Raw genomic sequence first — 72,089 nt, 5'->3', positions numbered from 1 at the left:
AACATTCATTATTCAATAGAGCCCAATAGCAAAAACCAGCGTTTTGAATGAAGAATCACATTTCTTGGTAGAATCATGCAGGATTGAAATTTTTGATGTTTTTTTACTCCTCTCAACAGCCCAAACAAGTTTCTAAAAGGATGAGTTTGCAACTACTTTACTTTTGGAGAAAATTCAAAACATTCATTATTCAATAGGGCCCAAACTATCAAAAACCAGCGGTTTGAATGAACACACATTTCTTGGTAGAATCATGCAGGACTGAAATTTTTGATGGTTTTTTACTCCTCTCAACAGCCCAAACAAGTTTCTAAAAGGATGAGTTTGCAACTACTTTACTTTTGGAGAAAATTCAAAACATTCATTATTCAATAGAGCCCAATAGCAAAAATCAGGTTTTGAATGAAGAATCACATTTCTTGGTAGAATCATGCAGGACTGACATTTTTGATGTTTTTCTACTCCTCTCATGAGCCCAAACAACTCTCTAAAAGCATGAGTTTGCAACTACTTTACTTTTGGAGAAAATTCAAAACATTCATTATTCAATAGAGCCCAATAGCAAAAACCAGCGTTTTGAATGAAGAATCACATTTCTTGGTAGAATCATGCAGGATTGAAATTTTTGATGGTTTTTTACTCCTCTCAACAGCCCAAACAAGTTTCTAAAAGGATGAGTTTGCAACTACTTTACTTTTGGAGAAAATTCAAAACATTCATTATTCAATAGGGCCCAAACTATCAAAAACCAGCGGTTTCAATGAACACACATTTCTTGGCAGAATCATGCAGGACTGAAATTTTTGATGTTTTTCTACTCCTCTCATGAGCCCAAACAAGTCTCTAAAAGCATGAGTTTGCAACTACTTTACTTTTGGAGAAAATTCAAAACATTCATTATTCAATAGAGCCCAATAGCAAAAACCAGCGTTTTGAATGAAGAATCACATTTCTTGGTAGAATCATGCAGGATTGAAATTTTTGATGGTTTTTTACTCCTCTCAACAGCCCAAACAAGTTTCTAAAAGGATGAGTTTGCAACTACTTTACTTTTGGAGAAAATTCAAAACATTCATTATTCAATAGAGCCCAATAGCGAAAATCAGGTTTTGAATGAAGAATCACATTTCTTGGTAGAATCATGCAGGACTGAAATTTTTGATGTTTTTCTACTCCTCTCATGAGCCCAAACAAGTCTCTAAAATCATGAGTTTGCAACTACTTTACTTTTGGAGAAAATTCAAAACATTCACTATTCAATAGAGCCCAATAGCAAAAATCAGGTGTTGAATGAAGAATCACATTTCTTGGTAAAATCTTGCAGGATTGAAATTTTTGATGGTTTTTTACTCCTCTCAACAGCCCAAACAAGTTTCTAAAAGGATGAGTTTGCAACTACTTTACTTTTGGAGAAAATTCAAAACATTCATTATTCAATAGGGCCAAAACTATCAAAAACCAGCGGTTTCAATGAACACACATTTCTTGGTAGAATCATGCAGGACTGAAATTTTTGACGTTTTTCTACTCCTCTCATGAGCCCAAACAAGTCTCTAAAAGCATGAGTTTGCAACTACTTTACTTTTGGAGAAAATTCAAAACATTCATTATTCAATAGAGCCCAATAGCAAAAACCAGCGTTTTGAATGAAGAATCACATTTCTTGGTAGAATCATGCAGGATTGAAATTTTTGATGGTTTTTTACTCCTCTCAACAGCCCAAACAAGTTTCTAAAAGGATGAGTTTGCAGCTACTTTACTTTTGGAGAAAATTCAAAACATTCATTATTCAATAGGGCCCAAACTATCAAAAACCAGCGGTTTCAATGAACACACATTTCTTGGTAGAATCATGCAGGACTGAAATTTTTGATGTTTTTCTACTCCTCTCATGAGCCCAAACAAGTCTCTAAAAGCAAGAGTTTGCAACTACTTTACTTTTGGAGAAAATTCAAAACATTCATTATTCAATAGAGCCCAATAACAAAAACCAGCGTTTTGAATGAAGAATCACATTTCTTGGTAGAATCATGCAGGATTGAAATTTTTGATGGTTTTTTACTCCTCTCAACAGCCCAAACAAGTTTCTAAAAGGATGAGTTTGCAACTACTTTACTTTTGGAGAAAATTCAAAACATTCATTATTCAATAGAGCCCAATAGCAAAAATCAGGTTTTGAATGAAGAATCACATTTCTTGGTAGAATCATGCAGGACTGAAATTTTTGATGTTTTTCTACTCCTCTCATGAGCCCAAACAAGTCTCTAAAATCATGAGTTTGCAACTACTTTACTTTTGGAGAAAATTCAAAACATTCACTATTCAATAGAGCCCAATAGCAAAAATCAGGTTTTGAATGAAGAATCACATTTCTTGGTAAAATCATGCAGGATTGAAATTTTTGATGGTTTTTTACTCCTCTCAACAGCCCAAGCAAGTTTCTAAAAGGATGTTTGCAACTACTTTACTTTTGGAGAAAATTCAAAACATTCATTATTCAATAGGGCCCAAACTATCAAAAACCAGCGGTTTGAATGAACACACATTTCTTGGTAGAATCATGCAGGACTGAAATTTTTGATGTTTTTCTACTCTCATGAGCCCAAACAAGTCTCTAAAAGCATGAGTTTGCAACTACTTTACTTTTGGAGAAAATTCAAAACATTCACTATTCAATAGAGCCCAATAGCAAAAATCAGGTTTTGAATGAAGAATCACATTTCTTGGTAAAATCATGCAGGATTGAAATTTTTGATGGTTTTTTACTCCTCTCAACAGCCCAAACAAGTTTCTAAAAGGATGAGTTTGCAACTACTTTACTTTTGGAGAAAATTCAAAACATTCATTATTCAATAGGGCCCAAACTATCAAAAACCAGCGGTTTCAATGAACACACATTTCTTGGTAGAATCATGCAGGACTGAAATTTTTGATGTTTTTCTACTCCTCTCATGAGCCCAAACAAGTCTCTAAAAGCATGAGTTTGCAACTACTTTACTTTTGGAGAAAATTCAAAACATTCATTATTCAATAGAGCCCAATAGCAAAAACCAGCGTTTTGAATGAAGAATCACATTTCTTGGTAGAATCATGCAGGATTGAAATTTTTGATGGTTTTTTACTCCTCTCAACAGCCCAAACAAGTTTCTAAAAGGATGAGTTTGCAACTACTTTACTTTTGGAGAAAATTCAAAACATTCATTATTCAATAGGGCCCAAACTATCAAAAACCAGCGGTTTGAATGAACACACATTTCTTGGTAGAATCATGCAGGACTGAAATTTTTGATGTTTTTCTACTCCTCTCATGAGCCCAAACAAGTCTCTAAAAGCATGAGTTTGCAACTACTTTACTTTTGCAGAAAATTCAAAACATTCATTATTCAATAGAGCCCAATAGCAAAAATCAGGTTTTGAATGAAGAATCACATTTCTTGGTAGAATCATGCAGGATTGAAATTTTTGATGGTTTTTTACTCCTCTCAACAGCCCAAACAAGTTTCTAAAAGGATGAGTTTGCAACTACTTTACTTTTGGAGAAAATTCAAAACATTCATTATTCAATAGGGCCCAAACTATCAAACACCAGCGGTTTCAATGAACACACATTTCTTGGTAGAATCATGCAGGACTGAAATTTTTGATGTTTTTCTACTCCTCTCATGAGCCCAAACAAGTTTCTAAAAGCATGAGTTTGCAACTACTTTACTTTTGGAGAAAATTCAAAACATTCATTATTCAATAGAGCCCAATAGCAAAAACCAGCGTTTTGAATGAAGAAACACATTTCTTGGTAGAATCATGCAGGATTGAAATTTTTGATGGTTTTTTACTCCTCTCAACAGCCCAAACAAGTTTCTAAAAGGATGAGTTTGCAACTACTTTACTTTTGGAGAAAATTCAAAACATTCATTATTCAATAGGGCCCAAACTATCAAAAACCAGCGGTTTCAATGAACACACATTTCTTGGTAGAATCATGCAGGACTGAAATTTTTGATATTTTTCTACTACTCTCATGAGCCCAAACAAGTCTCTAAAAGCATGAGTTTGCAACTACTTTACTTTTGGAGAAAATTCAAAACATTCATTATTCAATAGAGCCCAATAGCAAAAACCAGCGTTTTGAATGAAGAATCACATTTCTTGGTAGAATCATGCAGGACTGAAATTTTTGATGTTTTTCTACTCCTCTCATGAGCCCAAACAAGTCTCTAAAAGCATGAGTTTGCAACTACTTTACTTTTGGAGAAAATTCAAAACATTCACTATTCAATAGAGCCCAATAGCAAAAATCAGGTTTTGAATGAAGAATCACATTTCTTGGTAAAATCATGCAGGATTGAAATTTTTGATGGTTTTTTACTCCTCTCAACAGCCCAAACAAGTTTCTAAAAGGATGAGTTTGCAACTACTTTACTTTTGGAGAAAATTCAAAACATTCATTATTCAATAGGGCCCAAACTATCTAAAACCAGCGGTTTCAATGAACACACATTTCTTGGTAGAATCATGCAGAACTGAAATTTTTGATGTTTTTCTACTCCTCTCATGAGCCCAAACAAGTCTCTAAAAGCATGAGTTTGCAACTACTTTACTTTTGGAGAAAATTCAAAACATTCATTATTCAATAGAGCCCAATAGCAAAAACCAGCGTTTTGAATGAAGAATCACATTTCTTGGTAGAATCATGCAGGATTGAAATTTTTGATGGTTTTTTACTCCTCTCAACAGCCCAAACAAGTTTCTAAAAGGATGAGTTTGCAACTACTTTACTTTTGGAGAAAATTCAAAACATTCATTATTCAATAGAGCCCAATAGCAAAAATCAGGTTTTGAATGAAGAATCACATTTCTTGGTAGAATCATGCAGGACTGAAATTTTTGATGTTTTTCTACTCCTCTCATGAGCCCAAACAACTCTCTAAAAGCATGAGTTTGCAACTACTTTACTTTTGGAGAAAATTCAAAACATTCATTATTCAATAGAGCCCAATAGCAAAAACCAGCGTTTTGAATGAAGAATCACATTTCTTGGTAGAATCATGCAGGATTGAAATTTTTGATGGTTTTTTACTCCTCTCAACAGCCCAAACAAGTTTCTAAAAGGATGAGTTTGCAACTACTTTACTTTTGGAGAAAATTCAAAACATTCATTATTCAATAGGGCCCAAACTATCAAAAACCAGCGGTTTCAATGAACACACATTTCTTGGTAGAATCATGCAGGACTGAAATTTTTGATGTTTTTCTACTCCTCTCATGAGCCCAAACAAGTCTCTAAAAGCATGAGTTTGCAACTACTTTACTTTTGCAGAAAATTCAAAACATTCATTATTCAATAGAGCCGAATAGCAAAAATCAGGTTTTGAATGAAGAATCACATTTCTTGGTAGAATCATGCAGGATTGAAATTTTTGATGGTTTTTTACTCCTCTCAACAGCCCAAACAAGTTTCTAAAAGGATGAGTTTGCAACTACTTTACTTTTGGAGAAAATTCAAAACATTCATTATTCAATAGGGCCCAAAATATCAAAAGCCAGCGGTTTGAATGAACACACATTTCTTGGTAGAATCGTGCAGGACTGAAATTTTTGATGTTTTTCTACTCCTCTCATGAGCCCAAACAAGTCTCTAAAAGGATGAGTTTGCAACTACTTTACTTTTGGAGAAAATTCAAAACATTCATTATTCAATAGAGCCCAATAGCAAAAACCAGCGTTTTGAATGAAGAATCACATTTCTTGGTAGAATCATGCAGGATTGAAATTTTTGATGGTTTTTTACTCCTCTCAAAAGCCCAAACAAGTTTCTAAAAGGATGAGTTTGCAACTACTTTACTTTTGGAGAAAATTCAAAACATTCATTATTCCATAGGGCCCAAACTATCAAAAACCAGCGGTTTGAATGAACACACATTTCTTGGTAGAATCATGCAGGACTGAAATTTTTGATGTTTTTACACTCCTCTCATGAGCCCAAACAAGTCTCTAAAAGCATGAGTTTGCAACTAGTTTACTTTTGGAGAAAATTCAAAACATTCACTATTCAATAGAGCCCAATAGCAAAAATCAGGTTTTGAATGAAGAATCACATTTCTTGGTAAAATCATGCAGGATTGAAATTTTTGATGGTTTTTTACTCCTCTCAACAGCCCAAACAAGTTTCTAAAAGGATGAGTTTGCAACTACTTTACTTTTGGAGAAAATTCAAAACATTCATTATTCAATAGGGCCCAAACTATCAAAAACCAGCGGTTTCAATGAACACACATTTCTTGGTAGAATCATGCAGGACTGAAATTTTTGATGTTTTTCTACTCCTCTCATGAGCCCAAACAAGTCTCTAAAAGCATGAGTTTGCAACTACTTTACTTTTGGAGAAAATTCAAAACATTCATTATTCAATAGAGCCCAATAGCAAAAACCAGCGTTTTGAATGAAGAATCACATTTCTTGGTAGAATCATGCAGGATTGAAATTTTTGATGGTTTTTTACTCCTCTCAACAGCCCAAACAAGTTTCTAAAAGGATGAGTTTGCAACTACTTTACTTTTGGAGAAAATTCAAAACATTCATTATTCAATAGGGCCCAAACTATCAAAAACCAGCGGTTTCAATGAACACACATTTCTTGGTAGAATCATGCAGGACTGAAATTTTTGATGTTTTTCTACTCCTCTCATGAGCCCAAACAAGTCTCTAAAAGCATGAGTTTGCAACTACTTTACTTTTGCAGAAAATTCAAAACATTCATTATTCAATAGAGCCCAATAGCAAAAATCAGGTTTTGAATGAAGAATCACATTTCTTGGTAGAATCATGCAGGACTGAAATTTTTGATGGTTTTTTACTCCTCTCAACAGCCCAAACAAGTTTCTAAAAGGATGAGTTTGCAACTACTTTACTTTTGGAGAAAATTCAAAACATTCATTATTCAATAGGGCCCAAAATATGAAAAGCCAGCGGTTTGAATGAACACACATTTCTTGGTAGAATCGTGCAGGACTGAAATTTTTGATGTTTTTCTACTCCTCTCATGAGCCCAAACAAGTCTCTAAAAGGATGAGTTTGCAACTACTTTACTTTTGGAGAAAATTCAAAACATTCATTATTCAATAGAGCCCAATAGCAAAAACCAGCGTTTTGAATGAAGAATCACATTTCTTGGTAGAATCATGCAGGATTGAAATTTTTGATGGTTTTTTACTCCTCTCAAAAGCCCAAACAAGTTTCTAAAAGGATGAGTTTGCAACTACTTTACTTTTGGAGAAAATTCAAAACATTCATTATTCCATAGGGCCCAAACTATCAAAAACCAGCGGTTTGAATGAACACACATTTCTTGGTAGAATCATGCAGGACTGAAATTTTTGATGTTTTTACACTCCTCTCATGAGCCCAAACAAGTCTCTAAAAGCATGAGTTTGCAACTACTTTACTTTTGGAGAAAATTCAAAACATTCACTATTCAATAGAGCCCAATAGCAAAAATCAGGTTTTGAATGAAGAATCACATTTCTTGGTAAAATCATGCAGGATTGAAATTTTTGATGGTTTTTTACTCCTCTCAACAGCCCAAACAAGTTTCTAAAAGGATGAGTTTGCAACTACTTTACTTTTGGAGAAAATTCAAAACATTCATTATTCAATAGGGCCCAAACTATCAAACACCAGCGGTTTCAATGAACACACATTTCTTGGTAGAATCATGCAGGACTGAAATTTTTGATGTTTTTCTACTCCTCTCATGAGCCCAAACAAGTTTCTAAAAGCATGAGTTTGCAACTACTTTACTTTTGGAGAAAATTCAAAACATTCATTATTCAATAGAGCCCAATAGCAAAAACCAGCGTTTTGAATGAAGAAACACATTTCTTGGTAGAATCATGCAGGATTGAAATTTTTGATGGTTTTTTACTCCTCTCAACAGCCCAAACAAGTTTCTAAAAGGATGAGTTTGCAACTACTTTACTTTTGGAGAAAATTCAAAACATTCATTATTCAATAGGGCCCAAACTATCAAAAACCAGCGGTTTCAATGAACACACATTTCTTGGTAGAATCATGCAGGACTGAAATTTTTGATATTTTTCTACTCCTCTCATGAGCCCAAACAAGTCTCTAAAAGCATGAGTTTGCAACTACTTTACTTTTGGAGAAAATTCAAAACATTCATTATTCAATAGAGCCCAATAGCAAAAACCAGCGTTTTGAATGAAGAATCACATTTCTTGGTAGAATCATGCAGGACTGAAATTTTTGATGTTTTTCTACTCCTCTCATGAGCCCAAACAAGTCTCTAAAAGCATGAGTTTGCAACTACTTTACTTTTGGAGAAAATTCAAAACATTCACTATTCAATAGAGCCCAATAGCAAAAATCAGGTTTTGAATGAAGAATCACATTTCTTGGTAAAATCATGCAGGATTGAAATTTTTGATGGTTTTTTACTCCTCTCAACAGCCCAAACAAGTTTCTAAAAGGATGAGTTTGCAACTACTTTACTTTTGGAGAAAATTCAAAACATTCATTATTCAATAGGGCCCAAACTATCTAAAACCAGCGGTTTCAATGAACACACATTTCTTGGTAGAATCATGCAGAACTGAAATTTTTGATGTTTTTCTACTCCTCTCATGAGCCCAAACAAGTCTCTAAAAGCATGAGTTTGCAACTACTTTACTTTTGGAGAAAATTCAAAACATTCATTATTCAATAGAGCCCAATAGCAAAAACCAGCGTTTTGAATGAAGAATCACATTTCTTGGTAGAATCATGCAGGATTGAAATTTTTGATGGTTTTTTACTCCTCTCAACAGCCCAAACAAGTTTCTAAAAGGATGAGTTTGCAACTACTTTACGTTTGGAGAAAATTCAAAACATTCATTATTCAATAGAGCCCAATAGCAAAAATCAGGTTTTGAATGAAGAATCACATTTCTTGGTAGAATCATGCAGGACTGAAATTTTTGATGTTTTTCTACTCCTCTCATGAGCCCAAACAACTCTCTAAAAGCATGAGTTTGCAACTACTTTACTTTTGGAGAAAATTCAAAACATTCATTATTCAATAGAGCCCAATAGCAAAAACCAGCGTTTTGAATGAAGAATCACATTTCTTGGTAGAATCATGCAGGATTGAAATTTTTGATGGTTTTTTACTCCTCTCAACAGCCCAAACAAGTTTCTAAAAGGATGAGTTTGCAACTACTTTACTTTTGGAGAAAATTCAAAACATTCATTATTCAATAGGGCCCAAACTATCAAAAACCAGCGGTTTCAATGAACACACATTTCTTGGTAGAATCATGCAGGACTGAAATTTTTGATGTTTTTCTACTCCTCTCATGAGCCCAAACAAGTCTCTAAAAGCATGAGTTTGCAACTACTTTACTTTTGCAGAAAATTCAAAACATTCATTATTCAATAGAGCCCAATAGCAAAAATCAGGTTTTGAATGAAGAATCACATTTCTTGGTAGAATCATGCAGGATTGAAATTTTTGATGGTTTTTTACTCCTCTCAACAGCCCAAACAAGTTTCTAAAAGGATGAGTTTGCAACTACTTTACTTTTGGAGAAAATTCAAAACATTCATTATTCAATAGGGCCCAAAATATCAAAAGCCAGCGGTTTGAATGAACACACATTTCTTGGTAGAATCGTGCAGGACTGAAATTTTTGATGTTTTTCTACTCCTCTCATGAGCCCAAACAAGTCTCTAAAAGCATGAGTTTGCAACTACTTTACTTTTGCAGAAAATTCAAAACATTCATTATTCAATAGAGCCCAATAGCAAAAATCAGGTTTTGAATGAAGAATCACATTTCTTGGTAGAATCATGCAGGATTGAAATTTTTGATGGTTTTTTACTCCTCTCAACAGCCCAAACAAGTTTCTAAAAGGATGAGTTTGCAACTACTTTACTTTTGGAGAAAATTCAAAACATTCATTATTCAATAGGGCCCAAAATATCAAAAGCCAGCGGTTTGAATGAACACACATTTCTTGGTAGAATCGTGCAGGACTGAAATTTTTGATGTTTTTCTACTCCTCTCATGAGCCCAAACAAGTCTCTAAAAGGATGAGTTTGCAACTACTTTACTTTTGGAGAAAATTCAAAACATTCATTATTCAATAGAGCCCAATAGCAAAAACCAGCGTTTTGAATGAAGAATCACATTTCTTGGTAGAATCATGCAGGATTGAAATTTTTGATGGTTTTTTACTCCTCTCAAAAGCCCAAACAAGTTTCTAAAAGGATGAGTTTGCAACTACTTTACTTTTGGAGAAAATTCAAAACATTCATTATTCCATAGGGCCCAAACTATCAAAAACCAGCGGTTTGAATGAACACACATTTCTTGGTAGAATCATGCAGGACTGAAATTTTTGATGTTTTTACACTCCTCTCATGAGCCCAAACAAGTCTCTAAAAGCATGAGTTTGCAACTACTTTACTTTTGGAGAAAATTCAAAACATTCATTATTCAATAGAGCCCAATAGCAAAAACCAGCGTTTTGAATGAAGAAACACATTTCTTGGTAGAATCATGCAGGATTGAAATTTTTGATGGTTTTTTACTCCTCTCAACAGCCCAAACAAGTTTCTAAAAGGATGAGTTTGCAACTACTTTACTTTTGGAGAAAATTCAAAACATTCATTATTCAATTGGGCCCAAACTATCAAAAACCAGCGGTTTCAATGAACACACATTTCTTGGTAGAATCATGCAGGACTGAAATTTTTGATATTTTTCTACTCCTCTCATGAGCCCAAACAAGTCTCTAAAAGCATGAGTTTGCAACTACTTTACTTTTGGAGAAAATTCAAAACATTCATTATTCAATAGAGCCCAATAGCAAAAACCAGCGTTTTGAATGAAGAATCACATTTCTTGGTAGAATCATGCAGGACTGAAATTTTTGATGTTTTTCTACTCCTCTCATGAGCCCAAACAAGTCTCTAAAAGCATGAGTTTGCAACTACTTTACTTTTGGAGAAAATTCAAAACATTCACTATTCAATAGAGCCCAATAGCAAAAATCAGGTTTTGAATGAAGAATCACATTTCTTGGTAAAATCATGCAGGATTGAAATTTTTGATGGTTTTTTACTCCTCTCAACAGCCCAAACAAGTTTCTAAAAGGATGAGTTTGCAACTACTTTACTTTTGGAGAAAATTCAAAACATTCATTATTCAATAGGGCCCAAACTATCTAAAACCAGCGGTTTCAATGAACACACATTTCTTGGTAGAATCATGCAGAACTGAAATTTTTGATGTTTTTCTACTCCTCTCATGAGCCCAAACAAGTCTCTAAAAGCATGAGTTTGCAACTACTTTACTTTTGGAGAAAATTCAAAATATTCATTATTCAATAGAGCCCAATAGCAAAAACCAGCGTTTTGAATGAAGAATCACATTTCTTGGTAGAATCATGCAGGATTGAAATTTTTGATGGTTTTTTACTCCTCTCAACAGCCCAAACAAGTTTCTAAAAGGATGAGTTTGCAACTACTTTACTTTTGGAGAAAATTCAAAACATTCATTATTCAATAGAGCCCAATAGCAAAAATCAGGTTTTGAATGAAGAATCACATTTCTTGGTAGAATCATGCAGGACTGAAATTTTTGATGTTTTTCTACTCCTCTCATGAGCCCAAACAACTCTCTAAAAACATGAGTTTGCAACTACTTTACTTTTGGAGAAAATTCAAAACATTCATTATTCAATAGAGCCCAATAGCAAAAACCAGCGTTTTGAATGAAGAATCACATTTCTTGGTAGAATCATGCAGGATTGAAATTTTTGATGGTTTTTTACTCCTCTCAACAGCCCAAACAAGTTTCTAAAAGGATGAGTTTGCAACTACTTTACTTTTGGAGAAAATTCAAAACATTCATTATTCAATAGGGCCCAAACTATCAAAAACCAGCGGTTTCAATGAACACACATTTCTTGGTAGAATCATGCAGGACTGAAATTTTTGATGTTTTTCTACTCCTCTCATGAGCCCAAACAAGTCTCTAAAAGCATGAGTTTGCAACTACTTTACTTTTGCAGAAAATTCAAAACATTCATTATTCAATAGAGCCGAATAGCAAAAATCAGGTTTTGAATGAAGAATCACATTTCTTGGTAGAATCATGCAGGATTGAAATTTTTGATGGTTTTTTACTCCTCTCAACAGCCCAAACAAGTTTCTAAAAGGATGAGTTTGCAACTACTTTACTTTTGGAGAAAATTCAAAACATTCATTATTCAATAGGGCCCAAAATATCAAAAGCCAGCGGTTTGAATGAACACACATTTCTTGGTAGAATCGTGCAGGACTGAAATTTTTGATGTTTTTCTACTCCTCTCATGAGCCCAAACAAGTCTCTAAAAGGATGAGTTTGCAACTACTTTACTTTTGGAGAAAATTCAAAACATTCATTATTCAATAGAGCCCAATAGCAAAAACCAGCGTTTTGAATGAAGAATCACATTTCTTGGTAGAATCATGCAGGATTGAAATTTTTGATGGTTTTTTACTCCTCTCAAAAGCCCAAACAAGTTTCTAAAAGGATGAGTTTGCAACTACTTTACTTTTGGAGAAAATTCAAAACATTCATTATTCCATAGGGCCCAAACTATCAAAAACCAGCGGTTTGAATGAACACACATTTCTTGGTAGAATCATGCAGGACTGAAATTTTTGATGTTTTTCTACTCCTCTCATGAGCCCAAACAAGTTTCTAAAAGCATGAGTTTGCAACTACTTTACTTTTGGAGAAAATTCAAAACATTCATTATTCAATAGAGCCCAATAGCAAAAACCAGCGTTTTGAATGAAGAAACACATTTCTTGGTAGAATCATGCAGGATTGAAATTTTTGATGGTTTTTTACTCCTCTCAAAAGCCCAAACAAGTTTCTAAAAGGATGAGTTTGCAACTACTTTACTTTTGGAGAAAATTCAAAACATTCATTATTCAATAGGGCACAAACTATCAAAAACCAGCGGTTTGAATGAACACACGTTTCTTGGTAGAATCATGCAGGACTGAAATTTTTGATGTTTTTCTACTCCTCTCATGAGCCCAAACAAGTCTCTAAAAGCATGAGTTTGCAACTACTTTACTTTTGGAGAAAATTCAAAACATTCACTATTCAATAGAGCCCAATAGCAAAAATCAGGTTTTGAATGAAGAATCACATTTCTTGGTAAAATCATGCAGGATTGAAATTGTTGATGGTTTTTTACTCCTCTCAACAGCCCAAACAAGTTTCTAAAAGGATGAGTTTGCAACTACTTTACTTTTGAAGAAAATTCAAAACATTCATTATTCAATAGGGCCCAAACTATCAAAAACCAGCGGTTTCAATGAACACACATTTCTTGGTAGAATCATGCAGGACTGAAATTTTTGATGTTTTTCTACTCCTCTCATGAGCCCAAACAAGTCTCTAAAAGCATGAGTTTGCAACTACTTTACTTTTGCAGAAAATTCAAAACATTCATTATTCAATAGAGCCCAATAGCAAAAATCAGGTTTTGAATGAAGAATCACATTTCTTGGTAGAATCATGCAGGATTGAAATTTTTGATGGTTTTTTACTCCTCTCAACAGCCCAAACAAGTTTCTAAAAGGATGAGTTTGCAACTACTTTACTTTTGGAGAAAATTCAAAACATTCATTATTCAATAGGGCCCAAAATATCAAAAGCCAGCGGTTTGAATGAACACACATTTCTTGGTAGAATCGTGCAGGACTGAAATTTTTGATGTTTTTCTACTCCTCTCATGAGCCCAAACAAGTCTCTAAAAGGGTGAGTTTGCAACTACTTTACTTTTGGAGAAAATTCAAAACATTCATTATTCAATAGAGCCCAATAGCAAAAACCAGCGTTTTGAATGAAGAATCACATTTCTTGGTAGAATCATGCAGGATTGAAATTTTTGATGGTTTTTTACTCCTCTCAAAAGCCCAAACAAGTTTCTAAAAGGATGAGTTTGCAACTACTTTACTTTTGGAGAAAATTCAAAACATTCATTATTCCATAGGGCCCAAACTATAAAAACCAGCGGTTTGAATGAACACACATTTCTTGGTAGAATCATGCAGGACTGAAATTTTTGATGTTTTTACACTCCTCTCATGAGCCCAAACAAGTCTCTAAAAGCATGAGTTTGCAACTACTTTACTTTTGGAGAAAATTCAAAACATTCATTATTCAATAGGGCCCAAACTATCACAAACCAGCGGTTTCAATGAACACACATTTCTTGGTAGAATCATGCAGGACTGAAATTTTTTATGTTTTTCTACTCCTCTCATGAGCCCAAACAAGTCTCTAAAAGCATGAGTTTGCAACTACTTTACTTTTGGAGAAAATTCAAAACATTCACTATTCAATAGAGCCCAATAGCAAAAATCAGGTTTTGAATGAAGAATCACATTTCTTGGTAAAATCATGCAGGATTGAAATTGTTGATGGTTTTTTACTCCTCTCAACAGCCCAAACAAGTTTCTAAAAGGATGAGTTTGCAACTACTTTACTTTTGGAGAAAATTCAAAACATTCATTATTCAATAGGGCCCAAAATATCAAAAGCCAGCGGTTTGAATGAACACACATTTCTTGGTAGAATCGTGCAGGACTGAAATTTTTGATGTTTTTCTACTCTCATGAGCCCAAAAAAGTCTCTAAAAGGATGAGTTTGCAACTACTTTACTTTTGGAGAAAATTCAAAACATTCATTATTCAATAGAGCCCAATAGCAAAAACCAGCGTTTTGAATGAAGAATCACATTTCTTGGTAGAATCATGCAGGATTGAAATTTTTGATGGTTTTTTACTCCTCTCAAAAGCCCAAACAAGTTTCTAAAAGGATGAGTTTGCAACTACTTTACTTTTGGAGAAAATTCAAAACATTCATTATTCAATAGGGCCCAAACTATCAAAAACCAGCGGTTTGAATGAACACACGTTTCTTGGTAGAATCATGCAGGACTGAAATTTTTGATGTTTTTCTACTCCTCTCATGAGCCCAAACAAGTCTCTAAAAGCATGAGTTTGCAACTACTTTACTTTTGGAGAAAATTCAAAACATTCACTATTCAATAGAGCCCAATAGCAAAAATCAGGTTTTGAATGAAGAATCACATTTCTTGGTAAAATCATGCAGGATTGAAATTGTTGATGGTTTTTTCTCCTCTCAACAGCCCAAACAAGTTTCTAAAAGGATGAGTTTGCAACTACTTTACTTTTGGAGAAAATTCAAAACATTCATTATTCAATAGGGCCCAAACTATCAAAAACCAGCGGTTTCAATGAACACACATTTCTTGGTAGAATCATGCAGGACTGAAATTTTTGATGTTTTTCTACTCCTCTCATGAGCCCAAACAAGTCTCTAAAAGCATGAGTTTGCAACTACTTTACTTTTGCAGAAAATTCAAAACATTCATTATTCAATAGAGCCCAATAGCAAAAATCAGGTTTTGAATGAAGAATCACATTTCTTGGTAGAATCATGCAGGATTGAAATTTTTGATGGTTTTTTACTCCTCTCAACAGCCCAAACAAGTTTCTAAAAGGATGAGTTTGCAACTACTTTACTTTTGGAGAAAATTCAAAACATTCATTATTCAATAGGGCCCAAAATATCAAAAGCCAGCGGTTTGAATGAACACACATTTCTTGGTAGAATCGTGCAGGACTGAAATTTTTGATGTTTTTCTACTCCTCTCATGAGCCCAAACAAGTCTCTAAAAGGATGAGTTTGCAACTACTTTACTTTTGGAGAAAATTCAAAACATTCATTATTCAATAGAGCCCAATAGCAAAAACCAGCGTTTTGAATGAAGAATCACATTTCTTGGTAGAATCATGCAGGATTGAAATTTTTGATGGTTTTTTACTCCTCTCAAAAGCCCAAACAAGTTTCTAAAAGGATGAGTTTGCAACTACTTTACTTTTGGAGAAAATTCAAAACATTCATTATTCCATAGGGCCCAAACTATCAAAAACCAGCGGTTTGAATGAACACACATTTCTTGGTAGAATCATGCAGGACTGAAATTTTTGATGTTTTTACACTCCTCTCATGAGCCCAAACAAGTCTCTAAAAGCATGAGTTTGCAACTACTTTACTTTTGGAGAAAATTCAAAACATTCACTATTCAATAGAGCCCAATAGCAAAAATCAGGTTTTGAATGAAGAATCACATTTCTTGGTAAAATCATGCAGGATTGAAATTTTTGATGGTTTTTTACTCCTCTCAACAGCCCAAACAAGTTTCTAAAAGGATGAGTTTGCAACTACTTTACTTTTGGAGAAAATTCAAAACATTCATTATTCAATAGGGCCCAAACTATCTAAAACCAGCGGTTTCAATGAACACACATTTCTTGGTAGAATCATGCAGAACTGAAATTTTTGATGTTTTTCTACTCCTCTCATGAGCCCAAACAAGTCTCTAAAAGCATGAGTTTGCAACTACTTTACTTTTGGAGAAAATTCAAAACATTCATTATTCAATAGAGCCCAATAGCAAAAACCAGCGTTTTGAATGAAGAATCACATTTCTTGGTAGAATCATGCAGGATTGAAATTTTTGATGGTTTTTTACTCCTCTCAACAGCCCAAACAAGTTTCTAAAAGGATGAGTTTGCAACTACTTTACTTTTGGAGAAAATTCAAAACATTCATTATTCAATAGAGCCCAATAGCAAAAATCAGGTTTTGAATGAAGAATCACATTTCTTGGTAGAATCATGCAGGACTGAAATTTTTGATGTTTTTCTACTCCTCTCATGAGCCCAAACAACTCTCTAAAAACATGAGTTTGCAACTACTTTACTTTTGGAGAAAATTCAAAACATTCATTATTCAATAGAGCCCAATAGCAAAAACCAGCGTTTTGAATGAAGAATCACATTTCTTGGTAGAATCATGCAGGATTGAAATTTTTGATGGTTTTTTACTCCTCTCAACAGCCCAAACAAGTTTCTAAAAGGATGAGTTTGCAACTACTTTACTTTTGGAGAAAATTCAAAACATTCATTATTCAATAGGGCCCAAACTATCAAAAACCAGTGGTTTCAATGAACACACATTTCTTGGCAGAATCATGCAGGACTGAAATTTTTGATGTTTTTCTACTCCTCTCATGAGCCCAAACAAGTCTCTAAAAGCATGAGTTTGCAACTACTTTACTTTTGGAGAAAATTCAAAACATTCATTATTCAATAGAGCCCAATAGCAAAAACCAGCGTTTTGAATGAAGAATCACATTTCTTGGTAGAATCATGCAGGATTGAAATTTTTGATGGTTTTTTACTCCTCTCAAAAGCCCAAACAAGTTTCTAAAAGGATGAGTTTGCAACTACTTTACTTTTGGAGAAAATTCAAAACATTCATTATTCCATAGGGCCCAAACTATCAAAAACCAGCGGTTTGAATGAACACACATTTCTTGGTAGAATCATGCAGGACTGAAATTTTTGATGTTTTTACACTCCTCTCATGAGCCCAAACAAGTCTCTAAAAGCATGAGTTTGCAACTACTTTTCTTTTGGAGAAAATTCAAAACATTCACTATTCAATAGAGCCCAATAGCAAAAATCAGGTTTTGAATGAAGAATCACATTTCTTGGTAAAATCATGCAGGATTGAAATTTTTGATGGTTTTTTACTCCTCTCAACAGCCCAAACAAGTTTCTAAAAGGATGAGTTTGCAACTACTTTACTTTTGGAGAAAATTCAAAACATTCATTATTCAGTAGGGCCCAAACTATCAAACACCAGCGGTTTCAATGAACACACATTTCTTGGTAGAATCATGCAGGACTGAAATTTTTGATGTTTTTCTACTCCTCTCATGAGCCCAAACAAGTTTCTAAAAGCATGAGTTTGCAACTACTTTACTTTTGGAGAAAATTCAAAACATTCATTATTCAATAGAGCCCAATAGCAAAAACCAGCGTTTTGAATGAAGAAACACATTTCTTGGTAGAATCATGCAGGATTGAAATTTTTGATGGTTTTTTACTCCTCTCAACAGCCCAAACAAGTTTCTAAAAGGATGAGTTTGCAACTACTTTACTTTTGGAGAAAATTCAAAACATTCATTATTCAATAGGGCCCAAACTATCAAAAACCAGCGGTTTCAATGAACACACATTTCTTGGTAGAATCATGCAGGACTGAAATTTTTGATATTTTTCTACTCCTCTCATGAGCCCAAACAAGTCTCTAAAAGCATGAGTTTGCAACTACTTTACTTTTGGAGAAAATTCAAAACATTCATTATTCAATAGAGCCCAATAGCAAAAACCAGCGTTTTGAATGAAGAATCACATTTCTTGGTAGAATCATGCAGGACTGAAATTTTTGATGTTTTTCTACTCCTCTCATGAGCCCAAACAAGTCTCTAAAAGCATGAGTTTGCAACTACTTTACTTTTGGAGAAAATTCAAAACATTCACTATTCAATAGAGCCCAATAGCAAAAATCAGGTTTTGAATGAAGAATCACATTTCTTGGTAAAATCATGCAGGATTGAAATTTTTGATGGTTTTTTACTCCTCTCAACAGCCCAAACAAGTTTCTAAAAGGATGAGTTTGCAACTACTTTACTTTTGGAGAAAATTCAAAACATTCATTATTCAATAGGGCCCAAACTATCTAAAACCAGCGGTTTCAATGAACACACATTTCTTGGTAGAATCATGCAGAACTGAAATTTTTGATGTTTTTCTACTCCTCTCATGAGCCCAAACAAGTCTCTAAAAGCATGAGTTTGCAACTACTTTACTTTTGGAGAAAATTCAAAACATTCATTATTCAATAGAGCCCAATAGCAAAAACCAGCGTTTTGAATGAAGAATCACATTTCTTGGTAGAATCATGCAGGATTGAAATTTTTGATGGTTTTTTACTCCTCTCAACAGCCCAAACAAGTTTCTAAAAGGATGAGTTTGCAACTACTTTACTTTTGGAGAAAATTCAAAACATTCATTATTCAATAGAGCCCAATAGCAAAAATCAGGTTTTGAATGAAGAATCACATTTCTTGGTAGAATCATGCAGGACTGAAATTTTTGATGTTTTTCTACTCCTCTCATGAGCCCAAACAACTCTCTAAAAGCATGAGTTTGCAACTACTTTACTTTTGGAGAAAATTCAAAACATTCATTATTCAATAGAGCCCAATAGCAAAAACCAGCGTTTTGAATGAAGAATCACATTTCTTGGTAGAATCATGCAGGATTGAAATTTTTGATGGTTTTTTACTCCTCTCAACAGCCCAAACAAGTTTCTAAAAGGATGAGTTTGCAACTACTTTACTTTTGGAGAAAATTCAAAACATTCATTATTCAATAGGGCCCAAACTATCAAAAACCAGCGGTTTCAATGAACACACATTTCTTGGTAGAATCATGCAGGACTGAAATTTTTGATGTTTTTCTACTCCTCTCATGAGCCCAAACAAGTCTCTAAAAGCATGAGTTTGCAACTACTTTACTTTTGCAGAAAATTCAAAACATTCATTATTCAATAGAGCCGAATAGCAAAAATCAGGTTTAGAATGAAGAATCACATTTCTTGGTAGAATCATGCAGGATTGAAATTTTTGATGGTTTTTTACTCCTCTCAACAGCCCAAACAAGTTTCTAAAAGGATGAGTTTGCAACTACTTTACTTTTGGAGAAAATTCAAAACATTCATTATTCAATAGGGCCCAAAATATCAAAAGCCAGCGGTTTGAATGAACACACATTTCTTGGTAGAATCGTGCAGGACTGAAATTTTTGATGTTTTTCTACTCCTCTCATGAGCCCAAACAAGTCTCTAAAAGGATGAGTTTGCAACTACTTTACTTTTGGAGAAAATTCAAAACATTCATTATTCAATAGAGCCCAATAGCAAAAACCAGCGTTTTGAATGAAGAATCACATTTCTTGGTAGAATCATGCAGGATTGAAATTTTTGATGGTTTTTTACTCCTCTCAAAAGCCCAAACAAGTTTCTAAAAGGATGAGTTTGCAACTACTTTACTTTTGGAGAAAATTCAAAACATTCATTATTCCATAGGGCCCAAACTATCAAAAACCAGCGGTTTGAATGAACACACATTTCTTGGTAGAATCATGCAGGACTGAAATTTTTGATGTTTTTACACTCCTCTCATGAGCCCAAACAAGTCTCTAAAAGCATGAGTTTGCAACTACTTTACTTTTGGAGAAAATTCAAAACATTCATTATTCAATAGAGCCCAATAGCAAAAACCAGCGTTTTGAATGAAGAAACACATTTCTTGGTAGAATCATGCAGGATTGAAATTTTTGATGGTTTTTTACTCCTCTCAACAGCCCAAACAAGTTTCTAAAAGGATGAGTTTGCAACTACTTTACTTTTGGAGAAAATTCAAAACATTCATTATTCAATAGGGCCCAAACTATCAAAAACCAGCGGTTTCAATGAACACACATTTCTTGGTAGAATCATGCAGGACTGAAATTTTTGATATTTTTCTACTCCTCTCATGAGCCCAAACAAGTCTCTAAAAGCATGAGTTTGCAACTACTTTACTTTTGGAGAAAATTCAAAACATTCATTATTCAATAGAGCCCAATAGCAAAAACCAGCGTTTTGAATGAAGAATCACATTTCTTGGTAGAATCATGCAGGACTGAAATTTTTGATGTTTTTCTACTCCTCTCATGAGCCCAAACAAGTCTCTAAAAGCATGAGTTTGCAACTACTTTACTTTTGGAGAAAATTCAAAACATTCACTATTCAATAGAGCCCAATAGCAAAAATCAGGTTTTGAATGAAGAATCACATTTCTTGGTAAAATCATGCAGGATTGAAATTTTTGATGGTTTTTTACTCCTCTCAACAGCCCAAACAAGTTTCTAAAAGGATGAGTTTGCAACTACTTTACTTTTGGAGAAAATTCAAAACATTCATTATTCAATAGGGCCCAAACTATCTAAAACCAGCGGTTTCAATGAACACACATTTCTTGGTAGAATCATGCAGAACTGAAATTTTTGATGTTTTTCTACTCCTCTCATGAGCCCAAACAAGTCTCTAAAAGCATGAGTTTGCAACTACTTTACTTTTGGAGAAAATTCAAAACATTCATTATTCAATAGAGCCCAATAGCAAAAACCAGCGTTTTGAATGAAGAATCACATTTCTTGGTAGAATCATGCAGGATTGAAATTTTTGATGGTTTTTTACTCCTCTCAACAGCCCAAACAAGTTTCTAAAAGGATGAGTTTGCAACTACTTTACTTTTGGAGAAAATTCAAAACATTCATTATTCAATAGAGCCCAATAGCAAAAATCAGGTTTTGAATGAAGAATCACATTTCTTGGTAGAATCATGCAGGACTGAAATTTTTGATGTTTTTCTACTCCTCTCATGAGCCCAAACAACTCTCTAAAAACATGAGTTTGCAACTACTTTACTTTTGGAGAAAATTCAAAACATTCATTATTCAATAGAGCCCAATAGCAAAAACCAGCGTTTTGAATGAAGAATCACATTTCTTGGTAGAATCATGCAGGATTGAAATTTTTGATGGTTTTTTACTCCTCTCAACAGCCCAAACAAGTTTCTAAAAGGATGAGTTTGCAACTACTTTACTTTTGGAGAAAATTCAAAACATTCATTATTCAATAGGGCCCAAACTATCAAAAACCAGCGGTTTCAATGAACACACATTTCTTGGTAGAATCATGCAGGACTGAAATTTTTGATGTTTTTCTACTCCTCTCATGAGCCCAAACAAGTCTCTAAAAGCATGAGTTTGCAACTACTTTACTTTTGCAGAAAATTCAAAACATTCATTATTCAATAGAGCCGAATAGCAAAAATCAGGTTTTGAATGAAGAATCACATTTCTTGGTAGAATCATGCAGGATTGAAATTTTTGATGGTTTTTTACTCCTCTCAACAGCCCAAACAAGTTTCTAAAAGGATGAGTTTGCAACTACTTTACTTTTGGAGAAAATTCAAAACATTCATTATTCAATAGGGCCCAAAATATCAAAAGCCAGCGGTTTGAATGAACACACATTTCTTGGTAGAATCGTGCAGGACTGAAATTTTTGATGTTTTTCTACTCCTCTCATGAGCCCAAACAAGTCTCTAAAAGGATGAGTTTGCAACTACTTTACTTTTGGAGAAAATTCAAAACATTCATTATTCAATAGAGCCCAATAGCAAAAACCAGCGTTTTGAATGAAGAATCACATTTCTTGGTAGAATCATGCAGGATTGAAATTTTTGATGGTTTTTTACTCCTCTCAAAAGCCCAAACAAGTTTCTAAAAGGATGAGTTTGCAACTACTTTACTTTTGGAGAAAATTCAAAACATTCATTATTCCATAGGGCCCAAACTATCAAAAACCAGCGGTTTGAATGAACACACATTTCTTGGTAGAATCATGCAGGACTGAAATTTTTGATGTTTTTCTACTCCTCTCATGAGCCCAAACAAGTTTCTAAAAGCATGAGTTTGCAACTACTTTACTTTTGGAGAAAATTCAAAACATTCATTATTCAATAGAGCCCAATAGCAAAAACCAGCGTTTTGAATGAAGAAACACATTTCTTGGTAGAATCATGCAGGATTGAAATTTTTGATGGTTTTTTACTCCTCTCAAAAGCCCAAACAAGTTTCTAAAAGGATGAGTTTGCAACTACTTTACTTTTGGAGAAAATTCAAAACATTCATTATTCAATAGGGCACAAACTATCAAAAACCAGCGGTTTGAATGAACACACGTTTCTTGGTAGAATCATGCAGGACTGAAATTTTTGATGTTTTTCTACTCCTCTCATGAGCCCAAACAAGTCTCTAAAAGCATGAGTTTGCAACTACTTTACTTTTGGAGAAAATTCAAAACATTCACTATTCAATAGAGCCCAATAGCAAAAATCAGGTTTTGAATGAAGAATCACATTTCTTGGTAAAATCATGCAGGATTGAAATTGTTGATGGTTTTTTACTCCTCTCAACAGCCCAAACAAGTTTCTAAAAGGATGAGTTTGCAACTACTTTACTTTTGGAGAAAATTCAAAACATTCATTATTCAATAGGGCCCAAACTATCAAAAACCAGCGGTTTCAATGAACACACATTTCTTGGTAGAATCATGCAGGACTGAAATTTTTGATGTTTTTCTACTCCTCTCATGAGCCCAAACAAGTCTCTAAAAGCATGAGTTTGCAACTACTTTACTTTTGCAGAAAATTCAAAACATTCATTATTCAATAGAGCCCAAAAGCAAAAATCAGGTTTTGAATGAAGAATCACATTTCTTGGTAGAATCATGCAGGATTGAAATTTTTGATGGTTTTTTACTCCTCTCAACAGCCCAAACAAGTTTCTAAAAGGATGAGTTTGCAACTACTTTACTTTTGGAGAAAATTCAAAACATTCATTATTCAATAGGGCCCAAAATATCAAAAGCCAGCGGTTTGAATGAACACACATTTCTTGGTAGAATCGTGCAGGACTGAAATTTTTGATGTTTTTCTACTCCTCTCATGAGCCCAAACAAGTCTCTAAAAGGGTGAGTTTGCAACTACTTTACTTTTGGAGAAAATTCAAAACATTCATTATTCAATAGAGCCCAATAGCAAAAACCAGCGTTTTGAATGAAGAATCACATTTCTTGGTAGAATCATGCAGGATTGAAATTTTTGATGGTTTTTTACTCCTCTCAAAAGCCCAAACAAGTTTCTAAAAGGATGAGTTTGCAACTACTTTACTTTTGGAGAAAATTCAAAACATTCATTATTCCATAGGGCCCAAACTATCAAAAACCAGCGGTTTGAATGAACACACATTTCTTGGTAGAATCATGCAGGACTGAAATTTTTGATGTTTTTACACTCCTCTCATGAGCCCAAACAAGTCTCTAAAAGCATGAGTTTGCAACTACTTTACTTTTGGAGAAAATTCAAAACATTCATTATTCAATAGGGCCCAAACTATCACAAACCAGCGGTTTCAATGAACACACATTTCTTGGTAGAATCATGCAGGACTGAAATTTTTTATGTTTTTCTACTCCTCTCATGAGCCCAAACAAGTCTCTAAAAGCATGAGTTTGCAACTACTTTACTTTTGGAGAAAATTCAAAACATTCACTATTCAATAGAGCCCAATAGCAAAAATCAGGTTTTGAATGAAGAATCACATTTCTTGGTAAAATCATGCAGGATTGAAATTGTTGATGGTTTTTTACTCCTCTCAACAGCCCAAACAAGTTTCTAAAAGGATGAGTTTGCAACTACTTTACTTTTGGAGAAAATTCAAAACATTCATTATTCAATAGGGCCCAAAATATCAAAAGCCAGCGGTTTGAATGAACACACATTTCTTGGTAGAATCGTGCAGGACTGAAATTTTTGATGTTTTTCTACTCTCATGAGCCCAAAAAAGTCTCTAAAAGGATGAGTTTGCAACTACTTTACTTTTGGAGAAAATTCAAAACATTCATTATTCAATAGGGCCCAAACTATCTAAAACCAGCGGTTTCAATGAACACACATTTCTTGGTAGAATCATGCAGAACTGAAATTTTTGATGTTTTACTACTCCTCTCATGAGCCCAAACAAGTCTCTAAAAGCATGAGTTTGCAACTACTTTACTTTTGGAGAAAATTCAAAACATTCATTATTCAATAGAGCCCAATAGCAAAAACCAGCGTTTTGAATGAAGAATCACATTTCTTGGTAGAATCATGCAGGATTGAAATTTTTGATGGTTTTTTACTCCTCTCAACAGCCCAAACAAGTTTCTAAAAGGATGAGTTTGCAACTACTTTACTTTTGGAGAAAATTCAAAACATTCATTATTCAATAGAGCCCAATAGCAAAAATCAGGTTTTGAATGAAGAATCACATTTCTTGGTAGAATCATGCAGGACTGACATTTTTGATGTTTTTCTACTCCTCTCATGAGCCCAAACAACTCTCTAAAAGCATGAGTTTGCAACTACTTTACTTTTGGAGAAAATTCAAAACATTCATTATTCAATAGAGCCCAATAGCAAAAACCAGCGTTTTGAATGAAGAATCACATTTCTTGGTAGAATCATGCAGGATTGAAATTTTTGATGGTTTTTTACTCCTCTCAACAGCCCAAACAAGTTTCTAAAAGGATGAGTTTGCAACTACTTTACTTTTGGAGAAAATTCAAAACATTCATTATTCAATAGGGCCCAAACTATCAAAAACCAGCGGTTTCAATGAACACACATTTCTTGGCAGAATCATGCAGGACTGAAATTTTTGATGTTTTTCTACTCCTCTCATGAGCCCAAACAAGTCTCTAAAAGCATGAGTTTGCAACTACTTTACTTTTGGAGAAAATTCAAAACATTCATTATTCAATAGAGCCCAATAGCAAAAACCAGCGTTTTGAATGAAGAATCACATTTCTTGGTAGAATCATGCAGGATTGAAATTTTTGATGGTTTTTTACTCCTCTCAACAGCCCAAACAAGTTTCTAAAAGGATGAGTTTGCAACTACTTTACTTTTGGAGAAAATTCAAAACATTCATTATTCAATAGAGCCCAATAGCAAAAATCAGGTTTTGAATGAAGAATCACATTTCTTGGTAGAATCATGCAGGACTGAAATTTTTGATGTTTTTCTACTCCTCTCATGAGCCCAAACAAGTCTCTAAAATCATGAGTTTGCAACTACTTTACTTTTGGAGAAAATTCAAAACATTCACTATTCAATAGAGCCCAATAGCAATAATCAGGTGTTGAATGAAGAATCACATTTCTTGGTAAAATCTTGCAGGATTGAAATTTTTGATGGTTTTTTACTCCTCTCAACAGCCCAAACAAGTTTCTAAAAGGATGAGTTTGCAACTACTTTACTTTTGGAGAAAATTCAAAACATTCATTATTCAATAGGGCCAAAACTATCAAAAACCAGCGGTTTCAATGAACACACATTTCTTGGTAGAATCATGCAGGACTGACATTTTTGACGTTTTTCTACTCCTCTCATGAGCCCAAACAAGTCTCTAAAAGCATGAGTTTGCAACTACTTTACTTTTGGAGAAAATTCAAAACATTCATTATTCGATAGAGCCCAATAGCAAAAACCAGCGTTTTGAATGAAGAATCACATTTCTTGGTAGAATCATGCAGGATTGAAATTTTTGATGGTTTTTTACTCCTCTCAACAGCCCAAACAAGTTTCTAAAAGGATGAGTTTGCAGCTACTTTACTTTTGGAGAAAATTCAAAACATTCATTATTCAATAGGGCCCAAACTATCAAAAACCAGCGGTTTCAATGAACACACATTTCTTGGTAGAATCATGCAGGACTGAAATTTTTGATGTTTTTCTACTCCTCTCATGAGCCCAAACAAGTCTCTAAAAGCATGAGTTTGCAACTACTTTACTTTTGGAGAAAATTCAAAACATTCATTATTCAATAGAGCCCAATAACAAAAACCAGCGTTTTGAATGAAGAATCACATTTCTTGGTAGAATCATGCAGGATTGAAATTTTTGATGGTTTTTTACTCCTCTCAACAGCCCAAACAAGTTTCTAAAAGGATGAGTTTGCAACTACTTTACTTTTGGAGAAAATTCAAAACATTCATTATTCAATAGAGCCCAATAGCAAAAATCAGGTTTTGAATGAAGAATCACATTTCTTGGTAGAATCATGCAGGACTGAAATTTTTGATGTTTTTCTACTCCTCTCATGAGCCCAAACAAGTCTCTAAAATCATGAGTTTGCAACTACTTTACTTTTGGAGAAAATTCAAAACATTCACTATTCAATAGAGCCCAATAGCAAAAATCAGGTTTTGAATGAAGAATCACATTTCTTGGTAAAATCATGCAGGATTGAAATTTTTGATGGTTTTTTACTCCTCTCAACAGCCCAAGCAAGTTTCTAAAAGGATGTTTGCAACTACTTTACTTTTGGAGAAAATTCAAAACATTCATTATTCAATAGGGCCCAAACTATCAAAAACCAGCGGTTTGAATGAACACACATTTCTTGGTAGAATCATGCAGGACTGAAATTTTTGATGTTTTTCTACTCTCATGAGCCCAAACAAGTCTCTAAAAGCATGAGTTTGCAACTACTTTACTTTTGGAGAAAATTCAAAACATTCACTATTCAATAGAGCCCAATAGCAAAAATCAGGTTTTGAATGAAGAATCACATTTCTTGGTAAAATCATGCAGGATTGAAATTGTTGATGGTTTTTTACTCCTCTCAACAGCCCAAACAAGTTTCTAAAAGGATGAGTTTGCAACTACTTTACTTTTGGAGAAAATTCAAAACATTCATTATTCAATAGGGCCCAAACTATCAAAAACCAGCGGTTTCAATGAACACACATTTCTTGGTAGAATCATGCAGGACTGAAATTTTTGATGTTTTTCTACTCCTCTCATGAGCCCAAACAAGTCTCTAAAAGCATGAGTTTGCAACTACTTTACTTTTGGAGAAAATTCAAAACATTCATTATTCAATAGAGCCCAATAGCAAAAACCAGCGTTTTGAATGAAGAATCACATTTCTTGGTAGAATCATGCAGGATTGAAATTTTTGATGGTTTTTTACTCCTCTCAACAGCCCAAACAAGTTTCTAAAAGGATGAGTTTGCAACTACTTTACTTTTGGAGAAAATTCAAAACATTCATTATTCAATAGGGCCCAAACTATCAAAAACCAGCGGTTTCAATGAACACACATTTCTTGGTAGAATCATGCAGGACTGAAATTTTTGATGTTTTTCTACTCCTCTCATGAGCCCAAACAAGTCTCTAAAAGCATGAGTTTGCAACTACTTTACTTTTGCAGAAAATTCAAAACATTCATTATTCAATAGAGCCCAATAGCAAAAATCAGGTTTTGAATGAAGAATCACATTTCTTGGTAGAATCATGCAGGATTGAAATTTTTGATGGTTTTTTACTCCTCTCAACAGCCCAAACAAGTTTCTAAAAGGATGAGTTTGCAACTACTTTACTTTTGGAGAAAATTCAAAACATTCATTATTCAATAGGGCCCAAAATATCAAAAGCCAGCGGTTTGAATGAACACACATTTCTTGGTAGAATCGTGCAGGACTGAAATTTTTGATGTTTTTCTACTCCTCTCATGAGCCCAAACAAGTCTCTAAAAGGATGAGTTTGCAACTACTTTACTTTTGGAGAAAATTCAAAACATTCATTATTCAATAGAGCCCAATAGCAAAAACCAGCGTTTTGAATGAAGAATCACATTTCTTGGTAGAATCATGCAGGATTGAAATTTTTGATGGTTTTTTACTCCTCTCAAAAGCCCAAACAAGTTTCTAAAAGGATGAGTTTGCAACTACTTTACTTTTGGAGAAAATTCAAAACATTCATTATTCCATAGGGCCCAAACTATCAAAAACCAGCGGTTTGAATGAACACACATTTCTTGGTAGAATCATGCAGGACTGAAATTTTTGATGTTTTTACACTCCTCTCATGAGCCCAAACAAGTCTCTAAAAGCATGAGTTTGCAACTACTTTACTTTTGGAGAAAATTCAAAACATTCACTATTCAATAGAGCCCAATAGCAAAAATCAGGTTTTGAATGAAGAATCACATTTCTTGGTAAAATCATGCAGGATTGAAATTTTTGATGGTTTTTTACTCCTCTCAACAGCCTAAACAAGTTTCTAAAAGGATGAGTTTGCAACTACTTTACTTTTGGAGAAAATTCAAAACATTCATTATTCAATAGGGCCCAAACTATCAAACACCAGCGGTTTCAATGAACACACATTTCTTGGTAGAATCATGCAGGACTGAAATTTTTGATGTTTTTCTACTCCTCTCATGAGCCCAAACAAGTTTCTAAAAGCATGAGTTTGCAACTACTTTACTTTTGGAGAAAATTCAAAACATTCATTATTCAATAGAGCCCAATAGCAAAAACCAGCGTTTTGAATGAAGAAACACATTTCTTGGTAGAATCATGCAGGATTGAAATTTTTGATGGTTTTTTACTCCTCTCAACAGCCCAAACAAGTTTCTAAAAGGATGAGTTTGCAACTACTTTACTTTTGGAGAAAATTCAAAACATTCATTATTCAATAGGGCCCAAACTATCAAAAACCAGCGGTTTCAATGAACACACATTTCTTGGTAGAATCATGCAGGACTGAAATTTTTGATATTTTTCTACTCCTCTCATGAGCCCAAACAAGTCTCTAAAAGCATGAGTTTGCAACTACTTTACTTTTGGAGAAAATTCAAAACATTCATTATTCAATAGAGCCCAATAGCAAAAACCAGCGTTTTGAATGAAGAATCACATTTCTTGGTAGAATCATGCAGGACTGAAATTTTTGATGTTTTTCTACTCCTCTCATGAGCCCAAACAAGTCTCTAAAAGCATGAGTTTGCAACTACTTTACTTTTGGAGAAAATTCAAAACATTCACTATTCAATAGAGCCCAATAGCAAAAATCAGGTTTTGAATGAAGAATCACATTTCTTGGTAAAATCATGCAGGATTGAAATTGTTGATGGTTTTTTACTCCTCTCAACAGCCCAAACAAGTTTCTAAAAGGATGAGTTTGCAACTACTTTACTTTTGGAGAAAATTCAAAACATTCATTATTCAATAGGGCCCAAACTATCTAAAACCAGCGGTTTCAATGAACACACATTTCTTGGTAGAATCATGCAGAACTGAAATTTTTGATGTTTTTCTACTCCTCTCATGAGCCCAAACAAGTCTCTAAAAGCATGAGTTTGCAACTACTTTACTTTTGGAGAAAATTCAAAACATTCATTATTCAATAGAGCCCAATAGCAAAAACCAGCGTTTTGAATGAAGAATCACATTTCTTGGTAGAATCATGCAGGATTGAAATTTTTGATGGTTTTTTACTCCTCTCAACAGCCCAAACAAGTTTCTAAAAGGATGAGTTTGCAACTACTTTACTTTTGGAGAAAATTCAAAACATTCATTATTCAATAGAGCCCAATAGCAAAAATCAGGTTTTGAATGAAGAATCACATTTCTTGGTAGAATCATGCAGGACTGAAATTTTTGATGTTTTTCTACTCCTCTCATGAGCCCAAACAACTCTCTAAAAGCATGAGTTTGCAACTACTTTACTTTTGGAGAAAATTCAAAACATTCATTATTCAATAGAGCCCAATAGCAAAAACCAGCGTTTTGAATGAAGAATCACATTTCTTGGTAGAATCATGCAGGATTGAAATTTTTGATGGTTTTTTACTCCTCTCAACAGCCCAAACAAGTTTCTAAAAGGATGAGTTTGCAACTACTTTACTTTTGGAGAAAATTCAAAACATTCATTATTCAATAGGGCCCAAACTATCAAAAACCAGCGGTTTCAATGAACACACATTTCTTGGTAGAATCATGCAGGACTGAAATTTTTGATGTTTTTCTACTCCTCTCATGAGCCCAAACAAGTCTCTAAAAGCATGAGTTTGCAACTACTTTACTTTTGCAGAAAATTCAAAACATTCATTATTCAATAGAGCCCAATAGCAAAAATCAGGTTTTGAATGAAGAATCACATTTCTTGGTAGAATCATGCAGGATTGAAATTTTTGATGGTTTTTTACTCCTCTCAACAGCCCAAACAAGTTTCTAAAAGGATGAGTTTGCAACTACTTTACTTTTGGAGAAAATTCAAAACATTCATTATTCAATAGGGCCCAAAATATCAAAAGCCAGCGGTTTGAATGAACACACATTTCTTGGTAGAATCGTGCAGGACTGAAATTTTTGATGTTTTTCTACTCTCATGAGCCCAAACAAGTCTCTAAAAGGATGAGTTTGCAACTACTTTACTTTTGGAGAAAATTCAAAACATTCATTATTCAATAGAGCCCAATAGCAAAAACCAGCGTTTTGAATGAAGAATCACATTTCTTGGTAGAATCATGCAGGATTGAAATTTTTGATGGTTTTTTACTCCTCTCAAAAGCCCAAACAAGTTTCTAAAAGGATGAGTTTGCAACTACTTTACTTTTGGAGAAAATTCAAAACATTCATTATTCAATAGGGCACAAACTATCAAAAACCAGCGGTTTGAATGAACACACGTTTCTTGGTAGAATCATGCAGGACTGAAATTTTTGATGTTTTTCTACTCCTCTCATGAGCCCAAACAAATCTCTAAAAGCATGAGTTTGCAACTACTTTACTTTTGGAGAAAATTCAAAACATTCACTATTCAATAGAGCCCAATAGCAAAAATCAGGTTTTGAATGAAGAATCACATTTCTTGGTAAAATCATGCAGGATTGAAATTGTTGATGGTTTTTTACTCCTCTCAACAGCCCAAACAAGTTTCTAAAAGGATGAGTTTGCAACTACTTTACTTTTGGAGAAAATTCAAAACATTCATTATTCAATAGGGCCCAAACTATCAAAAACCAGCGGTTTCAATGAACACACATTTCTTGGTAGAATCATGCAGGACTGAAATTTTTGATGTTTTTCTACTCCTCTCATGAGCCCAAACAAGTCTCTAAAAGCATGAGTTTGCAACTACTTTACTTTTGCAGAAAATTCAAAACATTCATTATTCAATAGAGCCCAATAGCAAAAATCAGGTTTTGAATGAAGAATCACATTTCTTGGTAGAATCATGCAGGATTGAAATTTTTGATGGTTTTTTACTCCTCTCAACAGCCCAAACAAGTTTCTAAAAGGATGAGTTTGCAACTACTTTACTTTTGGAGAAAATTCAAAACATTCATTATTCAATAGGGCCCAAAATATCAAAAGCCAGCGGTTTGAATGAACACACATTTCTTGGTAGAATCGTGCAGGACTGAAATTTTTGATGTTTTTCTACTCCTCTCATGAGCCCAAACAAGTCTCTAAAAGGGTGAGTTTGCAACTACTTTACTTTTGGAGAAAATTCAAAACATTCATTATTCAATAGAGCCCAATAGCAAAAACCAGCGTTTTGAATGAAGAATCACATTTCTTGGTAGAATCATGCAGGATTGAAATTTTTGATGGTTTTTTACTCCTCTCAAAAGCCCAAACAAGTTTCTAAAAGGATGAGTTTGCAACTACTTTACTTTTGGAGAAAATTCAAAACATTCATTATTCCATAGGGCCCAAACTATCAAAAACCAGCGGTTTGAATGAACACACATTTCTTGGTAGAATCATGCAGGACTGAAATTTTTGATGTTTTTACACTCCTCTCATGAGCCCAAACAAGTCTCTAAAAGCATGAGTTTGCAACTACTTTACTTTTGGAGAAAATTCAAAACATTCATTATTCAATAGGGCCCAAACTATCACAAACCAGCGGTTTCAATGAACACACATTTCTTGGTAGAATCATGCAGGACTGAAATTTTTTATGTTTTTCTACTCCTCTCATGAGCCCAAACAAGTCTCTAAAAGCATGAGTTTGCAACTACTTTACTTTTGGAGAAAATTCAAAACATTCACTATTCAATAGAGCCCAATAGCAAAAATCAGGTTTTGAATGAAGAATCACATTTCTTGGTAAAATCATGCAGGATTGAAATTGTTGATGGTTTTTTACTCCTCTCAACAGCCCAAACAAGTTTCTAAAAGGATGAGTTTGCAACTACTTTACTTTTGGAGAAAATTCAAAACATTCATTATTCAATAGGGCCCAAACTATCAAAAACCAGCGGTTTCAATGAACACACATTTCTTGGTAGAATCATGCAGGACTGAAATTTTTGATGTTTTTACACTCCTCTCATGAGCCCAAACAAGTCTCTAAAAGCATGAGTTTGCAACTACTTTACTTTTGGAGAAAATTCAAAACATTCACTATTCAATAGAGCCCAATAGCAAAAATCAGGTTTTGAATGAAGAATCACATTTCTTGGTAAAATCATGCAGGATTGAAATTTTTGATGGTTTTTTACTCCTCTCAACAGCCCAAACAAGTTTCTAAAAGGATGAGTTTGCAACTACTTTACTTTTGGAGAAAATTCAAAACATTCATTATTCAATAGGGCCCAAACTATCAAACACCAGCGGTTTCAATGAACACACATTTCTTGGTAGAATCATGCAGGACTGAAATTTTTGATGTTTTTCTACTCCTCTCATGAGCCCAAACAAGTTTCTAAAAGCATGAGTTTGCAACTACTTTACTTTTGGAGAAAATTCAAAACATTCATTATTCAATAGAGCCCAATAGCAAAAACCAGCGTTTTGAATGAAGAAACACATTTCTTGGTAGAATCATGCAGGATTGAAATTTTTGATGGTTTTTTACTCCTCTCAACAGCCCAAACAAGTTTCTAAAAGGATGAGTTTGCAACTACTTTACTTTTGGAGAAAATTCAAAACATTCATTATTCAATAGGGCCCAAACTATCAAAAACCAGCGGTTTCAATGAACACACATTTCTTGGTAGAATCATGCAGGACTGAAATTTTTGATATTTTTCTACTCCTCTCATGAGCCCAAACAAGTCTCTAAAAGCATGAGTTTGCAACTACTTTACTTTTGGAGAAAATTCAAAACATTCATTATTCAATAGAGCCCAATAGCAAAAACCAGCGTTTTGAATGAAGAATCACATTTCTTGGTAGAATCATGCAGGACTGAAATTTTTGATGTTTTTCTACTCCTCTCATGAGCCCAAACAAGTCTCTAAAAGCATGAGTTTGCAACTACTTTACTTTTGGAGAAAATTCAAAACATTCACTATTCAATAGAGCCCAATAGCAAAAATCAGGTTTTGAATGAAGAATCACATTTCTTGGTAAAATCATGCAGGATTGAAATTTTTGATGGTTTTTTACTCCTCTCAACAGCCCAAACAAGTTTCTAAAAGGATGAGTTTGCAACTACTTTACTTTTGGAGAAAATTCAAAACATTCATTATTCAATAGGGCCCAAACTATCTAAAACCAGCCGTTTCAATGAACACACATTTCTTGGTAGAATCATGCAGAACTGAAATTTTTGATGTTTTTCTACTCCTCTCATGAGCCCAAACAAGTCTCTAAAAGCATGAGTTTGCAACTACTTTACTTTTGGAGAAAATTCAAAACATTCATTATTCAATAGAGCCCAATAGCAAAAACCAGCGTTTTGAATGAAGAATCACATTTCTTGGTAGAATCATGCAGGATTGAAATTTTTGATGGTTTTTTACTCCTCTCAACAGCCCAAACAAGTTTCTAAAAGGATGAGTTTGCAACTACTTTACTTTTGGAGAAAATTCAAAACATTCATTATTCAATAGAGCCCAATAGCAAAAATCAGGTTTTGAATGAAGAATCACATTTCTTGGTAGAATCATGCAGGACTGAAATTTTTGATGTTTTTCTACTCCTCTCATGAGCCCAAACAACTCTCTAAAAGCATGAGTTTGCAACTACTTTACTTTTGGAGAAAATTCAAAACATTCATTATTCAATAGAGCCCAATAGCAAAAACCAGCGTTTTGAATGAAGAATCACATTTCTTGGTAGAATCATGCAGGATTGAAATTTTTGATGGTTTTTTACTCCTCTCAACAGCCCAAACAAGTTTCTAAAAGGATGAGTTTGCAACTACTTTACTTTTGGAGAAAATTCAAAACATTCATTATTCAATAGGGCCCAAACTATCAAAAACCAGCGGTTTCAATGAGCACACATTTCTTGGTAGAATCATGCAGGACTGAAATTTTTGATGTTTTTCTACTCCTCTCATGAGCCCAAACAAGTCTCTAAAAGCATGAGTTTGCAACTACTTTACTTTTGCAGAAAATTCAAAACATTCATTATTCAATAGAGCCCAATAGCAAAAATCAGGTTTTGAATGAAGAATCACATTTCTTGGTAGAATCATGCAGGATTGAAATTTTTGATGGTTTTTTACTCCTCTCAACAGCCCAAACAAGTTTCTAAAAGGATGAGTTTGCAACTACTTTACTTTTGGAGAAAATTCAAAACATTCATTATTCAATAGGGCCCAAAATATCTAAAACCAGCCGTTTCAATGAACACACATTTCTTGGTAGAATCATGCAGAACTGAAATTTTTGATGTTTTTCTACTCCTCTCATGAGCCCAAACAAGTCTCTAAAAGCATGAGTTTGCAACTACTTTACTTTTGGAGAAAATTCAAAACATTCATTATTCAATAGAGCCCAATAGCAAAAACCAGCGTTTTGAATGAAGAATCACATTTCTTGGTAGAATCATGCAGGATTGAAATTTTTGATGGTTTTTTACTCCTCTCAACAGCCCAAACAAGTTTCTAAAAGGATGAGTTTGCAACTACTTTACTTTTGGAGAAAATTCAAAACATTCATTATTCAATAGAGCCCAATAGCAAAAATCAGGTTTTGAATGAAGAATCACATTTCTTGGTAGAATCATGCAGGACTGAAATTTTTGATGTTTTTCTACTCCTCTCATGAGCCCAAACAACTCTCTAAAAGCATGAGTTTGCAACTACTTTACTTTTGGAGAAAATTCAAAACATTCATTATTCAATAGAGCCCAATAGCAAAAACCAGCGTTTTGAATGAAGAATCACATTTCTTGGTAGAATCATGCAGGATTGAAATTTTTGATGGTTTTTTACTCCTCTCAACAGCCCAAACAAGTTTCTAAAAGGATGAGTTTGCAACTACTTTACTTTTGGAGAAAATTCAAAACATTCATTATTCAATAGGGCCCAAACTATCAAAAACCAGCGGTTTCAATGAACACACATTTCTTGGTAGAATCATGCAGGACTGAAATTTTTGATGTTTTTCTACTCCTCTCATGAGCCCAAACAAGTCTCTAAAAGCATGAGTTTGCAACTACTTTACTTTTGCAGAAAATTCAAAACATTCATTATTCAATAGAGCCCAATAGCAAAAATCAGGTTTTGAATGAAGAATCACATTTCTTGGTAGAATCATGCAGGATTGAAATTTTTGATGGTTTTTTACTCCTCTCAACAGCCCAAACAAGTTTCTAAAAGGATGAGTTTGCAACTACTTTACTTTTGGAGAAAATTCAAAACATTCATTATTCAATAGGGCCCAAAATATCAAAAGCCAGCGGTTTGAATGAACACACATTTCTTGGTAGAATCGTGCAGGACTGAAATTTTTGATGTTTTTCTACTCTCATGAGCCCAAACAAGTCTCTAAAAGGATGAGTTTGCAACTACTTTACTTTTGGAGAAAATTCAAAACATTCATTATTCAATAGAGCCCAATAGCAAAAACCAGCGTTTTGAATGAAGAATCACATTTCTTGGTAGAATCATGCAGGATTGAAATTTTTGATGGTTTTTTACTCCTCTCAAAAGCCCAAACAAGTTTCTAAAAGGATGAGTTTGCAACTACTTTACTTTTGGAGAAAATTCAAAACATTCATTATTCAATAGGGCACAAACTATCAAAAACCAGCGGTTTGAATGAACACACGTTTCTTGGTAGAATCATGCAGGACTGAAATTTTTGATGTTTTTCTACTCCTCTCATGAGCCCAAACAAATCTCTAAAAGCATGAGTTTGCAACTACTTTACTTTTGGAGAAAATTCAAAACATTCACTATTCAATAGAGCCCAATAGCAAAAATCAGGTTTTGAATGAAGAATCACATTTCTTGGTAAAATCATGCAGGATTGAAATTGTTGATGGTTTTTTACTCCTCTCAACAGCCCAAACAAGTTTCTAAAAGGATGAGTTTGCAACTACTTTACTTTTGGAGAAAATTCAAAACATTCATTATTCAATAGGGCCCAAACTATCAAAAACCAGCGGTTTCAATGAACACACATTTCTTGGTAGAATCATGCAGGACTGAAATTTTTGATGTTTTTCTACTCCTCTCATGAGCCCAAACAAGTCTCTAAAAGCATGAGTTTGCAACTACTTTACTTTTGCAGAAAATTCAAAACATTCATTATTCAATAGAGCCCAATAGCAAAAATCAGGTTTTGAATGAAGAATCACATTTCTTGGTAGAATCATGCAGGATTGAAATTTTTGATGGTTTTTTACTCCTCTCAACAGCCCAAACAAGTTTCTAAAAGGATGAGTTTGCAACTACTTTACTTTTGGAGAAAATTCAAAACATTCATTATTCAATAGGGCCCAAAATATCAAAAGCCAGCGGTTTGAATGAACACACATTTCTTGGTAGAATCGTGCAGGACTGAAATTTTTGATGTTTTTCTACTCCTCTCATGAGCCCAAACAAGTCTCTAAAAGGGTGAGTTTGCAACTACTTTACTTTTGGAGAAAATTCAAAACATTCATTATTCAATAGAGCCCAATAGCAAAAACCAGCGTTTTGAATGAAGAATCACATTTCTTGGTAGAATCATGCAGGATTGAAATTTTTGATGGTTTTTTACTCCTCTCAAAAGCCCAAACAAGTTTCTAAAAGGATGAGTTTGCAACTACTTTACTTTTGGAGAAAATTCAAAACATTCATTATTCCATAGGGCCCAAACTATCAAAAACCAGCGGTTTGAATGAACACACATTTCTTGGTAGAATCATGCAGGACTGAAATTTTTGATGTTTTTACACTCCTCTCATGAGCCCAAACAAGTCTCTAAAAGCATGAGTTTGCAACTACTTTACTTTTGGAGAAAATTCAAAACATTCATTATTCAATAGGGCCCAAACTATCACAAACCAGCGGTTTCAATGAACACACATTTCTTGGTAGAATCATGCAGGACTGAAATTTTTTATGTTTTTCTACTCCTCTCATGAGCCCAAACAAGTCTCTAAAAGCATGAGTTTGCAACTACTTTACTTTTGGAGAAAATTCAAAACATTCACTATTCAATAGAGCCCAATAGCAAAAATCAGGTTTTGAATGAAGAATCACATTTCTTGGTAAAATCATGCAGGATTGAAATTGTTGATGGTTTTTTACTCCTCTCAACAGCCCAAACAAGTTTCTAAAAGGATGAGTTTGCAACTACTTTACTTTTGGAGAAAATTCAAAACATTCATTATTCAATAGGGCCCAAACTATCAAAAACCAGCGGTTTCAATGAACACACATTTCTTGGTAGAATCATGCAGGACTGAAATTTTTGATGTTTTTACACTCCTCTCATGAGCCCAAACAAGTCTCTAAAAGCATGAGTTTGCAACTACTTTACTTTTGGAGAAAATTCAAAACATTCACTATTCAATAGAGCCCAATAGCAAAAATCAGGTTTTGAATGAAGAATCACATTTCTTGGTAAAATCATGCAGGATTGAAATTTTTGATGGTTTTTTACTCCTCTCAACAGCCCAAACAAGTTTCTAAAAGGATGAGTTTGCAACTACTTTACTTTTGGAGAAAATTCAAAACATTCATTATTCAATAGGGCCCAAACTATCAAACACCAGCGGTTTCAATGAACACACATTTCTTGGTAGAATCATGCAGGACTGAAATTTTTGATGTTTTTCTACTCCTCTCATGAGCCCAAACAAGTTTCTAAAAGCATGAGTTTGCAACTACTTTACTTTTGGAGAAAATTCAAAACATTCATTATTCAATAGAGCCCAATAGCAAAAACCAGCGTTTTGAATGAAGAAACACATTTCTTGGTAGAATCATGCAGGATTGAAATTTTTGATGGTTTTTTACTCCTCTCAACAGCCCAAACAAGTTTCTAAAAGGATGAGTTTGCAACTACTTTACTTTTGGAGAAAATTCAAAACATTCATTATTCAATAGGGCCCAAACTATCAAAAACCAGCGGTTTCAATGAACACACATTTCTTGGTAGAATCATGCAGGACTGAAATTTTTGATATTTTTCTACTCCTCTCATGAGCCCAAACAAGTCTCTAAAAGCATGAGTTTGCAACTACTTTACTTTTGGAGAAAATTCAAAACATTCATTATTCAATAGAGCCCAATAGCAAAAACCAGCGTTTTGAATGAAGAATCACATTTCTTGGTAGAATCATGCAGGACTGAAATTTTTGATGTTTTTCTACTCCTCTCATGAGCCCAAACAAGTCTCTAAAAGCATGAGTTTGCAACTACTTTACTTTTGGAGAAAATTCAAAACATTCACTATTCAATAGAGCCCAATAGCAAAAATCAGGTTTTGAATGAAGAATCACATTTCTTGGTAAAATCATGCAGGATTGAAATTTTTGATGGTTTTTTACTCCTCTCAACAGCCCAAACAAGTTTCTAAAAGGATGAGTTTGCAACTACTTTACTTTTGGAGAAAATTCAAAACATTCATTATTCAATAGGGCCCAAACTATCTAAAACCAGCCGTTTCAATGAACACACATTTCTTGGTAGAATCATGCAGAACTGAAATTTTTGATGTTTTTCTACTCCTCTCATGAGCCCAAACAAGTCTCTAAAAGCATGAGTTTGCAACTACTTTACTTTTGGAGAAAATTCAAAACATTCATTATTCAATAGAGCCCAATAGCAAAAACCAGCGTTTTGAATGAAGAATCACATTTCTTGGTAGAATCATGCAGGATTGAAATTTTTGATGGTTTTTTACTCCTCTCAACAGCCCAAACAAGTTTCTAAAAGGATGAGTTTGCAACTACTTTACTTTTGGAGAAAATTCAAAACATTCATTATTCAATAGAGCCCAATAGCAAAAATCAGGTTTTGAATGAAGAATCACATTTCTTGGTAGAATCATGCAGGACTGAAATTTTTGATGTTTTTCTACTCCTCTCATGAGCCCAAACAACTCTCTAAAAGCATGAGTTTGCAACTACTTTACTTTTGGAGAAAATTCAAAACATTCATTATTCAATAGAGCCCAATAGCAAAAACCAGCGTTTTGAATGAAGAATCACATTTCTTGGTAGAATCATGCAGGATTGAAATTTTTGATGGTTTTTTACTCCTCTCAACAGCCCAAACAAGTTTCTAAAAGGATGAGTTTGCAACTACTTTACTTTTGGAGAAAATTCAAAACATTCATTATTCAATAGGGCCCAAACTATCAAAAACCAGCGGTTTCAATGAGCACACATTTCTTGGTAGAATCATGCAGGACTGAAATTTTTGATGTTTTTCTACTCCTCTCATGAGCCCAAACAAGTCTCTAAAAGCATGAGTTTGCAACTACTTTACTTTTGCAGAAAATTCAAAACATTCATTATTCAATAGAGCCCAATAGCAAAAATCAGGTTTTGAATGAAGAATCACATTTCTTGGTAGAATCATGCAGGATTGAAATTTTTGATGGTTTTTTACTCCTCTCAACAGCCCAAACAAGTTTCTAAAAGGATGAGTTTGCAACTACTTTACTTTTGGAGAAAATTCAAAACATTCATTATTCAATAGGGCCCAAAATATCAAAAGCCAGCGGTTTGAATGAACACACATTTCTTGGTAGAATCGTGCAGGACTGAAATTTTTGATGTTTTTCTACTCTCATGAGCCCAAACAAGTCTCTAGAAGGATGAGTTTGCAACTACTTTACTTTTGGAGAAAATTCAAAACATTCATTATTCAATAGAGCCCAATAGCAAAAACCAGCGTTTTGAATGAAGAATCACATTTCTTGGTAGAATCATGCAGGATTGAAATTTTTGATGGTTTTTTACTCCTCTCAAAAGCCCAAACAAGTTTCTAAAAGGATGAGTTTGCAACTACTTTACTTTTGGAGAAAATTCAAAACATTCATTATTCAATAGGGCACAAACTATCAAAAACCAGCGGTTTGAATGAACACACGTTTCTTGGTAGAATCATGCAGGACTGAAATTTTTGATGTTTTTCTACTCCTCTCATGAGCCCAAACAAATCTCTAAAAGCATGAGTTTGCAACTACTTTACTTTTGGAGAAAATTCAAAACATTCACTATTCAATAGAGCCCAATAGCAAAAATCAGGTTTTGAATGAAGAATCACATTTCTTGGTAAAATCATGCAGGATTGAAATTGTTGATGGTTTTTTACTCCTCTCAACAGCCCAAACAAGTTTCTAAAAGGATGAGTTTGCAACTACTTTACTTTTGGAGAAAATTCAAAACATTCATTATTCAATAGGGCCCAAACTATCAAAAACCAGCGGTTTCAATGAACACACATTTCTTGGTAGAATCATGCAGGACTGAAATTTTTGATGTTTTTCTACTCCTCTCATGAGCCCAAACAAGTCTCTAAAAGCATGAGTTTGCAACTACTTTACTTTTGCAGAAAATTCAAAACATTCATTATTCAATAGAGCCCAATAGCAAAAATCAGGTTTTGAATGAAGAATCACATTTCTTGGTAGAATCATGCAGGATTGAAATTTTTGATGGTTTTTTACTCCTCTCAACAGCCCAAACAAGTTTCTAAAAGGATGAGTTTGCAACTACTTTACTTTTGGAGAAAATTCAAAACATTCATTATTCAATAGGGCCCAAAATATCAAAAGCCAGCGGTTTGAATGAACACACATTTCTTGGTAGAATCGTGCAGGACTGAAATTTTTGATGTTTTTCTACTCCTCTCATGAGCCCAAACAAGTCTCTAAAAGGGTGAGTTTGCAACTACTTTACTTTTGGAGAAAATTCAAAACATTCATTATTCAATAGAGCCCAATAGCAAAAACCAGCGTTTTGAATGAAGAATCACATTTCTTGGTAGAATCATGCAGGATTGAAATTTTTGATGGTTTTTTACTCCTCTCAAAAGCCCAAACAAGTTTCTAAAAGGATGAGTTTGCAACTACTTTACTTTTGGAGAAAATTCAAAACATTCATTATTCCATAGGGCCCAAACTATCAAAAACCAGCGGTTTGAATGAACACACATTTCTTGGTAGAATCATGCAGGACTGAAATTTTTGATGTTTTTACACTCCTCTCATGAGCCCAAACAAGTCTCTAAAAGCATGAGTTTGCAACTACTTTACTTTTGGAGAAAATTCAAAACATTCATTATTCAATAGGGCCCAAACTATCACAAACCAGCGGTTTCAATGAACACACATTTCTTGGTAGAATCATGCAGGACTGAAATTTTTTATGTTTTTCTACTCCTCTCATGAGCCCAAACAAGTCTCTAAAAGCATGAGTTTGCAACTACTTTACTTTTGGAGAAAATTCAAAACATTCACTATTCAATAGAGCCCAATAGCAAAAATCAGGTTTTGAATGAAGAATCACATTTCTTGGTAAAATCATGCAGGATTGAAATTGTTGATGGTTTTTTACTCCTCTCAACAGCCCAAACAAGTTTCTAAAAGGATGAGTTTGCAACTACTTTACTTTTGGAGAAAATTCAAAACATTCATTATTCAATAGGGCCCAAACTATCAAAAACCAGCGGTTTCAATGAACACACATTTCTTGGTAGAATCATGCAGGACTGAAATTTTTGATGTTTTTCTACTCCTCTCATGAGCCCAAACAAGTCTCTAAAAGCATGAGTTTGCAACTACTTTACTTTTGGAGAAAATTCAAAACATTCATTATTCAATAGAGCCCAATAGCAAAAACCAGCGTTTTGAATGAAGAATCACATTTCTTGGTAGAATCATGCAGGATTGAAATTTTTGATGGTTTTTTACTCCTCTCAACAGCCCAAACAAGTTTCTAAAAGGATGAGTTTGCAACTACTTTACTTTTGGAGAAAATTCAAAACATTCATTATTCAATAGGGCCCAAACTATCAAAAACCAGCGGTTTCAATGAACACACATTTCTTGGTAGAATCATGCAGGACTGAAATTTTTGATGTTTTTCTACTCCTCTCATGAGCCCAAACAAGTCTCTAAAAGCATGAGTTTGCAACTACTTTACTTTTGCAGAAAATTCAAAACATTCATTATTCAATAGAGCCCAATAGCAAAAATCAGGTTTTGAATGAAGAATCACATTTCTTGGTAGAATCATGCAGGATTGAAATTTTTGATGGTTTTTTACTCCTCTCAACAGCCCAAACAAGTTTCTAAAAGGATGAGTTTGCAACTACTTTAATTTTGGAGAAAATTCAAAACATTCATTATTCAATAGGGCCCAAAATATCAAAAGCCAGCGGTTTGAATGAACACACATTTCTTGGTAGAATCGTGCAGGACTGAAATTTTTGATGTTTTTCTACTCCTCTCATGAGCCCAAACAAGTCTCTAAAAGGATGAGTTTGCAACTACTTTACTTTTGGAGAAAATTCAAAACATTGGGGGCGTGGCCAGCGTCTGAGCTGAATGGAAGCCTGAGCTCTGAGCTCCTCCACAGGGCAGCCTACCAAGCGCTATTAACAAGCGATTTACAAGCCAGGACTGGCTGAAAACTTGTGGGAACCTCCATAGACACCAGCGGTGCCCCCACATAATGGATCCGCTTAATAGAAAAGCAGGAAAATCAAAAAATCTGGAGCGCTCTCCCCTCATGCTGAGGAGCCAAGATGGCTCCCGCCACACAGCAGACACAGCCTGCAGCCCCAGCCTGAGCGGCGCACAGCGGGAGAGAACGCCACAGAGACTGAAACATGCAGTATTCAAGTCAGGGGGTAAGTCTGCCCCCATCCCTGCAAAAACCGCCGCTCCATATATTAAAGAAAGCGCTAAATCCAGTGTTAAAAGTAGCGCTGAGAAGAAGGAGGCAAAATATCGCGAGATTAACCGGGAAACAGACGGGATTGCGCAGCAAGTACGCAAATTGCGTACCTTAAGCAAAAATCTTGCGCAGCCTGTGAAATCTTGCACAGCAGCAACGCTCACAGCTGCTATGGAGGCCACAAATACAATAAGGGCCTCCTCATCTTGTCCAGATATCTCCACCATTTCAGACACCCCTCTAACGCCACCACAGAGGGAACTGTCCCCTGCCTCACAAAATAGCTGCAGATTAAGCAGTAGCTCGGCTGAGCTGCAAAGTGAGACGCAGATGGAGGACTTCTGCACTCCAGATAACCCCATGCCTGAAAACATTTTACATGTTTTGACTGAGGTAGAGGCTACCAACAAAGCAGCTTCAGAATTGTTCATAAAAAATATGGTATGCCTTCTTGCAAAGACATTCCAAAAACAACTAGAGGGATATAATACAAACCTCCAAAACAATATAGACAGTCTGGGCCAGAGGGTGAATCACTTGGAGTCGAAAATGGAGGAGATAGTCCAGTCTCACAACAATTTGATAGACGAACATTATGCCTTAGAGAAAGAAGTTACCTTCCTAAAGTCAAGACTGATAGAACAAGAGGACAGGAGTAGGAGAAACAACCTTAAATTCAGAGGAATACCTGAGAATGTCAAGGACAGAGATCTTGATTCATATGTGCAAAAAATGCTCCATGCTATGCTCCCAGGTGCTTCCAAAGGAGACCTCTTAATAGAACGCATACACAGACTACCTAAGTCCAAATATGCCCCTGAAAGAGCTCCACGGGATGTTATTGCATTTTTTCACTATTTTCTGACAAAGGAGGACATTTTGAGGAAAAGCAAGCAGTCACCCATCTTACCAAGACCATATGAGGGTATTAAGATCTTTGCAGACTTTTCAAAAGCCACGTTGCAAAAAAGGAGAGACTTTTTCCCTATCACTGCACACCTAAGGGAGCACAGGGTGCTATACAGATGGGGCTTTCCTACAAAAATATTGGTCATGAAGGAAAACACTACTTTTGCCTTGTCTAACATTGATAACTGTGATAGATTCTTTCAGGACCTTGGTATTCCTCCAATGAAGAACTCATCTTTATCCTACAATCAAGAGAGGAGCAACTCTTCACAACAGCCAAGACGTTTGTCACAGTCCTGGACCACACAAAAGAAAAGATAATGGACTTGGTAGGTGTTGACCCTGGCTCTTGGCCTGAACTTTTATCCCCAAACACTAACCGAGAGATTTCTCTTGGTATCATTTCTTTTGAGAAATTCAACTTCCTTGTTAACAAGTTTGTTTTGTTTTAGGTTATTCCAGGTTATAACATGTTTCTATTCACAGGCACACCAGGCACTGACAACAAATTTCTAGAGAAGTACCACTCTTTTTGGATATATGTCCAGATGGACTATTCTATCTTATTGAGTTATTTAACACATTTCTTTCTTTTTGATATATTATGGAGTTGAAAATCCTATCATTTAATGTAAATGGGCTTAATAGTCCCTTTAAAAGGTATGCTTTGTGGAGGGAGATCAAAAGATTGAAAGCAAATGTTGCTATGATACAGGAAACCCACCTCCTGGAAACTGATAATAACAGATTTAAAAACAAAGATTATCCTCAGATTTTCTTCTCCAACAACGAGGGAGGGAAAAAAGCTGGGGTGGCCATTGCCTTCCACAAAGACCTACCAGTGGTTATTTCAGGTGTTTATAAAGACAATAAAGGCAGATATTTAATCATCAATTTTACCTTGGAGGGAATGGAATACACTGTGGTTAATGTATACGCCCCTAATGTGAGACAAATTAGCTTTCTCAATAAAGTCAAAAGAAAATTATCTAAATTTAGCAAGGGACAAATTATATGGGGGGGAGACTTTAATTGTATTGTTGACCCAAGCACTGATTGCTCATCCTCTGCTCCATACTACAGAAGTGTGAATCTGGGGAGGTGGCTGAGCAATGCTAACCTACACGACAGTTGTAAAATATTGAACCCTAATTCTAGAGAATACACCAGATTCTGCCCACACAACAGATCTTATACCAAAATAGATCATATATTTACCAGTTTTTCCTTACTAGATTCGTATATAGATTTCCAAACTGGCCCCATCACATGGTCGGACCATGCTCCAATTCTATTAACATTACAGGTTTCCTCTTCGACTCAAAGACACTACAATTGGAGATATAGCAAATTTGTAGTAGACTCCCCAGATAATATAGCAACAATAAAAAACACTATAATGAATTATTTTAAAGAAAATGACTCCCAGGAAATCTCCCCTGAAACCTTATGGTTAGCACATAAGTGTGTCATCAGAGGCCACTTAATTCAGATGGCCTCAAGACAAAAGAGGGAAAGAGAAAGCAAACAGAGGTTGTTACTAGAACAAATCAAAAAACTAGAAGACCAGGCCAAAGTGGAAAAATTTTTTACTAAATACAAGGAGTTATACTCCCTTAGATTGGAATTTAGAAATCTTCTCATAAACATTTACGAAAAAAAGACTCTGTTTAACAGGGCAGGGTTTTACATAAATAACAACAAAAACTCAAAAACTATGGCAAATAGATTCAAACCCATAAATAAAAAGCATTTAATTAAAAAACTTTCCCAGAACTTAGTGAATATAGAAAAGCCAAGGGACATAGCTTTGGCTTTTGAAAAATACTACTCAAACCTTTACAATATAGGAAAAAATGGGACTTATCCCCCTCCTACAGAGGAGATGATAGATAATTTCTTGGGAGGAGTAGAGTTGAGATCTCTGTCTTCTGAGCAAAGGGAAATGCTTGATGCACCCTTCTCTGAGGGAGAGGTGTCTCTGGCAATAAAAAATCTCAAATGTAATAAGGCTCCTGGTCCAGACGGATTCCCTGTGGAATACTATAAAACATTTCAGGAAAATCTGGTCCCCCACTTAACAAACACCCTAAATTTTATAAAATCAAAAGGAACATGTAGTGCAGATATGCTGAGAGCCACCATAGTGGTAATCCCCAAACCGGACAAAGATCCCACAAAGATAGAAAACTATAGACCCATATCCCTCCTGAACGCAGACATCAAGGTATATGCAAAAATACTGGCAGAAAGGGTGCAAGATGTTATCCAATATCTCATACATCCCGATCAAGTGGGTTTTGTAAAATTTAGACAGACTTCTGACAGTTCAAGAAGTGTCTTGCACCATATACACTTTTGTAACAAGAAAAAAATTCCAAGTCTGTTTGTGGCCCTTGATGCGGAGAAAGCTTTTGACCGCATCAATTGGACATATGCATTCGCAGTATTAAAGAGGATGGGTTTTGGTGAGGAGATGTTGAAAAGCGTTCAGACTCTGTACTCCCAACCGTCTGCCTCTGTGCTGGTCAATAGCACGATGTCGGGGAAATTTGACATAACAAACGGAACAAGACAGGGATGCCCTCTGTCCCCAATTATTTTTATCCTGAGTCTGGAACCACTGGCTCAAAGGATAAGGGACTCGAGTGAGGTGAGGGGAGTACGGTTGGGAGATGTAGAGCACAAAATAAATTTATATGCAGACGATATCATACTTACACTGACAGATCCTGTTGAGTCATTGAAGGCGACTTGGGATATCATAGAGTTATTTGGTTCAATATCATATTATAAACTCAATGTAAAAAAGACTAACGTTTTGTCACTATTTGTTTCAGCCCCTATAAAACAGCAACTACAAGATAAGTACCCTTTTACTTGGGACTGCACTAAAATCCCGTATCTAGGAATTTGGCTCACAAGCGACCTCACACACACGAGTGAGGTAAACATGGATTGCCTTTTGAAATCTCTTGACACTAAGTTGGGAGAATTGTCAAAGACCCCAGCCACTTGGTTGGGAAGAATAGTATTATATAAAATGTTCTGCCTCCCAAAAGTGTTGTTTTTGTATAGGAATGTTCCTCTGCCTCTATCAATGCAACACATACAAAAATTAACTCATCAAATGAACAGATTTATTTGGAATAATAAAAAGCCTAGAGTAAAGAAACACACACTACTTAAATCTAGAGAAAATGGGGGGATAGCCCTTCCAGACTTAGAGGCATATTACTTTGCCACCACAACTGAATTGACAAAAATGTGGCTCACAGAACAGACAGAATTGGGATGGCCAAAAATTGAAAGAGATTTAATGCCTAATAAAGAACCAACACTTTATGTTTCCTATTTTCTTCTGCACAGAGGAGAGATTGGAGACATAGAAAACCCAATACTCAGAGCCTCTGTGCAGAGTTGGTCACATATGTGCAGGAGAAGGTTTAATGTCTCCCCTGTTACAACCAAAAGACTAAGACTTCACTTTTTGGCACCTGTCAAGGTTTCTCTGAGACCCATGTTTGATAACACTGGTCAACAGCATTTTTGGTGCCAAAGATATTTCATCGAATTTAGGGTATTTTTGGGGTGCTGATTCTGAATATGTCATCAGTTTTGCCAGATTGGCTCAAGTTTTTGAGATTTTTGGTATCTTATTTATAGCACTTGTTGGTAAATGCGACGCATCATCTCATTAATTTCTTTGGATTAGTACTTGAACTGAGCAGTTCTCAATATAGTTTTGTGTTAATTAGTGTTCTAAAAGTTTGTTCATAGCTTGATTTTTGCACTAACTTTATGTTGTTGTCTGTTTTCCAGTGAAAAGCATGAACTCATCAAGAAGAAGTTGTCTTAACGATCCAGACTCATTCTGTTACATTTGTGGTGAATACACACTGCCAAAACATAGAAGAAACATAACAGACTTCGTAAAAAAAGTGTATTTTGCCTATTTTGGGGTTATGCTTGGGGACCAAGACAAGTTTTGGGCACCACACATAGTGTGCAAAGCATGTATCGAATTATTACGAAAATGGAGCAAAGGACAAAGAAAAAGCTTCAAATTTGGTGTTCCAATGGTGTGGAGAGAGCCAAAAAATCATCATGATGACTGTTATTTATGGTAAACACAGGTACAGGCACATCTTCACAATGAGGGACAGGCCTTCTTGCAGATTCCATGTTACTCCCATTTTCGTTTCTTATGCTTATTGAATCCTTGCACTTGCACTGCACAGAAATAACAGTCATCATGATGATTTTTTGGCTCTCTCCACACCATTGGAACACCAAATTTGAAGCTTTTTCTTTGTCCTTTGCTCCATTTTCGTAATAATTCGATACATGCTTTGCACACTATGTGTGGTGCCCAAAACTTGTCTTGGTCCCCAAGCATAACCCCAAAATAGGCAAAATACACTTTTTTTACGAAGTGTGTTATGTTTCTTCTATGTTTTGGCAGTGTATATTCACCACAAATGTAACAGAATGAGTCTGGATCGTTAAGACAACTTCTTCATGATGAGTTCATGCTTTTCACTGGAAAACAGACAACAACATAAAGTTAGTGCAAAAATCAAGCTATGAACAAACTTTTAGAACACTAATTAACACAAAACTATATTGAGAACTGCTCAGTTCAAGTACTAATCCAAAGAAATTAATGAGATGATGCGTCGCATTTACCAACAAGTGCTATAAATAAGATACCAAAAATCTCAAAAACTTGAGCCAATCTGGCAAAACTGATGACATATTCAGAATCAGCACCCCAAAAATACCCCAAATTCATTAAAATATTTTGGACACCAGAAAAAAAAATTTTTTTCGTTGACCTGTGTAATTGGAAAACATTCCCCATTGCTTATGTGGATGATTTGCTGGACAATAATAAAGTCATGCCTTTTGAGTTGGTCAAGGCTAAATTTAAAATCCCTAATACGGAATATATGAAATACCTCATACTCAAAGAGGAATATAATAAATTTAAGAGATATTTCTGCAAGATAGTTTTGGTCAACCATACCATTTATAATTTCCTAACCAGCACAACCCCCAGACACAAGAGTTCTCTTAAACCCCTGTATAACTTCCTGACCGGCAAATACACCTTCTCTAAGGGTGGATGCTTTGAAAAATGGGAGACTACTCTGCAGAAGCAGATTTATGCCCCACAGTGGACATTATCTTTTAAAACTGCAGTGAGGTCTACAAATTGCATGAACATTCTGGAAACACATTACAAACTAGTCCACAGATATTACTTGACTCCAAACAGGATTAAATATTTTGGGGAAGGGGGATCTGATCTATGTTGGCGGGGATGCGGATCTCAGGCTGACTTACTCCATATTTTCTGGGGATGCCCGGTATTGAAATCATACTGGCTTAAGGTCTCCAATTTGATTTCGATCATATGCAACTGGCGTGTTCAGTTGCACCCTGCCTTGGCCTTACTACTTATAGATATTTGCAGATTCAAAACAACAAAGTATTTGGTTGCCCACATTCTCATGTCTGCAATATACCTTATAGCGAAAGGTTGGAACAATAAGCAACCTCCGAACATTGCCACATTGATCATGTTGGTGGACAAACATTGTGTTTATGAAAAAATTCATTACATCAACAATATGTCAATAAAGTTATTTGACGACAGATGGCATAGATGGTTGAAACTCAAATCTAAGATAGAAGAAGAATTTATATCTTGATATCTTGATTTTTGCTCTTTTTGTGTGCCAAAATTTCACATATATTTGGTGTTTGCCTGTGCTGTTGCAACTGTTTTTTTTTCAAATCTATTTCAATTAATGTTAATTGTACATACTTTAAATGATGATATGATGTTCAGATACCATGTGATGATGTCCTGATGTACATTACCTTGACTCTATTCGAACATGATATATATGAGGTATGTTTATACATTTCTATTATTTTGAAAACTCAATAAAAATATTGTTTAAGAAAATTCAAAACATTCATTATTCAATAGAGCCCAATAGCAAAAACCAGCGTTTTGAATGAAGAATCACATTTCTTGGTAGAATCATGCAGGATTGAAATTTTTGATGGTTTTTTACTCCTCTCAAAAGCCCAAACAAGTTTCTAAAAGGATGAGTTTGCAACTAGTTTACTTTTGGAGAAAATTCAAAACATTCATTATTCCATAGGGCCCAAACTATCAAAAACCAGCGGTTTGAATGAACACACATTTCTTGGTAGAATCATGCAGGACTGAAATTTTTGATGTTTTTACACTCCTCTCATGAGCCCAAACAAGTCTCTAAAAGCATGAGTTTGCAACTACTTTACTTTTGGAGAAAATTCAAAACATTCACTATTCAATAGAGCCCAATAGCAAAAATCAGGTTTTGAATGAAGAATCACATTTCTTGGTAAAATCATGCAGGATTGAAATTTTTGATGGTTTTTTACTCCTCTCAACAGCCCAAACAAGTTTCTAAAAGGATGAGTTTGCAACTACTTTACTTTTGGAGAAAATTCAAAACATTCATTATTCAATAGGGCCCAAACTATCAAACACCAGCGGTTTCAATGAACACACATTTCTTGGTAGAATCATGCAGGACTGAAATTTTTGATGTTTTTCTACTCCTCTCATGAGCCCAAACAAGTTTCTAAAAGCATGAGTTTGCAACTACTTTACTTTTGGAGAAAATTCAAAACATTCATTATTCAATAGAGCCCAATAGCAAAAACCAGCGTTTTGAATGAAGAAACACATTTCTTGGTAGAATCATGCAGGATTGAAATTTTTGATGGTTTTTTACTCCTCTCAACAGCCCAAACAAGTTTCTAAAAGGATGAGTTTGCAACTACTTTACTTTTGGAGAAAATTCAAAACATTCATTATTCAATAGGGCCCAAACTATCAAATACCAGCGGTTTCAATGAACACACATTTATTGGTAGAATCATGCAGGACTGAAATTTTTGATATTTTTCTACTCCTCTCATGAGCCCAAACAAGTCTCTAAAAGCATGAGTTTGCAACTACTTTACTTTTGGAGAAAATTCAAAACATTCATTATTCAATAGAGCCCAATAGCAAAAACCAGCGTTTTGAATGAAGAATCACATTTCTTGGTAGAATCATGCAGGACTGAAATTTTTGATGTTTTTCTACTCCTCTCATGAGCCCAAACAAGTCTCTAAAAGCATGAGTTTGCAACTACTTTACTTTTGGAGAAAATTCAAAACATTCACTATTCAATAGAGCCCAATAGCAAAAATCAGGTTTTGAATGAAGAATCACATTTCTTGGTAAAATCATGCAGGATTGAAATTTTTGATGGTTTTTTACTCCTCTCAACAGCCCAAACAAGTTTCTAAAAGGATGAGTTTGCAACTACTTTACTTTTGGAGAAAATTCAAAACATTCATTATTCAATAGGGCCCAAACTATCTAAAACCAGCGGTTTCAATGAACACACATTTCTTGGTAGAATCATGCAGAACTGAAATTTTTGATGTTTTTCTACTCCTCTCATGAGCCCAAACAAGTCTCTAAAAGCATGAGTTTGCAACTACTTTACTTTTGGAGAAAATTCAAAACATTCATTATTCAATAGAGCCCAATAGCAAAAACCAGCGTTTTGAATGAAGAATCACATTTCTTGGTAGAATCATGCAGGATTGAAATTTTTGATGGTTTTTTACTCCTCTCAACAGCCCAAACAAGTTTCTAAAAGGATGAGTTTGCAACTACTTTACTTTTGGAGAAAATTCAAAACATTCATTATTCAATAGAGCCCAATAGCAAAAATCAGGTTTTGAATGAAGAATCACATTTCTTGGTAGAATCATGCAGGACTGAAATTTTTGATGTTTTTCTACTCCTCTCATGAGCCCAAACAAGTCTCTAAAAGCATGAGTTTGCAACTACTTTACTTTTGGAGAAAATTCAAAACATTCATTATTCAATAGAGCCCAATAGCAAAAACCAGCGTTTTGAATGAAGAATCACATTTCTTGGTAGAATCATGCAGGATTGAAATTTTTGATGGTTTTTTACTCCTCTCAACAGCCCAAACAAGTTTCTAAAAGGATGAGTTTGCAACTACTTTACTTTTGGAGAAAATTCAAAACATTCATTATTCAATAGGGCCCAAACTATCAAAAACCAGCGGTTTCAATGAACACACATTTCTTGGTAGAATCATGCAGGACTGAAATTTTTGATGTTTTTCTACTCCTCTCATGAGCCCAAACAAGTCTCTAAAAGCATGAGTTTGCAACTACTTTACTTTTGCAGAAAATTCAAAACATTCATTATTCAATAGAGCCCAATAGCAAAAATCAGGTTTTGAATGAAGAATCACATTTCTTGGTAGAATCATGCAGGATTGAAATTTTTGATGGTTTTTTACTCCTCTCAACAGCCCAAACAAGTTTCTAAAAGGATGAGTTTGCAACTACTTTACTTTTGGAGAAAATTCAAAACATTCATTATTCAATAGGGCCCAAAATATCAAAAGCCAGCGGTTTGAATGAACACACATTTCTTGGTAGAATCGTGCAGGACTGAAATTTTTGATGTTTTTCTACTCTCATGAGCCCAAACAAGTCTCTAAAAGGATGAGTTTGCAACTACTTTACTTTTGGAGAAAATTCAAAACATTCATTATTCAATAGAGCCCAATAGCAAAAACCAGCGTTTTGAATGAAGAATCACATTTCTTGGTAGAATCATGCAGGATTGAAATTTTTGATGGTTTTTTACTCCTCTCAAAAGCCCAAACAAGTTTCTAAAAGGATGAGTTTGCAACTACTTTACTTTTGGAGAAAATTCAAAGCATTCATTATTCAATAGGGCACAAACTATCAAAAACCAGCGGTTTGAATGAACACACGTTTCTTGGTAGAATCATGCAGGACTGAAATTTTTGATGTTTTTCTACTCCTCTCATGAGCCCAAACAAGTCTCTAAAAGCATGAGTTTGCAACTACTTTACTTTTGGAGAAAATTCAAAACATTCACTATTCAATAGAGCCCAATAGCAAAAATCAGGTTTTGAATGAAGAATCACATTTCTTGGTAAAATCATGCAGGATTGAAATTGTTGATGGTTTTTTACTCCTCTCAACAGCCCAAACAAGTTTCTAAAAGGATGAGTTTGCAACTACTTTACTTTTGGAGAAAATTCAAAACATTCATTATTCAATAGGGCCCAAACTATCAAAAACCAGCGGTTTCAATGAACACACATTTCTTGGTAGAATCATGCAGGACTGAAATTTTTGATGTTTTTCTACTCCTCTCATGAGCCCAAACAAGTCTCTAAAAGCATGAGTTTGCAACTACTTTACTTTTGCAGAAAATTCAAAACATTCATTATTCAATAGAGCCCAATAGCAAAAATCAGGTTTTGAATGAAGAATCACATTTCTTGGTAGAATCATGCAGGATTGAAATTTTTGATGGTTTTTTACTCCTCTCAACAGCCCAAACAAGTTTCTAAAAGGATGAGTTTGCAACTACTTTACTTTTGGAGAAAATTCAAAACATTCATTATTCAATAGGGCCCAAAATATCAAAAGCCAGCGGTTTGAATGAACACACATTTCTTGGTAGAATCGTGCAGGACTGAAATTTTTGATGTTTTTCTACTCCTCTCATGAGCCCAAACAAGTCTCTAAAAGGGTGAGTTTGCAACTACTTTACTTTTGGAGAAAATTCAAAACATTCATTATTCAATAGAGCCCAATAGCAAAAACCAGCGTTTTGAATGAAGAATCACATTTCTTGGTAGAATCATGCAGGATTGAAATTTTTGATGGTTTTTTACTCCTCTCAAAAGCCCAAACAAGTTTCTAAAAGGATGAGTTTGCAACTACTTTACTTTTGGAGAAAATTCAAAACATTCATTATTCCATAGGGCCCAAACTATCAAAAACCAGCGGTTTGAATGAACACACATTTCTTGGTAGAATCATGCAGGACTGAAATTTTTGATGTTTTTACACTCCTCTCATGAGCCCAAACAAGTCTCTAAAAGCATGAGTTTGCAACTACTTTACTTTTGGAGAAAATTCAAAACATTCATTATTCAATAGGGCCCAAACTATCACAAACCAGCGGTTTCAATGAACACACATTTCTTGGTAGAATCATGCAGGACTGAAATTTTTTATGTTTTTCTACTCCTCTCATGAGCCCAAACAAGTCTCTAAAAGCATGAGTTTGCAACTACTTTACTTTTGGAGAAAATTCAAAACATTCACTATTCAATAGAGCCCAATAGCAAAAATCAGGTTTTGAATGAAGAATCACATTTCTTGGTAAAATCATGCAGGATTGAAATTGTTGATGGTTTTTTACTCCTCTCAACAGCCCAAACAAGTTTCTAAAAGGATGAGTTTGCAACTACTTTACTTTTGGAGAAAATTCAAAACATTCATTATTCAATAGGGCCCAAAATATCAAAAGCCAGCGGTTTGAATGAACACACATTTCTTGGTAGAATCGTGCAGGACTGAAATTTTTGATGTTTTTCTACTCTCATGAGCCCAAACAAGTCTCTAAAAGGATGAGTTTGCAACTACTTTACTTTTGGAGAAAATTCAAAACATTCATTATTCAATAGAGCCCAATAGCAAAAACCAGCGTTTTGAATGAAGAATCACATTTCTTGGTAGAATCATGCAGGATTGAAATTTTTGATGGTTTTTTACTCCTCTCAAAAGCCCAAACAAGTTTCTAAAAGGATGAGTTTGCAACTACTTTACTTTTGGAGAAAATTCAAAACATTCATTATTCAATAGGGCCCAAACTATCAAAAACCAGCGGTTTGAATGAACACACGTTTCTTGGTAGAATCATGCAGGACTGAAATTTTTGATGTTTTTCTACTCCTCTCATGAGCCCAAACAAGTCTCTAAAAGCATGAGTTTGCAACTACTTTACTTTTGGAGAAAATTCAAAACATTCACTATTCAATAGAGCCCAATAGCAAAAATCAGGTTTTGAATGAAGAATCACATTTCTTGGTAAAATCATGCAGGATTGAAATTGTTGATGGTTTTTTCTCCTCTCAACAGCCCAAACAAGTTTCTAAAAGGATGAGTTTGCAACTACTTTACTTTTGGAGAAAATTCAAAACATTCATTATTCAATAGGGCCCAAACTATCAAAAACCAGCGGTTTCAATGAACACACATTTCTTGGTAGAATCATGCAGGACTGAAATTTTTGATGTTTTTCTACTCCTCTCATGAGCCCAAACAAGTCTCTAAAAGCATGAGTTTGCAACTACTTTACTTTTGCAGAAAATTCAAAACATTCATTATTCAATAGAGCCCAATAGCAAAAATCAGGTTTTGAATGAAGAATCACATTTCTTGGTAGAATCATGCAGGATTGAAATTTTTGATGGTTTTTTACTCCTCTCAACAGCCCAAACAAGTTTCTAAAAGGATGAGTTTGCAACTACTTTACTTTTGGAGAAAATGCAAAACATTCATTATTCAATAGGGCCCAAAATATCAAAAGCCAGCGGTTTGAATGAACACACATTTCTTGGTAGAATCGTGCAGGACTGAAATTTTTGATGTTTTTCTACTCCTCTCATGAGCCCAAACAAGTCTCTAAAAGGATGAGTTTGCAACTACTTTACTTTTGGAGAAAATTCAAAACATTCATTATTCAATAGAGCCCAATAGCAAAAACCAGCGTTTTGAATGAAGAATCACATTTCTTGGTAGAATCATGCAGGATTGAAATTTTTGATGGTTTTTTACTCCTCTCAAAAGCCCAAACAAGTTTCTAAAAGGATGAGTTTGCAACTACTTTACTTTTGGAGAAAATTCAAAACATTCATTATTCCATAGGGCCCAAACTATCAAAAACCAGCGGTTTGAATGAACACACATTTCTTGGTAGAATCATGCAGGACTGAAATTTTTGATGTTTTTACACTCCTCTCATAAGCCCAAACAAGTCTCTAAAAGCATGAGTTTGCAACTACTTTACTTTTGGAGAAAATTCAAAACATTCATTATTCAATAGGGCCCAAACTATCAAAAACCAGCGGTTTCAATGAACACACATTTCTTGGTAGAATCATGCAGGACTGAAATTTTTGATATTTTTCTACTCCTCTCATGAGCCCAAACAAGTCTCTAAAAGCATGAGTTTGCAACTACTTTACTTTTGGAGAAAATTCAAAACATTCATTATTCAATAGAGCCCAATAGCAAAAACCAGCGTTTTGAATGAAGAATCACATTTCTTGGTAGAATCATGCAGGACTGAAATTTTTGATGTTTTTCTACTCCTCTCATGAGCCCAAACAAGTCTCTAAAATCATGAGTTTGCAACTACTTTACTTTTGGAGAAAATTCAAAACATTCACTATTCAATAGAGCCCAATAGCCAAAATCAGGTTTTGAATGAAGAATCACATTTCTTGGTAAAATCATGCAGGATTGAAATTTTTGATGGTTTTTTACTCCTCTCAACAGCCCAAACAAGTTTCTAAAAGGATGAGTTTGCAACTACTTTACTTTTGGAGAAAATTCAAAACATTCATTATTCAATAGGGCCCAAACTATCAAAAAGCAGCGGTTTGAATGAACACACATTTCTTGGTAGAATCATGCAGGACTGAAATTTTTGATGTTTTTCTACTCCTCTCATGAGCCCAAACAAGACTCTAAAAGCATGAGTTTGCAACTACTTTACTTTTGGAGAAAATTCAAAACATTCACTATTCAATAGAGCCCAATAGCAAAAATCAGGTTTTGAATGAAGAATCACATTTCTTGGTAGAATCATGCAGGACTGAAATTTTTGATGTTTTTCTACTCTCATGAGCCCAAACAAGTCTCTAAAAGGATGAGTTTGCAACTACTTTACTTTTGGAGAAAATTCAAAACATTCATTATTCAATAGAGCCCAATAGCAAAAACCAGCGTTTTGAAAGAAGAATCACATTTCTTGGTAGAATCATGCAGGATTGAAATTTTTGATGGTTTTTTACTCCTCTCAAAAGCCCAAACAAGTTTCTAAAAGTATGAGTTTGCAACTACTTTACTTTTGGAGAAAATTCAAAACATTCATTATTCAAAAGGGCACAAACTATCAAAAACCAGCGGTTTGAATGAACAAACGTTTCTTGGTAGAATCATGCAGGACTGAAATTTTTGATGTTTTTCTACTCCTCTCATGAGCCCAAACAAGTCTCTAAAAGCATGAGTTTGCAACTACTTTACTTTTGGAGAAAATTCAAAACATTCACTATTCAATAGAGCCCAATAGCAAAAATCAGGTTTTGAATGAAGAATCACATTTCTTGGTAAAATCATGCAGGATTGAAATTGTTGATGGTTTTTTACTCCTCTCAACAGCCCAAACAAGTTTCTAAAAGGATGAGTTTGCAACTACTTTACTTTTGGAGAAAATTCAAAACATTCATTATTCAATAGGGCCCAAACTATCAAAAACCAGCGGTTTCAATGAACACACATTTCTTGGTAGAATCATGCAGGACTGAAATTTTTGATGTTTTTCTACTCCTCTCATGAGCCCAAACAAGTCTCTAAAAGCATGAGTTTGCAACTACTTTACTTTTGCAGAAAATTCAAAACATTCATTATTCAATAGAGCCCAATAGCAAAAATCAGGTTTTGAATGAAGAATCACATTTCTTGGTAGAATCATGCAGGATTGAAATTTTTGATGGTTTTTTACTCCTCTCAACAGCCCAAACAAGTTTCTAAAAGGATGAGTTTGCAACTACTTTACTTTTGGAGAAAATTCAAAACATTCATTATTCAATAGGGCCCAAAATATCAAAAGCCAGCGGTTTGAATGAACACACATTTCTTGGTAGAATCGTGCAGGACTGAAATTTTTGATGTTTTTCTACTCCTCTCATGAGCCCAAACAAGTCTCTAAAAGGGTGAGTTTGCAACTACTTTACTTTTGGAGAAAATTCAAAACATTCATTATTCAATAGAGCCCAATAGCAAAAACCAGCGTTTTGAATGAAGAATCACATTTCTTGGTAGAATCATGCAGGATTGAAATTTTTGATGGTTTTTTACTCCTCTCAAAAGCCCAAACAAGTTTCTAAAAGGATGAGTTTGCAACTACTTTACTTTTGGAGAAAATTCAAAACATTCATTATTCCATAGGGCCCAAACTATCAAAAACCAGCAGTTTGAATGAACACACATTTCTTGGTAGAATCATGCAGGACTGAAATTTTTGATGTTTTTACACTCCTCTCATGAGCCCAAACAAGTCTCTAAAAGCATGAGTTTGCAACTACTTTACTTTTGGAGAAAATTCAAAACATTCATTATTCAATAGGGCCCAAACTATCAAAAACCAGCGGTTTCAATGAACACACATTTCTTGGTAGAATCATGCAGGACTGAAATTTTTGATGTTTTTCTACTCCTCTCATGAGCCCAAACAAGTCTCTAAAAGCATGAGTTTGCAACTACTTTACTTTTGGAGAAAATTCAAAACATTCACTATTCAATAGAGCCCAATAGCAAAAATCAGGTTTTGAATGAAGAATCACATTTCTTGGTAAAATCATGCAGGATTGAAATTGTTGATGGTTTTTTACTCCTCTCAACAGCCCAAACAAGTTTCTAAAAGGATGAGTTTGCAACTACTTTACTTTTGGAGAAAATTCAAAACATTCATTATTCAATAGGGCCCAAAATATCAAAAGCCAGCGGTTTGAATGAACACACATTTCTTGGTAGAATCGTGCAGGACTGAAATTTTTGATGTTTTTCTACTCTCATGAGCCCAAACAAGTCTCTAAAAGGATGAGTTTGCAACTACTTTACTTTTGGAGAAAATTCAAAACATTCATTATTCAATAGAGCCCAATAGCAAAAACCAGCGTTTTGAATGAAGAATCACATTTCTTGGTAGAATCATGCAGGATTGAAATTTTTGATGGTTTTTTACTCCTCTCAAAAGCCCAAACAAGTTTCTAAAAGGATGAGTTTGCAACTACTTTACTTTTGGAGAAAATTCAAAACATTCATTATTCAATAGGGCCCAAACTATCAAAAACCAGTGGTTTGAATGAACACACGTTTCTTGGTAGAATCATGCAGGACTGAAATTTTTGATGTTTTTCTACTCCTCTCATGAGCCCAAACAAGTCTCTAAAAGCATGAGTTTGCAACTACTTTACTTTTGGAGAAAATTCAAAACATTCACTATTCAATAGAGCCCAATAGCAAAAATCAGGTTTTGAATGAAGAATCACATTTCTTGGTAAAATCATGCAGGATTGAAATTGTTGATGGTTTTTTACTCCTCTCAACAGCCCAAACAAGTTTCTAAAAGGATGAGTTTGCAACTACTTTACTTTTGGAGAAAATTCAAAACATTCATTATTCAATAGGGCCCAAACTATCAAAAACCAGCGGTTTCAATGAACACACATTTCTTGGTAGAATCATGCAGGACTGAAATTTTTGATGTTTTTCTACTCCTCTCATGAGCCCAAACAAGTCTCTAAAAGCATGAGTTTGCAACTACTTTACTTTTGCAGAAAATTCAAAACATTCATTATTCAATAGAGCCCAATAGCAAAAATCAGGTTTTGAATGAAGAATCACATTTCTTGGTAGAATCATGCAGGATTGAAATTTTTGATGGCTTTTTACTCCTCTCAACAGCCCAAACAAGTTTCTAAAAGGATGAGTTTGCAACTACTTTACTTTTGGAGAAAATTCAAAACATTCATTATTCAATAGAGCCCAATAGCAAAAATCAGGTTTTGAATGAAGAATCACATTTCTTGGTAGAATCATGCAGGACTGAAATTTTTGATGTTTTTCTACTCCTCTCATGAGCCCAAACAAGTCTCTAAAATCATGAGTTTGCAACTACTTTACTTTTGGAGAAAATTCAAAACATTCACTATTCAATAGAGCCCAATAGCAAAAATCAGGTGTTGAATGAAGAATCACATTTCTTGGTAAAATCATGCAGGATTGAAATTTTTGATGGTTTTTTACTCCTCTCAACAGCCCAAACAAGTTTCTAAAAGGATGAGTTTGCAACTACTTTACTTTTGGAGAAAATTCAAAACATTCATTATTCAATAGGGACCAAACTATCAAAAACCAGCGGTTTCAATGAACACACATTTCTTGGTAGAATCATGCAGGACTGAAATTTTTGATGTTTTTCTACTCCTCTCATGAGCCCAAACAAGTCTCTAAAAGCATGAGTTTGCAACTACTTTACTTTTGCAGAAAATTCAAAACATTCATTATTCAATAGAGCCCAATAGCAAAAATCAGGTTTTGAATGAAGAATCACATTTCTTGGTAGAATCATGCAGGATTGAAATTTTTGATGGTTTTTTACTCCTCTCAACAGCCCAAACAAGTTTCTAAAAGGATGAGTTTGCAACTACTTTACTTTTGGAGAAAATTCAAAACATTCATTATTCAATAGGGCCGAAAATATCAAAAGCCAGCGGTTTGAATGAACACACATTTCTTGGTAGAATCGTGCAGGACTGAAATTTTTGATGTTTTTCTACTCCTCTCATGAGCCCAAACAAGTCTCTAAAAGGATGAGTTTGCAACTACTTTACTTTTGGAGAAAATTCAAAACATTCATTATTCAATAGAGCCCAATAGCAAAAACCAGCGTTTTGAATGAAGAATCACATTTCTTGGTAGAATCATGCAGGATTGAAATTTTTGATGGTTTTTTACTCCTCTCAAAAGCCCAAACAAGTTTCTAAAAGGATGAGTTTGCAACTACTTTACTTTTGGAGAAAATTCAAAACATTCATTATTCAATAGAGCCCAATAGCAAAAATCAGGTTTTGAATGAAGAATCACATTTCTTGGTAGAATCATGCAGGACTGAAATTTTTGATGTTTTTCTACTCCTCTCATGAGCCCAAACAACTCTCTAAAAGCATGAGTTTGCAACTACTTTACTTTTGGAGAAAATTCAAAACATTCATTATTCAATAGAGCCCAATAGCAAAAACAAGCGTTTTGAATGAAGAATCACATTTCTTGGTAAAATCATGCAGGATTGAAATTGTTGATGGTTTTTTACTCCTCTCAACAGCCCAAACAAGTTTCTAAAAGGATGAGTTTGCAACTACTTTACTTTTGGAGAAAATTCAAAACATTCATTATTCAATAGGGCCCAAACTATCAAAACCAGCAGTTTCAATGAACACACATTTCTTGGTAGAATCATGCAGGACTGAAATTTTTGATGTTTTTCTACTCCTCTCATGAGCCCAAACAAGTCTCTAAAAGCATGAGTTTGCAACTACTTTACTTTTGCAGAAAATTCAAAACATTCATTATTCAATAGAGCCCAATAGCAAAAATCAGGTTTTGAATGAAGAATCACATTTCTTGGTAGAATCATGCAGGATTGAAATTTTTGATGGTTTTTTACTCCTCTCAACAGCCCAAACAAGTTTCTAAAAGGATGAGTTTGCAACTACTTTACTTTTGGAGAAAATTCAAAACATTCATTATTCAATAGGGCCCAAAATATCAAAAGCCAGCGGTTTGAATGAACACACATTTCTTGGTAGAATCGTGCAGGACTGAAATTTTTGATGTTTTTCTACTCCTCTCATGAGCCCAAACAAGTCTCTAAAAGGATGAGTTTGCAACTACTTTACTTTTGGAGAAAATTCAAAACATTCATTATTCAATAGAGCCCAATAGCAAAAACCAGCGTTTTGAACGAAGAATCACATTTCTTGGTAGAATCATGCAGGATTGAAATTTTTGATGGTTTTTTACTCCTCTCAAAAGCCCAAACAAGTTTCTAAAAGGAAGAGTTTGCAACTACTTTACTTTTGGAGAAAATTCAAAACATTCATTATTCAATAGGGCCCAAACTATCAAAAACCAGCGGTTTGAATGAACACACATTTCTTGGTAGAATCATGCAGGACTGAAATTTTTGATGTTTTTACACTCCTCTCATGAGCCCAAACAAGTCTCTAAAAGCATGAGTTTGCAACTACTTTACTTTTGGAGAAAATTCAAAACATTCACTATTCAATAGAGCCCAATAGCAAAAATCAGGTTTTGAATGAAGAATCACATTTCTTGGTAAAATCATGCAGGATTGAAATTTTTGATGGTTTTTTACTCCTCTCAACAGCCCAAACAAGTTTCTAAAAGGATGAGTTTGCAACTACTTTACTTTTGGAGAAAATTCAAAACATTCATTATTCAATAGGGCCCAAACTATCAAACACCAGCGGTTTCAATGAACACACATTTCTTGGTAGAATCATTACGGGACTGAAATTTTTGATGTTTTTCTACTCCTCTCATGAGCCCAAACAAGTTTCTAAAAGCATGAGTTTGCAACTACTTTACTTTTGGAGAAAATTCAAAACATTCATTATTCAATAGAGCCCAATAGCAAAAACCAGCGTTTTGAATGAAGAAACACATTTCTTGGTAGAATCATGCAGGATTGAAATTTTTGATGGTTTTTTACTCCTCTCAACAGCCCAAACAAGTTTCTAAAAGGATGAGTTTGCAACTACTTTACTTTTGGAGAAAATTCAAAACATTCATTATTCAATAGGGCCCAAACTATCAAAAACCAGCGGTTTCAATGAACACACATTTCTTGGTAGAATCATGCAGGACTGAAATTTTTGATATTTTTCTACTCCTCTCATGAGCCCAAACAAGTCTCTAAAAGCATGAGTTTGCAACTACTTTACTTTTGGAGAAAATTCAAAACATTCATTATTCAATAGAGCCCAATAGCAAAAACCAGCGTTTTGAATGAAGAATCACATTTCTTGGTAGAATCATGCAGGACTGAAATTTTTGATGTTTTTCTACTCCTCTCATGAGCCCAAACAAGTCTCTAAAATCATGAGTTTGCAACTACTTTACTTTTGGAGAAAATTCAAAACATTCACTATTCAATAGAGCCCAATAGCCAAAATCAGGTTTTGAATGAAGAATCACATTTCTTGGTAAAATCATGCAGGATTGAAATTTTTGATGGTTTTTTACTCCTCTCAACAGCCCAAACAAGTTTCTAAAAGGATGAGTTTGCAACTACTTTACTTTTGGAGAAAATTCAAAACATTCATTATTCAATAGGGCCCAAACTATCAAAAACCAGCGGTTTGAATGAACACACATTTCTTGGTAGAATCCTGCAGGACTGAAATTTTTGATGTTTTTCTACTCCTCTCATGAGCCCAAACAAGTCTCTAAAAGCATGAGTTTGCAACTACTTTACTTTTGGAGAAAATTCAAAACATTCACTATTCAATAGAGCCCAATAGCAAAAATCAGGTTTTGAATGAAGAATCACATTTCTTGGTAAAATCATGCAGGATTGAAATTTTTGATGGTTTTTTACTCCTCTCAACAGCCCAAACAAGTTTCTAAAAGGATGAGTTTGCAACTACTTTACTTTTGGAGAAAATTCAAAACATTCATTATTCAATAGGGCCCAAACTATCTAAAACCAGCGGTTTCAATGAACACACATTTCTTGGTAGAATCATGCAGAACTGAAATTTTTGATGTTTTTCTACTCCTCTCATGAGCCCAAACAAGTCTCTAAAAGCATGAGTTTGCAACTACTTTACTTTTGGAGAAAATTCAAAACATTCATTATTCAATAGAGCCCAATAGCAAAAACCAGCGTTTTGAATGAAGAATCACATTTCTTGGTAGAATCATGCAGGATTGAAATTTTTGATGGTTTTTTACTCCTCTCAACAGCCCAAACAAGTTTCTAAAAGGATGAGTTTGCAACTACTTTACTTTTGGAGAAAATTCAAAACATTCATTATTCAATAGAGCCCAATAGCAAAAATCAGGTTTTGAATGAAGAATCACATTTCTTGGTAGAATCATGCAGGACTGAAATTTTTGATGTTTTTCTACTCCTCTCATGAGCCCAAACAACTCTCTAAAAGCATGAGTTTGCAACTACTTTACTTTTGGAGAAAATTCAAAACATTCATTATTCAATAGAGCCCAATAGCAAAAACAAGCGTTTTGAATGAAGAATCACATTTCTTGGTAGAATCATGCAGGATTGAAATTTTTGATGGTTTTTTACTCCTCTCAACAGCCCAAACAAGTTTCTAAAAGGATGAGTTTGCAACTACTTTACTTTTGGAGAAAATTCAAAACATTCATTATTCAATAGGGCCCAAACTATCAAAAACCAGCGGTTTCAATGAACACACATTTCTTGGTAGAATCATGCAGGACTGAAATTTTTGATGTTTTTCTACTCCTCTCATGATCCCAAACAAGTCTCTAAAAACATGAGTTTGCAACTACTTTACTTTTGGAGAAAATTCAAAATATTCATTATTCAGTAGAGCCCAATAGCAAAAACCAGCGTTTTGAATGAAGAATCACATTTCTTGGTAGAATCATGCAGGATTGAAATTTTTGATGGTTTTTTACTCCTCTCAACAGCCCAAACAAGTTTCTAAAAGGATGAGTTTGCAACTACTTTACTTTTGGAGAAAATTCAAAACATTCATTATTCAATAGAGCCCAATAGCAAAAATCAGGTTTTGAATGAAGAATCACATTTCTTGGTAGAATCATGCAGGACTGAAATTTTTGATGTTTTTCTACTCCTCTCATGAGCCCAAACAAGTCTCTAAAATCATGAGTTTGCAACTACTTTACTTTTGGAGAAAATTCAAAACATTCACTTTTCAATAGAGCCCAATAGCAAAAATCAGGTGTTGAATGAAGAATCACATTTCTTGGTAAAATCATGCAGGATTGAAATTTTTGATGGTTTTTTACTCCTCTCAACAGCCCAAACAAGTTTCTAAAAGGATGAGTTTGCAACTACTTTACTTTTGGAGAAAATTCAAAACATTCATTATTCAATAGGGCCCAAACTATCAAAAACCAGCGGTTTCAATGAACACACATTTCTTGGTAGAATCATGCAGGACTGAAATTTTTGATGTTTTTCTACTCCTCTCATGAGCCCAAACAAGTCTCTAAAAGCATGAGTTTGCAACTACTTTACTTTTGGAGAAAATTCAAAACATTCATTATTCAATAGAGCCCAATAGCAAAAACCAGCGTTTTGAATGAAGAATCACATTTCTTGGTAGAATCATGCAGGATTGAAATTTTTGATGGTTTTTTACTCCTCTCAACAGCCCAAACAAGTTTCTAAAAGGATGAGTTTGCAACTACTTTACTTTTGGAGAAAATTCAAAACATTCATTATTCAATAGGGCCCAAACTATCAAAAACCAGCGGTTTCAATGAACACACATTTCTTGGTAGAATCATGCAGGACTGAAATTTTTGATGTTTTTCTACTCCTCTCATGAGCCCAAACAAGTCTCTAAAATCTTGAGTTTGCAACTACTTTACTTTTGGAGAAAATTCAAAACATTCACTATTCAATAGAGCCCAATAGCAAAAATCAGGTTTTGAATGAAGAATCACATTTCTTGGTAAAATCATGCAGGATTGAAATTCTTGATGGTTTTTTACTCCTCTCAACAGCCCAAACAAGTTTCTAAAAGGATGAGTTTGCAACTACTTTACTTTTGGAGAAAATTCAAAACATTCATTATTCAATAGGGCCCAAACTATCAAAACCAGCGGTTTCAATGAACACACATTTCTTGGTAGAATCATGCAGGACTGAAATTTTTGATGTTTTTCTACTCGTCTCATGAGCCCAAACAAGTCTCTAAAAGCATGAGTTTGCAACTACTTTACTTTTGCAGAAAATTCAAAACATTCATTATTCAATAGAGCCCAATAGCAAAAATCAGGTTTTGAATGAAGAATCACATTTCTTGGTAGAATCATGCAGGATTGAAATTTTTGATGGTTTTTTACTCCTCTCAACAGCCCAAACAAGTTTCTAAAAGGATGAGTTTGCAACTACTTTACTTTTGGAGAAAATTCAAAACATTCATTATTCAATAGGGCCCAAAATATCAAAAGCCAGCGGTTTGAATGAACACACATTTCTTGATAGAATCGTGCAGGACTGAAATTTTTGATGTTTTTCTACTCCTCTCATGAGCCCAAACAAGTCTCTAAAAGGATGAGTTTGCAACTACTTTACTTTTGGAGAAAATTCAAAACATTCATTATTCAATAGAGCCCAATAGCAAAAACCAGCGTTTTGAATGAAGAATCACATTTCTTGGTAGAATCATGCAGGATTGAAATTTTTGATGGTTTTTTACTCCTCTCAAAAGCCCAAACAAGTTTCTAAAAGGATGAGTTTGCAACTACTTTACTTTTGGAGAAAATTCAAAACATTCATTATTCCATAGGGCCCAAACTATCAAAAACCAGCGGTTTGAATGAACACACATTTCTTGGTAGAATCATGCAGGACTGAAATTTTTGATGTTTTTACACTCCTCTCATGAGCCCAAACAAGTCTCTAAAATCATGAGTTTGCAACTACTTTACTTTTGGAGAAAATTCAAAACATTCACTCTTCAATAGAGCCCAATAGCAAAAATCAGGTTTTGAATGAAGAATCACATTTCTTGGTAAAATCATGCAGGATTGAAATTTTTGATGGTTTTTTACTCCTCTCAACAGCCCAAACAAGTTTATAAAAGGATGAGTTTGCAACTACTTTACTTTTGGAGAAAATTCAAAACATTCATTATTCAATAGGGCCCAAACTATCAAACACCAGCGGTTTCAATGAACACACATTTCTTGGTAGAATCATGCGTGACTGAAATTTTTGATGTTTTTCTACTCCTCTCATGAGCCCAAACAAGTTTCTAAAAGCATGAGTTTGCAACTACTTTACTTTTGGAGAAAATTCAAAACATTCATTATTCAATAGAGCCCAATAGCAAAAACCAGCGTTTTGAATGAAGAAACACATTTCTTGGTAGAATCATGCAGGATTGAAATTTTTGATGGTTTTTTACTCCTCTCAACAGCCCAAACAAGTTTCTAAAAGGATGAGTTTGCAACTACTTTACTTTTGGAGAAAATTCAAAACATTCATTATTCAATAGGGCCCAAACTATCAAAAACCAGCGGTTTCAATGAACACACATTTCTTGGTAGAATCATGCAGGACTGAAATTTTTGATATTTTTCTACTCCTCTCATGAGCCCAAACAAGTCTCTAAAAGCATGAGTTTGCAACTACTTTACTTTTGGAGAAAATTCAAAACATTCATTATTCAATAGAGCCCAATAGCAAAAACCAGCGTTTTGAATGAAGAATCACATTTCTTGGTAGAATCATGCAGGACTGAAATTTTTGATGTTTTTCTACTCCTCTCATGAGCCCAAACAAGTCTCTAAAATCATGAGTTTGCAACTACTTTACTTTTGGAGAAAATTCAAAACATTCACTATTCAATAGAGCCCAATAGCCAAAATCAGGTTTTGAATGAAGAATCACATTTCTTGGTAAAATCATGCAGGATTGAAATTTTTGATGGTTTTTTTACTCCTCTCAACAGCCCAAACAAGTTTCTAAAAGGATGAGTTTGCAACTACTTTACTTTTGGAGAAAATTCAAAACATTCATTATTCAATAGGGCCCAAACTATCAAAAACCAGCGGTTTGAATGAACACACATTTCTTGGTAGAATCATGCAGGACTGAAATTTTTGATGTTTTTCTACTCCTCTCATGAGCCCAAACAAGTCTCTAAAAGCATGAGTTTGCAACTACTTTACTTTTGGAGAAAATTCAAAACATTCACTATTCAATAGAGCCCAATAGCAAAAATAAGGTTTTGAATGAAGAATCACATTTCTTGGTAAAATCATGCAGGATTGAAATTTTTGATGGTTTTTTACTCCTCTCAACAGCCCAAACAAGTTTCTAAAAGGATGAGTTTACAACTACTTTACTTTTGGAGAAAATTCAAAACATTCATTATTCAATAGGGCCCAAACTATCTAAAACCAGCGGTTTCAATGAACACACATTTCTTGGTAGAATCATGCAGAACTGAAATTTTTGATGTTTTTCTACTCCTCTCATGAGCCCAAACAAGTCTCTAAAAGCATGAGTTTGCAACTACTTTACTTTTGGAGAAAATTCAAAACATTCATTATTCAATAGAGCCCAATAGCAAAAACCAGCGTTTTGAATGAAGAATCACATTTCTTGGTAGAATCATGCAGGATTGAAATTTTTGATGGTTTTTTACTCCTCTCAACAGCCCAAACAAGTTTCTAAAAGGATGAGTTTGCAACTACTTTACTTTTGGAGAAAATTCAAAACATTCATTATTCAATAGAGCCCAATAGCAAAAATCAGGTTTTGAATGAAGAATCACATTTCTTGGTAGAATCATGCAGGACTGAAATTTTTGATGTTTTTCTACTCCTCTCATGAGCCCAAACAACTCTCTAAAAGCATGAGTTTGCAACTACTTTACTTTTGGAGAAAATTCAAAACATTCATTATTCAATAGAGCCCAATAGCAAAAACAAGCGTTTTGAATGAAGAATCACATTTCTTGGTAGAATCATGCAGGATTGAAATTTTTGATGGTTTTTTACTCCTCTCAACAGCCCAAACAAGTTTCTAAAAGGATGAGTTTGCAACTACTTTACTTTTGGAGAAAATTCAAAACATTCATTATTCAATAGGGCCCAAACTATCAAAAACCAGCGGTTTCAATGAACACACATTTCTTGGTAGAATCATGCAGGACTGAAATTTTTGATGTTTTTCTACTCCTCTCATGAGCCCAAACAAGTCTCTAAAAGCATGAGTTTGCAACTACTTTACTTTTGGAGAAAATTCAAAACATTCATTATTCAATAGAGCCCAATAGCAAAAACCAGCGTTTTGAATGAAGAATCACATTTCTTGGTAGAATCATGCAGGATTGAAATTTTTGATGGTTTTTTACTCCTCTCAACAGCCCAAACAAGTTTCTAAAAGGATGAGTTTGCAACTACTTTACTTTTGGAGAAAATTCAAAACATTCATTATTTAATAGGGCCCAAACTATCAAAAACCAGCGGTTTCAATGAACACACATTTCTTGGTAGAATCATGCAGGACTGAAATTTTTGATGTTTTTCTACTCCTCTCATGAGCCCAAACAAGTCTCTAAAAGCATGAGTTTGCAACTACTTTACTTTTGGAGAAAATTCAAAACATTCATTATTCAATAGAGCCCAATAGCAAAAACCAGCGTTTTGAATGAAGAATCACATTTCTTGGTAGAATCATGCAGGATTGAAATTTTTGATGGTTTTTTACTCCTCTCAACAGCCCAAACAAGTTTCTAAAAGGATGAGTTTGCAACTACTTTACTTTTGGAGAAAATTCAAAACATTCATTATTCAATAGGGCCCAAACTATCAAAAACCAGCGGTTTCAATGAACACACATTTCTTGGTAGAATCATGCAGGACTGAAATTTTTGATATTTTTCTACTCCTCTCATGAGCCCAAACAAGTCTCTAAAAGCATGAGTTTGCAACTACTTTACTTTTGGAGAAAATTCAAAACATTCATTATTCAATAGAGCCCAATAGCAAAAACCAGCGTTTTGAATGAAGAATCACATTTCTTGGTAGAATCATGCAGGACTGAAATTTTTGATGTTTTTCTACTCCTCTCATGAGCCCAAACAAGTCTCTAAAATCATGAGTTTGCAACTACTTTACTTTTGGAGAAAATTCAAAACATTCACTATTCAATAGAGCCCAATAGCCAAAATCAGGTTTTGAATGAAGAATCACATTTCTTGGTAAAATCATGCAGGATTGAAATTTTTGATGGTTTTTTTACTCCTCTCAACAGCCCAAACAAGTTTCTAAAAGGATGAGTTTGCAACTACTTTACTTTTGGAGAAAATTCAAAACATTCATTATTCAATAGGGCCCAAACTATCAAAAACCAGCGGTTTGAATGAACACACATTTCTTGGTAGAATCATGCAGGACTGAAATTTTTGATGTTTTTCTACTCCTCTCATGAGCCCAAACAAGTCTCTAAAAGCATGAGTTTGCAACTACTTTACTTTTGGAGAAAATTCAAAACATTCACTATTCAATAGAGCCCAATAGCAAAAATAAGGTTTTGAATGAAGAATCACATTTCTTGGTAAAATCATGCAGGATTGAAATTTTTGATGGTTTTTTACTCCTCTCAACAGCCCAAACAAGTTTCTAAAAGGATGAGTTTACAACTACTTTACTTTTGGAGAAAATTCAAAACATTCATTATTCAATAGGGCCCAAACTATCTAAAACCAGCGGTTTCAATGAACACACATTTCTTGGTAGAATCATGCAGAACTGAAATTTTTGATGTTTTTCTACTCCTCTCATGAGCCCAAACAAGTCTCTAAAAGCATGAGTTTGCAACTACTTTACTTTTGGAGAAAATTCAAAACATTCATTATTCAATAGAGCCCAATAGCAAAAACCAGCGTTTTGAATGAAGAATCACATTTCTTGGTAGAATCATGCAGGATTGAAATTTTTGATGGTTTTTTACTCGTCTCAACAGCCCAAACAAGTTTCTAAAAGGATGAGTTTGCAACTACTTTACTTTTGGAGAAAATTCAAAACATTCATTATTCAATAGAGCCCAATAGCAAAAATCAGGTTTTGAATGAAGAATCACATTTCTTGGTAGAATCATGCAGGACTGAAATTTTTGATGTTTTTCTACTCCTCTCATGAGCCCAAACAACTCTCTAAAAGCATGAGTTTGCAACTACTTTACTTTTGGAGAAAATTCAAAACATTCATTATTCAATAGAGCCCAATAGCAAAAACAAGCGTTTTGAATGAAGAATCACATTTCTTGGTAGAATCATGCAGGATTGAAATTTTTGATGGTTTTTTACTCCTCTCAACAGCCCAAACAAGTTTCTAAAAGGATGAGTTTGCAACTACTTTACTTTTGGAGAAAATTCAAAACATTCATTATTCAATAGGGCCCAAACTATCAAAAACCAGCGGTTTGAATGAACACACATTTCTTGGTAGAATCATGCAGGACTGAAATTTTTGATGTTTTTCTACTCCTCTCATGAGCCCAAACAAGTCTCTAAAAGCATGAGTTTGCAACTACTTTACTTTTGGAGAAAATTCAAAACATTCACTATTCAATAGAGCCCAATAGCAAAAATAAGGTTTTGAATGAAGAATCACATTTCTTGGTAAAATCATGCAGGATTGAAATTTTTGATGGTTTTTTACTCCTCTCAACAGCCCAAACAAGTTTCTAAAAGGATGAGTTTACAACTACTTTACTTTTGGAGAAAATTCAAAACATTCATTATTCAATAGGGCCCAAACTATCTAAAACCAGCGGTTTCAATGAACACACATTTCTTGGTAGAATCATGCAGAACTGAAATTTTTGATGTTTTTCTACTCCTCTCATGAGCCCAAACAAGTCTCTAAAAGCATGAGTTTGCAACTACTTTACTTTTGGAGAAAATTCAAAACATTCATTATTCAATAGAGCCCAATAGCAAAAACCAGCGTTTTGAATGAAGAATCACATTTCTTGGTAGAATCATGCAGGATTGAAATTTTTGATGGTTTTTTACTCGTCTCAACAGCCCAAACAAGTTTCTAAAAGGATGAGTTTGCAACTACTTTACTTTTG

The sequence above is a fragment of the Dendrobates tinctorius genome, unplaced genomic scaffold (assembly GCF_039654945.1).
Source record: "Dendrobates tinctorius isolate UK_male_01 unplaced genomic scaffold, ASM3965494v1 ptg000109l, whole genome shotgun sequence".
NCBI lineage: Eukaryota > Metazoa > Chordata > Amphibia > Anura > Dendrobatidae > Dendrobates > Dendrobates tinctorius.
The sequence above is the reverse complement of the archived record's forward strand: the minus strand, read 5'-3'. Positions refer to the sequence as shown.